Genomic DNA, 70,990 nt, shown 5'->3' with positions numbered 1-70,990 from the left:
TCAGTGTGGAGTCTTCTAGAGATTCTTTCCTCCCCCCCCACTCCCTCCCCTACTGATCCTCCCACCTTCCCATGCTTTTTCTCTAAAATAAATAAAATCTTTTTAAAAAAGAACAAAATGGACCAATTCAAAAGCATAGAGAATTTTGCTTTGATTTCTATGCTACAATCCAAACTAATGCTAATTCCAGATCAAAATTAACCAAATTTTGGAATGAACTATGCATTTTAATTATAGCTGATACATCACCTCTCCTAAAAAGTACACCTTGAAAGCTCATAGTACACGTTATCCCAATTACTACACAAAACTTTGGATTGGACATTAATAACATGATTTTGAACTATGAACCAAGTAACTAAATGGAACATGGAACTAGTATTCATCTGACATTGATAAATTATTCGCAGGGTAGTACACTGAAATAGTGCGTTCATTACGTATTCTATCACACTAAAGGTAACAGGAGTGTAACACACTGACTAATTTTAAGCACATCTTTTGTTACTTATTTTAAAAAGAATATTGTGAAAAAAGCAAAGTAACAAGTGATATAGTTGTGTGTGTGTGTGTGTGTGTGTGTGTGTGTGTGGATGGGGAGCTTTAAAAGACAATTTTGAGTTTACAAAACTTATGTGCTACATATATTTTTCAACATTATCTCCTATTTCTCTTTCACAGATCGTGAGAACCAGTCGATCCTGATTACGTATGTAGATTTCATGCCTTTCTCTCTGTTGAATTTTGATCATTGTAGTGGTTAGATTCTGACTTTTTCCTCTGTGTGGACTCGACAGCGGAGAATCTGGTGCAGGGAAGACCGTGAACACCAAGCGTGTCATCCAGTACTTTGCAACAATTGCAGTCACTGGGGAGAAGAAGAAGGAGGAAGCTACCTCTGGCAAAATGCAGGTGGGTCTGGGGCCAGACTCAAGACTCTCACGGTTCTCAGGAAGTCTGGAGCCCCAGAGGTGAGGACCGCTCTTGCCTTTGCAGGGGACCCTTGAAGATCAAATCATCAGCGCCAACCCCCTACTGGAGGCCTTTGGCAACGCCAAGACCGTGAGGAATGACAACTCCTCTCGCTTTGTAAGTCTCTTGGTCTTTCTTTCCTGAGGATCAGCATGGACACTTCTGTGCCATGTGGTATCAGTATCTTTCCCATCTGCTTGGTCCATAGCTAAAGAAAATATCTGTCTGCCTTTGAATATGTACAAAAAGTCTTCCTTTGCCTTTTTAAGGGTAAATTCATCAGGATCCATTTTGGTGCAACAGGCAAACTGGCTTCTGCAGATATTGAAACATGTAAGTTAATGAATATTAGTGATTAAAAATATTTTTCTTGGGGCGCCTGGGTGGCTCAGTCGTTAAGCGTCTGCCTTCGGCTCAGGTCATGATCCCAGGGTCCTGGGATCGAGCCCCGCATCGGGCTCTCTGCTCGGCGGGAAGCCTGCTTCTCCCTCTCCCACTCCCTCTGCTTGTGTTCCCTCTCTCGCTGTGTCTCTCTCTGTCAAATAAATAAAATCTTAAAAAAAAAAAAAAATATTTTTCTTTGGAGTAATATACTGAAAATCTTGTTATCTATGTTGTGTGAACTTTTCAAATGCTTAATTTTCCATTGTGGCCTTTTTTTTTTAAGTGTGCTCAATCTGACTTTCTAGATCTGCTGGAGAAGTCCCGCGTTACTTTCCAGCTAAAGGCTGAAAGAAGCTACCACATATTTTATCAAATCATGTCCAACAAGAAACCAGAGCTTATTGGTAAGAAGTATCTGTGATTTTTTTCTACTAAAGAAGAATAAAAGCCCTTTTTTCTAAGAAGTCCCTCTAAAATGTTTTTGATAACCAAAGTAATTGTCTATATTTGTTCTTTTTCGTGTGTACAGAAATGCTTCTGATCACCACCAACCCATATGACTTTGCCTTTGTCAGTCAAGGCGAAATCACAGTGCCCAGCATTGATGACCAGGAAGAGCTGCTGGCCACAGATGTAAGTAACAGGTACAGAACAGGAAAAAGCAAATTCATTTTGCAGTATACAACACTCCCCTCTATAGAGTCAACAGCATTAGCAGAAAGACGACAAATAGGCAATATTGCCTTTCAGGCTTCCTTACTCTTGCAATAAAATTATAGGATATTTCAATGCCTGCCCCCACCCTATGTATCAGAAAGCTTAAAATGTCTGTAATAAATGTTAAGTCTTAAGCATTCCTTGGCTAGTTGGCTCTTTTTTGTTTTTTTCCTCATCAGTCCTTTGGGTCAATTTTTGTACTCCAATAGTGATGTTTCTCTTATTTTATGTCAGACCCTACATCCAATAACCTGGGAAAAGGACCTACGATATTTTTAGGTTTTTTATAATAGAACATGATGATTTCCACAGTTCCTCTGTAGTCAGAGGTAAACACAAATTTTATTTCAAATGTCACTCTGGGGGCTAACAGTATTCCCCTCCCCTCTCTATGCAGCATTTAAAGAAATGGATTCTCTAACCTCAAAAATTCTTTTTGGCCTCCGTGAGCCTTTACTTTTATTTTTGGAACTACAGATTCTTTCTCTCTCCTCTTCTTTTTTAAGGATCATTACTCTTTGGCTTATTTTCTTTATATATATACTTTATACATATTTCATGTTTTCTTTTACATTTCTGAATAGTCAACATTCTTTGATTATTCTTAACTTTAATACCAGTGGGAATATCCCAACATTCCCAAGATAGGATTAGGAGTTGCTTACAAAAACACTTCTTCTCTTAAAATATTATTTTCAAAAAGTCTATAAACTATTTGTGTGCCTTCATCTCATAAATGTCAGCTTTTACCAGCTTTACCTCATTATTATTCATATGTCCAAAAGGGTTAGGGAGTTGAGAAATAACCTCTAGTGTTGGAAGTTTAAAAAGAAAAAAGCATCGCAGTCTTCTTCTAAGACTTTATTAATGTCTAGGCATTTTAAATAGGTTGAGTCAGTGAGCTGGAACTGGGGGTAAATAATCTGGAGAAAGAGTTACATAAGCAAACTCCCCCTCCTTGTCTGATGCCTGCCTCCACTGCATGAGCCTTTGGAAAGCCTAGAATGGGCAACTAAGAAGGTGATCAAAATCCAATAGAGAAAAAAGACACATCAATATTTCAATAAAAGGAGACATTCTTTTCACAAATGTCTCTTCCCTGCATAAGTAACGATCAGGTGAAGCTTACTGCCAGGCATCTCATGGCCAGCTGAGCTGTGACCTGATAACAGAGAGGGAAAAACTCAAGAGCCACTGCTCTTCCCCTCTTCCCAACTGCATTTGTCATATCCAGGGAGTCAGGCTAGGAGTCGGCTAGGACAACATAGGAGGAAAAGGAGGGAACAGATTTGTGAAGCAAAGGAAACCCATGAGATAAGAAACCTGTGGAGCAAGGCCTGGCTAATGTGGAGAAATAGGAAGAGTGTTGTCCTTGGCATCCAAAGCCAAGGCTCTGAGTCTTGGCTCGGTGAGTGTGGACAGGACACATAATATCTTCACTGCCCACATGACTCAATGGGAAACTAGTGCATACCTACTAATGCTGCTTTGTGGAATAAAGTGCTGAAGAATAGGACTGCCTTTTGAAAACAGCAAAGTGCTAGTCAAGACATCATAAGAAGGAGGGGAGGCAGGCACCAGTGTCCTGAGGGTATCTGCCATGGTGGTAACTGGGAGATGATTTAAATTCAACTCTTTCCACAGAGTGCTGTGGACATCCTGGGTTTCAGCACTGATGAAAAGGCGGCCATCTACAAGCTCACAGGAGCCGTGATGCATTACGGGAACATGAAGTTCAAGCAGAAGCAGCGGGAGGAGCAGGCTGAACCGGACGGCACTGAAGGTACCGCTCCCTGCTCACATCTTCCAGCTGACAGAGCTGACACCATGAGGTCCTCAAGGGCAGGGGCCAAGTTTACACTTTCTTGACCTATCTGATGACCAGGAAAAGTATTAGAGAACAGAAATGACACACTGCATGTTTTACATGACTAAGAAGATTTGTGGAGGTGTGATTTCTGCCCATTCCAATTTTCACTGACTTACTGTAAGTTAGTATTTACGATCTGATTAAGACCTTTTTTATTCCAGTCAATAATTTACATGCCCACATGCACTGTAAAAAAAAAAAAAAAATCAGCATTTTCCTATCACCCCTCCTCTAGGTTAGAATTTTTCTAATTATTTTTATCTGTGGTCTACTTTAGCTATATTTTAAGTATCACACAGAGCATTGATTCCCTACATTCCAAATTATCCTCTCAAAAAAAAAATGACTAAAATTAGTGTGACAAATGGTTTTGTCACATTTGCACATATTCCTCTTCAAGCAAAACTTTTTTTTTCTTTGTCATTACCCTTCACACCTTAAACTGTATAAGCTGTGGTCAGCTTCACTGTTCTCACCTCGTTCATGCAGTTGCTGACAAGGCGGCCTATCTCCAGAGCCTGAACTCTGCTGACCTGCTCAAAGCCCTCTGCTACCCCAGGGTCAAGGTCGGCAATGAGTACGTCACCAAAGGCCAGACTGTGCAGCAGGTAAGCATGACTTAACCCCCATGATTTGTTTGAGCCACAGGAAACCCAAGACTCCATCACTGTGTTCAATTTGAAAAACCAAACTACCACTGTTCTTGAAGGTGTACAATTCGGTGGGTGCTCTGGCCAAGTCCGTCTACGAGAAGATGTTCCTGTGGATGGTCACCCGCATCAACCAGCAGCTGGACACCAAGCAGCCCAGACAGTACTTTATCGGGGTCTTGGACATCGCCGGCTTTGAGATCTTTGACGTGAGTAGTGAACTGACAGAAAATAAGCAAATGCAAATCCCCAGTCATTTGATCCATCTTGTTAGAGCATTCAAAATTATCTTTACAAAAAGTACAAAGCGGAATTTGTAGGAACGAAGGGTCTCTGAGGAGATGTGAAACAAGTAAATTAGTATAAAAAGGAAAAGAGAGAGCATTTTATTCTTTCAAGTCTAGAAGTCTCAGAGAATGATCTGTGAAAGGTTAATAAATATTCAACATCTATCCTGGATCCAAACAGGTATAGAAACGCTTTCTTAAATTACTCTAAGGGAATATTTAAAAGATGTCCTCATTTAATAGCATTCGGCCTAATGATTTCATGCAAAAAGCATAGTATTTGAGGAGTCTAAAGGTGAATACCTTTTAGAATCACATCATATAGTAAGAAAACAATCTGAACATTTGTAATTTAATAAACCAAAATACCTTAAATGCAGAAGACATACTTAAGTCATGAGTAACTCCCTATATTTATCTTTTCCTATAGTTCAACAGCCTGGAGCAGCTGTGCATCAACTTCACCAACGAGAAGCTGCAACAGTTCTTCAACCACCACATGTTCGTGCTGGAGCAGGAGGAGTACAAGAAGGAGGGCATCGAGTGGGAGTTCATCGACTTCGGGATGGACCTGGCTGCCTGCATCGAGCTCATCGAGAAGGTCCGTATGACTTTTCAAGCCTTCAGGACATGAAAAACAAGTTGTCTGCCTCCTTATGCTTAACTGCAATCCAATTCTCAAAGAACAAGCAGTGGTGTTTGATGACAGACTTGTGTACTCTGATCAGCTGTCTGGTGTGTCACAGGTGACCTGTTGTTACTCATGAATAGTTTTTAATAGAAAAATGACTGCAATGCATACAAACATGTACACAGACACAGGGATGCACGTTTCTCCCTCTTATAACTTCACTCTCCCTCACGTGCACGGGAGTAAGGAATGAAATTGCTGCTAGTCCCCTGAGTACTGTCATTGATCCTGGTGATTCCATGATGGTGTGTGGTGCACGGATCATCCTTCGTGGGTATCAAGGCAAAATGTGTCAAGATGTCTTCCAGGTTGGAAGGGTAGCTCTTCAGTTGTTGCAGGCATTAAGACTCTGATAACTACTGAATAAACACCAAACCTCTCTACAGTCCGTCCCTGGAAAATGAACCCTGAATTCTCCTTTATCAAGGAAGTGGTGCAATAATTCTATTAGTGTTGAATATGTTAAAACTCATCAAGCAATCATTAAACACTTACAAATGTAATATTGGGAACTCGCCATGTACCTACGGATACCAATGAAGTATATGGTTATATGTGAACATTACCCTAAGCAGTGGGAAAGGAAAAGCACACACAACTGCCTTCTATGAAAACTTCAGACATTCATGCCAAAATTCTATAAAAATATGAAAGATGAGAGTGTCACATCAGACTAGGTCTACCCAATTTGAGGAAAACAATTTTAATTTGGTGATATATACTATCTCTGCTATTCATGAAAACGACATGGTACTCAGTTCCAGGAACATTGAAATAGTTTGGGAGACAATTTGTGACTGAAGCAAAATCCTCAACGTTGGATTTTCTATCAGTCTTTCCTATCAAACTTGTCACTGAAAGGAGTCAATCTGCTTACAAAGCAAAACCAAATTATGATCACTTAACTCCACCGTGGGGGCAACAGAGCTCTGAGTACAAAGAGCTCTAATGATACAACATGAGATGCTCTTTCCTCCTGGGAATGGATCATTTTTAATCATTATCCGTAATTTTTCTCCTCTTCATACTTTTGTCATGTCTAGATTTGAGGTGAGGAAGTTACATTTTCAGGAGGGAAGAAAGTATTTAGATCTATACATTTACAGGATAAAGAATTCAGCTTTGAAATGGTAGTTTTGGAATTTAATTTTATACTCTGAACATAAAGTTTGCCAAATGACACAGATGGACTTTTTTTTTTAACTGAGTCTTTCTAGCAAACATATTTCCCATATGTCCATGGTACATGACTGTTTCACATTTCAGTAGCAGACAAGAGGCAATAAAGTAGGATCGTGCTTATTTAATTTATCAGCCCTTCTTCTGGAACATTTTCAGGTTTCCACCAAGTACATAAACTATTGGAGCATATTTTTCTGAGGAACTCATTATTATCATCCCTTTTTTCCTACTCTCAGCCCATGGGCATCTTCTCTATCCTGGAAGAGGAGTGCATGTTCCCCAAGGCCACAGACACCTCCTTCAAGAACAAGCTGTATGAGCAGCACCTTGGGAAATCCAACAACTTCCAGAAGCCCAAGCCTGCCAAAGGCAAGGCCGAGGCGCACTTCTCTCTGGTCCACTATGCCGGCACCGTGGACTACAACATCGCCGGCTGGCTGGACAAGAACAAGGACCCCCTGAACGAGACCGTGGTTGGGCTCTATCAGAAGTCTGCAATGAAGACTCTGGCTCTCCTCTTTGCTGGGGGACAAACTGCTGAAGCAGGTCATTCTTAACATCATTAGTATGTTCACAGAGTGAAAATACTGACCAATATAGATAATGAAAGGAAGCGTATTTAATTAGTGTGCTACGGTCTTACGATCATAAGTTTTCAGAGCTAAAAGTACACATGGATCCTTTTGTCCATTGTCTCATTTCACCAATAGGAAACACAGACTCAGAGGTTAAGTGACTTGCTCAAGATCATACAGCTCATTTCTACTATTTTAATAGTATTGGTTCCTTCGAGGATCCAACTAAGCTGGAGATGAGGAAATCCTTTTTCAAGGCACTAGTGCTTGAGGAATTTAAATTCTGTTCCCCTAAGTCCCCTAAGACCAGATGCACATGTAACAGTATAGAAGCACAAGCGAATAGGACGTAGGACTTCCCTGCAGGTTAGTAGAGGCTCATGCACCTGGTAGCAAGCATGCAACTTTGCCTGTTCTCTGGGACCTGCGTGCACTAAGGGGGCAGTACTACTCTGTCTCTGGGCACTTCCTTCAGGGGACACACTGCTGATTTGGAGGAGAGGAGTCCCATCCCTTCCCCACATCTACTCTTTTCATCCACAGTTCTTTTACTGTTGTTGTTTTCCTGAATACCTATAATGTGAGCCAATGCTTCTATTTTCCTAATCTATAGTCAGCAGAAAGATACAGAAAGAAAAACAGGAATGATACAAGTGAACAAGTGCAAATTTAAATTTCAGAAGGAATTTTGGCAGTCCTTGTACCTATGGCTAGTACTTTCAAAGCTGTTGCAAATAGTTTTAATTTTTCTATTTTATTTTTCAGAAAGCGGTGGTGGGAAAAAAGGTGCCAAGAAGAAGGGTTCTTCTTTCCAGACAGTGTCAGCCCTTTTCAGGGTAAGTATATTCTTGAATGCTGAAAGACTACTTCTGTAACAAAATTAAATTATCATAACTTTAAAAAACTTTTTAAAAGAAATCTATGGTGAAACTGAAAAAAAAAAAAAAAAAGCCGTGTTGTACAAAGGAAAATGAAAAACGTGTTAGGAAAAATTTAACAAAAAGAAAACCCATAATGTGCGTTCAAACTTTATAATAAATGAACCAGTTACCCTTAAAACTCCAAATCTAAAAGATCTAAAGTGGAACACATTTCACATGAAATCAAACCTTCTCTTAAAAGTAACCACTGTAGTCAGTTACATTTACTTTATTCGTGAAATGGGGCACATTCACTACAGATCACTGACAGGGACTCTCATGCAACAAAAGAATGACTTCAAAACTTTTCATATGGTTTACAGGAGAATTTAAATAAGCTGATGACCAACTTGAAGAGCACTCACCCCCACTTTGTACGCTGTCTCATTCCCAATGAAACTAAAACTCCTGGTAAGACATTTATGATACCCAAGTCAGACTCCAGTGTGACTTCTCATTAGACTATTATATAGAAAACACTTTTTTTTTTTTTTTAGGGGCCATGGAGCACGAACTTGTCCTGCACCAGCTGCGGTGTAACGGTGTGCTGGAAGGGATCCGCATCTGCAGGAAGGGGTTCCCAAGCAGGATCCTTTATGCAGACTTCAAACAGAGGTTTGTGTCTCATTATTCCTCCCCTTCAATGTGCTAGCCTAGAGCAGTATCCCCACACAATTCAAACATCTTTTAACTCTTTCTTGAAAACTGAAATGCAATTATTTGAAAGGTGATCATAAAAGATCTGTACCTCTGAAACAAATAATACATTATATGTTAAAAAAAAAAAAAGATGAAGAAGAAGAAGATAGCAGGAGGCGAAGAATGAAGGGGGGTAGATCGGAGGGGGAGACGAACCATGAGAGACTATGGACTCTGAAAAACAAACTGAGGGTTCTAGAGGGGAGGGGATGGGGGGATGGGTTAGCCTGGTGATGGGTATTAAAGAGGGCACGTTCTGCATGGAGCACTGGGTGTTATCCGCAAATAATGAATCATGGAACACTACATCAAAAACTAATGATGTAATGTATGGTGATTAACATAACATAATAAAAAAAATTTAATTAAAAAAAAACAAAGAACGAAGGCTTGCTTTATATTATCATAAGTTTTTAAACATATTTTCCCAAGGTTCACCTAAAGCACTGCTGGATTATTTTAATGGAATTTTTTTTCTCCAAAACTCAGTCTATCATTTTTTCAATGATAGCTACTAACAGTTCTAGTAAGAAGGAAAACCATGCTTTTATATTCTTTGTATTCTGATAGATACAAGGTTCTAAATGCGAGTGCTATCCCAGAGGGTCAGTTCATTGACAGTAAGAAGGCTTCTGAGAAACTTCTAGGGTCTATTGACATCGACCACACCCAGTACAAATTCGGTCATACCAAGGTACCATCAACCTAAATCTCTATAATAATTTCATCACCTTTGGACTTTCTCATGAGTGAAAATAACATATTTAGTTTGTTCTTTGGCAAGGTTTTCTTTAAAGCTGGCCTGTTGGGAACTCTAGAGGAGATGCGAGATGAAAAGCTGGCTCAACTCATCACACGCACCCAAGCTGTGTGCAGAGGGTACCTGATGAGGGTGGAATTCAAGAAGATGATGGAGAGGAGGTGAGGGACCAAGTCCAAGTCCTTGTTCTCTGCATTTTCATGGCTGAATCTGATACAGTCATTTTACTTCTTTTGAGTGATGGGTCACTGTCCACATTGTTCCTTATTTGCATCTTTATTCTTTCCTACAGAGAGTCCATCTTCTGCATCCAGTACAATGTCCGTGCTTTCATGAACGTCAAACACTGGCCCTGGATGAAGCTATATTTCAAGATCAAGCCACTCCTCAAGAGCGCAGAGACAGAAAAGGAGATGGCCAACATGAAGGAAGAGTTTGAGAAGACCAAGGAAGAGCTGGCTAAGTCAGAGGCAAAAAGGAAAGAGCTTGAAGAGAAGATGGTAGCTCTGATGCAAGAGAAAAATGACCTGCAGCTCCAAGTTCAATCTGTGAGTGTCATCCACTGCACAGCTCAGCCACTTCTTATCCTCCAGACACTGCGAGAGTGGATATGAAAAAATTTTAACTTAAGGTTTTTGAATGAATGGTTTCCACTAAAACAGGTGCTTGTTTGTCGTTCAAAAATACTAAGACTCAGACCTAAAAAAGCAATAGATGTGAAGTCACCAATTATGCTGTGTACATTCATATGCACATTCATACGCGGTATGGTCATCAGTGAGCACAGTCATAAAGATGTCCATGGACATTTTCTTTCCTTTATAGACCCTTCTCTTAGATGAGACTGTCCTTTCCTTAATGAATATTTGTGTACATAAATAGAAGTTATGTTGTTCTTACCAGGTCAGGGAAAACGCTAAATTAACCAACCCCCTTGAATGTGAGGAAATGGAGTCCTAGAATTAACAAGTGATTTTTCCAAAGTAGCACAGAGGCGGATTTTGCCAAAAGGCTAGTTTCCCTGATCTGACATTCCACACAGGGACAGCTAGAGGAAATATGTTATTATAATCAGTACATTAAAATTACTAACAATTTGTCCAGTAGACTGTTAAAATTTGGCATATGTGTTGACCAAACTGGTTGAGTTATTGAAGTATCCACCTTTTAATAAATTACAGTGTGTTTACAGATATAGCTTAGACAAATTAAACTGTTTCATTTCTTCCCTTAGGAAGCAGATGGCTTGGCTGATGCAGAGGAAAGGTGTGACCAGCTGATCAAAACCAAAATCCAGCTGGAGGCCAAGATCAAGGAGGTCACCGAGAGAGCAGAGGATGAGGAGGAGATAAACGCTGAGCTGACGGCCAAAAAGAGGAAACTGGAGGACGAGTGTTCAGAGCTCAAGAAAGACATTGATGACCTTGAGCTGACCCTGGCCAAGGTTGAAAAGGAGAAGCATGCCACAGAGAACAAGGTACAATCATGATCCATTTTAGAGTGTTTACAAGTGACTAGATTGTTACTGAAGTATTTTAATTAAAAGTTTAATCCTAAAGTTACTGAATATGAAAGGAAAATACTGTCATATTTATGTCATCTCTTTAGTCATCACTATTTCTATTTACCTTGACCTTTATCCCCCATACTTTTCAGTGAAGTGGGCCTGGCTTAGCTTCTTATCTCCATTTTCCATCTCAGGCCAACACTGTCCTAAGCTTGTTTCTCATCAAGATGACAGATATCATTAACATTTCTATAATCTGCTCAAATCTAAGGTGAAAAACCTCACAGAAGAGATGGCAGGCCTGGATGAAACCATCGCAAAGCTAACCAAGGAGAAGAAGGCCCTCCAAGAGGCCCACCAGCAGACCCTGGATGACCTGCAGGCAGAAGAAGACAAAGTCAACACCCTGACCAAAGCTAAAACCAAACTAGAGCAGCAAGTGGATGACGTAAGTGTGAAAAACACAGTATTTCCTCTCAATATAAACAGTTATGACATGCAACTGTCAATAATGCTCAGAAGCCTTTCACTGTGGCTTTGCAAATAATAATTAAAATTCCCATGCTATTTGGTGTATTTTTAAAAATTCTCCTGTGTATCTTTGATGGCTAGTAACATATGGCTCAGTGCCTTAGGACTGAAATAAATAAAATCCACTATATATTTAGCTTGAAGGATCTCTGGAACAAGAAAAGAAACACCGCATGGACCTAGAAAGAGCCAAGAGGAAACTAGAGGGAGACCTAAAGTTGGCCCAAGAATCCACGATGGATGTAGAAAATGATAAGCAGCAACTCGATGAGAAATTCAAAAAGTGAGTAACCTGCTTGTTACCTGTCAATTCAGGTGAAATAGATGTTTTAAAGCTCCCTAAAATACTACTTCAGAGCACACAGGAAAAAAAATGACATCTTTGACTTTTTTATTTAATGAAAATGGTACGTTACTAACTTGTAAAAACAGGTACTACTCACGTCCTCAACACAGCAGTATAAAGACATTCCACCATACATGGGAAAGAAAACTGGTAAGAGAATTGATGGAGAGCTTATGTGTTGCTCCTCTAACAGGAAAGAGTTTGAAATAAGCAATCTGCAAAGCAAGATTGAAGATGAGCAGGCCCTCGCAATGCAGCTACAGAAGAAGATCAAGGAGTTACAGGTGAGTCGGACCCCCCACCTCTTCTGCACATTCCAGGAATCAAATCTGCCATGAGTTGGCATTCACGTTGATGTGTCACCCCCAGGCCCGCCTTGAGGAGCTGGAGGAGGAAATCGAGGCAGAGCGGGCCTCCCGGGCCAAAGCAGAGAAGCAGCGCTCTGACCTCTCCCGGGAACTGGAAGAGATCAGCGAGCGCCTGGAGGAAGCCGGCGGGGCCACCTCTGCCCAGATCGAGATGAACAAGAAGCGCGAGGCTGAGTTCCAGAAAATGCGCAGGGACCTGGAGGAGGCCACCCTGCAGCACGAAGCCACGGCGGCCACCCTGAGGAAGAAGCACGCAGACAGCGTGGCCGAGCTCGGGGAGCAGATAGACAACCTGCAGAGGGTCAAGCAGAAGCTGGAGAAGGAGAAGAGCGAGCTGAAGATGGAGATCGATGACCTCGCCAGTAACATGGAGACTGTCTCCAAAGCCAAGGTTTTTGTGAACTTGTCCCCTTTTCATTTTATTTGCAACGATTCAAAATTATAGAGTTTATACATGAATATATCTAATCTAACGGTACAAACTTTAAATGTTATCTCATTTTATTTTTTTAATTTAAATTCAATTAACATATAATGTATTATTAGTTTCAGAGGTAGGTCAGTGATTCATCAGTTGCATATAACACCCAGTGCTCATTACATCACATGCCCTCTTTAATGCCCGTCACCCAGGTACCTCATCCCTCCACCCCGTCCCCTCCAGCAACCCTGTTTGTTTCCTATGATTAAGACTCTTGTGGTTTGTCTCCCTCTCTGGTTTCGTCTTGTTTTATTTTTCCCTCCCTTCCCCCATGATCCTGTTTTGTTTCTTAAATTCCACATAGGAGTGAGATCATATGGTAATTGTCTTTCTCTGATTGACTTATTTCTCTTGGCATAATACCCTCTAGTTCCATCCACGTCGTCGCAAATGGCAAGATTTCATTTTTTTGATGGTTGAGTAGTATTCCATTGTGTGTGTGTGTGTGTGTATGTGTGTATACACACCACATCTTTATCCATTCATCTGTCAATGGATATCTGGGCTCTTTCCATAGTTTGGCTATTGTGGATACTGCTGCTATGTTATCTCACTTTAAAATTATTCCTATTATGCCTATTAGGCATCACTATATTGAAATGAATCATTGCAGTCTTCCTACTTGACTTGTAGAAATCACGTTAACTTTTATCCCTATGACTATGAAAGAATGCAATTTCAGAAAAAAAATTATCTAAAAACCATACTCCACGTGATGCAGAATTTAAATGATGTTCATGTTTGCAAAGACAATAATCCAGTTTTCATAACCATTTATTTGTTCATGTAGCCCAAATTATGTGTCTCTATATCCAGGGCACTGTGGTGGGCTTCGGAGTGGCTAGAAAAGTAAATACAGCTCAGCTCCTTTCCACAAGTAGTTATCTCCAAATGCAGACTTACAAATAAAAATGTATCATCTTTTCCTGTTTTCTATTTCCCACCACAGGGAAACCTCGAGAAAATGTGCCGCACCCTGGAGGACCAGCTTAGCGAAGTGAAAACGAAGGAAGAGGAACAACAACGCCTCATCAATGAGTTGTCAGCCCAGAAGGCTCGTTTACACACAGAATCAGGTCAGTGGGCACACAGAGCCAGCACACAGAGAGCCAAAGAACGAAAGGCAAGCCTCCACTTGTGAACACCTCTTAACACCCATCATTTCTTAAGCCACACATGCCCATTTATCATTCGTCATTCTTTCTTCTTTTTATTGAGAGAAGGTAAAAAGGATGATTATAAGCTATAACTGGAAGAAAATTAAGCTCCCTGGGCTGAGGAAATTTTTTGCTGCCTCAGCATTACTCGAAAGAAAAGAAAAGAAAAGAAAAGAAAAGAAAAGAAAGAAAGAAAGACCTTAAAATATCAAAGAAAGCTCATATTTTTTTAATTTATTTATTTATTTATTTGACACAGAGATAGCGAGAGCAGGAACACAAGCAGGGGGAGTGGGAGAGGGAGAAGCAGGCTTCCTGCTGAGCAGAGAGCCTGATGGGGGACTCGATCCCAGGACCCCGGGATCATGACCCGAGCCGAAGACAGACGCTTAACAACTGAGCCACCCAGGTGCCCCAAAAGCTCACATTTTTGAAAAAGCAAGAAATAACCTTCTCAATCACATCAAAGTTTTTGGGCTGTTCTTTTCATCATGGAGTAAGAAGAGTTCTAATGTTACCGTATTCTTTAAATTAGTCATCTAGATGGCAGAACTAAATCATTCACGTTTTGTCTTTCACAGGTGAATCTTCACGACAGCTAGATGAGAAAGAGGCTCTGGTGTCTCAGCTATCACGAGGCAAACAAGCATTTACACAACAGATTGAGGAATTAAAGAGGCAGCTGGAAGAGGAGTCTAAGGTGAGAATTCTCTAATTGAGACTTTCAATCACTTGAACTTTGTAGCGTGACACACTATTGAACTTCACTTACAGAATATCAATGACCAGAACATAAATGTACAATGCACACTTTTTGGTTGGTCCAGGCCAAGAACGCCCTGGCCCACGCCCTGCAGTCTTCCCGCCATGACTGTGACCTGCTGCGGGAACAGTATGAGGAGGAGCAGGAGGGCAAGGCCGAGCTGCAGAGGGCGCTGTCCAAGGCCAACAGCGAGGTGGCCCAGTGGAGGACCAAATACGAGACGGACGCCATCCAGCGCACAGAGGAGCTAGAGGAGGCCAAGTATGGGCTCTTAATGATAGAGGCAGAAAGAAAAGTTTAAAGGCAGTGAAGGAAAAATAATAAAAAAATAATAATATTTCAGGCATGAAGATAGGAGGAATATTTTAGCCTATCTGATTATACAGTGGTGGAAACCACCATCTTCTCCTTACAGACCAGTCACCTCCACTGAAGAATGGGCCAAGACCACAGCTCTCCCCACATTTTGGTCTATTACGAAAATATCTTAAATTTCTTTCCACCAAAATGAATTAAAATTATCAGCATACCCTTTATGAATTAAGTAGAATTAATTTCCTTCAATATAAGGAAAAATGGAGACAGTGGTATATTATTATGAATATTATAATTAACAATAATCAGTTTATCCCTATCTAGAAGTTCAAAATAAGACTATCATACTCTGTCATTTAACTAACAACCAGTATCAATAAACTGATTCACTAATTACACACACTTCTTATGGAATAAAACTCATGGGAGTGACACATGGAAGGGAAATAATCATTATGTTCCCAGTGAAGGAAGCTTCTCTAAATTGCATTTATGTCAGTAGTTGCTAGAATTAAACAGAATGAGGAGGTTTGGCGAGCATTTGCAGAGGGAACACTCCAGTTAAGTGTGAGCTGGTGAAGGAAGTAGTAAGACTTTGGAGGGTATTTGGGAAATATAATTCTGGAATAACATTTGCTCTCTGGGGCATCAGACCCAGAAAGTTAGTGATTAATCATAATCATATGACCTCGTATGCATCACTTTGGACCACAGTTTCATTTATGAAGAGGACCATGTTAAAAAATGCTTAACGACACTATGCAGTGCTAGCATGCTTTGATGATACGCCTCCGGTTCACGGCTGTCACGTGCTGCTCCCTCAGGTGATGCAGGGAGGGCTATGGTCTTGGCACATTCTTCAGTGGACATGACTGTCTGCAAGAAGAAGATGGTGGTTTCCACCACTGTATAATCAGATAGGCTCATTCATTCTCTCTCTCTCATAATGCATACACCACCACCACCACGCATACAAAAAGACCTCATGAATATGTTTAACAACCCCTGACATAAAGATAAGAATTCACTAGGGAAAACTAAAGACACAAAATGGGTACTGATAAGACATTTTAGAAAACCTAAACAATTTGTGGACAGAGAAGCAAAGAATCTTGCGGAAAATATGCTTTCCTAGTCAGCAGCTTTATAAAGTTCACTGTCGTAGCTCTGAATCTGCTCTTGGTCACTCACACTGACCAACATTTCAGGAAGAAGCTGGCGCAGCGTCTGCAGGATGCTGAGGAACACGTGGAGGCCGTGAATTCCAAATGTGCTTCTCTAGAAAAGACGAAGCAGCGGCTCCAGAATGAGGTGGAGGACCTCATGCTGGACGTGGAGAGATCTAACGCCGGCTGCGCCGCCCTGGACAAGAAGCAGAGGAACTTTGACAAGGTGGCCCACAATGACTGGCTTCCTGGGGGAAAGTGGCCTGACTCTTGATCACAGAGGCTTAGTTCTGATGTACTTCCAGGTCCTGGCAGAGCGGAAACAGAAGTATGAGGAAACTCAGGCTGAACTTGAGGCCTCCCAGAAGGAGGCCCGCACACTCAGCACTGAGCTGTTCAAGGTCAAGAATGCCTATGAGGAATCCCTAGATCACCTTGAAACCCTGAAGCGAGAGAACAAGAACTTACAGCGTGAGTCTTTGTAACCATTCTACTTCAAAAGTGGTGGGGAGACATCTTTTCAAGTTTTCATTTTTCTCAACTGAATGTGATATTTTATTATTAACTATAGAGGAGATTTCAGACCTGACGGAGCAGATTGCAGAGGGGGGAAAGCATATCCATGAATTGGAGAAAGTGAAGAAACAGATAGATCAAGAGAAGAGTGAACTGCAGGCTGCTCTGGAGGAAGCAGAGGTACATGTTCCATTTGCCCAATTATGCATTATAAACAAACTGAAAAATTAATACTGACTGAGAGCAGCTATCATGTTGCAAAGCTACCGGGGATAACTCCTGTAATTCAGTGAGAAATACTGCATTGTTCCTTGGGAAGGCAGAACGAAGAGGCTAAATTAAGATGTATGAAAGTTTGTGGTTTTCTGAATGCCTTCTTCAAGAAAGCATCATATTGTGCAAAACAAACAACAAGCTCTCTAGGTAACAACCAGGAAAACACCATCAAAAGATGTGACTGCGGACTGACTGTTCCCCTATCCTAGGAATGTGGGTTCTGCTTGCCCTTCCTGCTCCCAGAGGCTGCTCCAAAGACATAGCCTTGAGACAGTGGTTTGGTGTTAAGAACACCTACATGGTATATGTGACTAAATCTACCTAGGGTCTCTTTGTAAACTTTTAAAATTTGGTGGGCAGATGTGGGATCCATTCATCTTCCCGCCACCCAAAACTAGCCTCTCACGTAAGTTCCCTTTGCTATTATTAAGCTGCCACCACCAAGCTGGAATGGCCTGCCTCTTCCTTTGGTCTTCTCACTGCCCTCCAAGTACAGGGGCCAGTTTCAGATTACACCAGGAAGATCCCTAGAGGATCAAAAGCCAAGAGTAACCTAAGTGTTGCTTTTTAAAAAGGGATCTCTTGAGCACGAAGAAGGCAAAATCCTTCGCATCCAGCTTGAGTTAAACCAGGTGAAATCTGAGATTGACCGGAAAATTGCTGAAAAAGATGAAGAAATCGATCAGCTAAAGAGAAACCACATCAGAGTGGTGGAGTCGATGCAGAGCACCCTGGATGCTGAGATCAGGAGCAGGAATGATGCCCTAAGAATCAAGAAGAAGATGGAGGGAGACCTCAATGAGATGGAAATCCAGCTGAACCACGCCAACCGCCAGGCTGCAGAGACAATAAAGAATCTTAGAAACACACAAGGAATACTGAAGGTACACCGGGATAAACACACATGGTGTCATGCAGTCTGGGTGTTAACTGTAATTTATATGCCATAAATCTAAATAACATGGTAATCAGTTGAAAATTTTACATACACAGCCAAAGAACAGCTTACATCTGGAAAGTCTAAAAGTTCACCTTGTCAACTGAAGAGAAGACACTGCACAAATCACTTCATTTATATGAAATTCATTTGTATGATATATATAAATATATATACATACATTTTTAAATATACATATCTATACTTGTTTAATATATGTAAAACAACATCATTAGACCAGCTCATCTCTGAGGATGCTTTCTTGATCCAATATTTTATAGCTTTAGCCATGGTTATTTTTTTATGATTTAGAATCTAAAATATAACATCCTGTTCTTTTGAGGAGACCTACTATCCTAGGCTACAAAGAATTTGTCTTTAAAGGGACTTGCAGATTTTCCCTCCCTAATCATACTCTAAGTTATTGAGAACAAAGTGTGTACATGACCCAAATGTGTACTCGCTTTAATGGAAGCATGAGTAAGAGTCTTTGCCTCTTTCTGTGTAGGACACTCAGCTACATTTGGACGATGCCATCAGAGGCCAAGATGACCTTAAAGAACAGCTGGCCATGGTGGAGCGCAGAGCCAACCTGCTGCAGGCTGAGACTGAAGAGCTAAGGGCATCCTTGGAGCAGACCGAGAGGAGCAGGAAGGTGGCAGAGCAAGAGCTTCTGGATGCCAGTGAGCGTGTGCAACTCTTGCACACCCAGGTGAGGTTCAGGACTCTGGTTGAGCAAATGCATTCCCTGAAGTTGAAGATAATTTGAGGGGAAAACCTTGGCAAGGATCCCTTCCTGAAGTTTTGGAAAATGTGTATTACTAAGAAGTACTAGGGCCTAGCCAGTTCACGGGTATATTTATGGGCTGACATAATCATGTTGATGTGAAAAAATTTAGAGTTCTAGGAACTTTTGTAAAAAAGCAGAAGGCCTTCTATTAATAACCATATATGTGACATTAGTGGCCATCTTGTCTTTTGCAACTCTAAGCTGCAAATCGATAAGCAAATAAACAGAGGAAAAAGAATAAGCCACCAAGTTATTTTTATGTATCATGTATGCACATGAAGCTAACTACATGAAAGAAGCTCTTCAGTTCAAATTCACAGAGGCCATCATTACTGCTACTCAGCATTTGTTGTTGATAATGCATGTGCTAAAATAAATGGCGGTGTAGCCTCACAAGGCTAATAAGCAGCCATTAGAGTATGCACTCATTGCCATGAAAAGATGTTCATAATACGTGAGAAGAGCAACTTAAAAATAATATATAAAGCATGATCATTTTTGTTGAAAATATATAGGAAACATCCAGAAGGATAAACAAAGTGTTATCAACGGTTATCTCTGTGTACTGAGAGTACAATAATTATTCCTTACCTCTTATTTTGTTAATTTGTATATTCTATTTTTTACAATAAACATGTATTATTATATACTTTTTAAAAATTGCAATATAAGGAAATAGCCATCATGGAAATGTTAAAATCACATACTACAAATACTTTTAAATTCAAATTAAAATACATTTTTCTTACTCATTTTTAGTATCCTTGAATTAAATATTTCGTATTATCAACTTTCCAAAACATAACATATTCTTGGTTCATTTTTGTACTGATAATGATGCTACTTGTGCTCTTTAAATATAAAGCTAACCAAACATGAATGAACTAAAAATTAATAATCCATTTTCCATGAGCTGTGTGGCGCTACATGGTACAGCACTTTAAATTTTTTCTTGGGTCAGGGTTGTGCTTCATGCTTACAAACAGCCACTGATAATAGTTGAACATCTCTGATACCAAAAATCAAATTTTACCTGGAAGAATTTCAGATAATGTTCATTAACAGAAGTATGGATAAAAAGAAGAGAAGGCATAACTCAAGAGTCAACTTTTGATTTGGTGTTTATTCTGAATTTTTCCTGGATCAAGAATTTTTGCCTGTATACACTAGTCAAAATGACAATGTAAACAGAATATAATTAAATGTGCTTCCCTTTCTTTTTTTATTAATTTGAAACAGAACACAAGCCTGATCAACACCAAGAAGAAGCTGGAGACAGACATTTCCCAGATCCAGGGAGAGATGGAGGACACTGTCCAAGAAGCCCGCAACGCAGAGGAGAAGGCCAAGAAGGCCATCACTGATGTGAGCAGAGGGCAACACGGTCCTGGTCAAACTTGAATCCTGATGTGCCAGCTCAGCTCTCTCAACTGGTTTTGTTTTACTGCTCATCAGGCAGCCATGATGGCCGAGGAGCTGAAGAAGGAGCAGGACACCAGCGCCCACCTGGAGCGCATGAAGAAGAACCTAGAGCAGACTGTGAAGGACCTGCAGCACCGTCTGGACGAGGCTGAGCAGCTGGCCCTGAAGGGTGGGAAGAAGCAGATCCAGAAACTGGAGGCCAGGGTGGGTCCCCATCACTTCACTCAATTCCCAACCTGCTCATACAGCTACTTACAGCCAAATTGCTAAAAGCCTTTGTTCTTTTCCAGGTGAGGGAACTTGAAAATGAGGTTGAAAGTGAACAGAAGCGCAACGTCGAGGCTGTCAAGGGTCTTCGCAAACATGAGAGGAGAGTGAAGGAACTCACTTACCAGGTGACCCGCCTTTCCATATTTCTCAGGCCTGCTGCTCTCTCAAGAAAATAAAAATAATGAGTCGTTTTCAAATAACACTATTTGCTACCTCTTTCATTTCAGACTGAGGAGGATCGCAAGAACGTTCTTAGGCTGCAGGACTTGGTGGACAAATTACAAACAAAAGTTAAAGCTTATAAGAGACAAGCTGAAGAGGCTGTAAGTAGCTTCGTAATGAGAGAGAAAAGTTCAGGAGAAGGCCTGAACTTTAGGCCTTTGTGGAGCCTGAAGTTTATAGAATTTGAGAGCCTTTCTTTAAGGCAAGAGTACAAAATTAGGTATGAAAATGAATATTTGGAATGAAAAAATTTTACCAGTAATTACTGGAGCCTTAGAGATTCAAGTGCATTTCTTCTGAGAACTCTTTAAGCAATTTTCCAGACATGTTAGTACAGAAATGTTTTTTGGTTACAACTCACTTCCCTATCTAGAACACTCCACCACTCCCAGCAATCTCCAGCACTCACAGGGGCTGTGCTAATGAGGGCTCTGAAGTCTAAGCTTTGTTAAATGACTTCACAATAAATCCATCAGAATATTTCTTTTTCATTTGGCTCCTTTCCCATCTTATCATCTTTCTCATCACAAACTTTCTTTAAGGTTCTCTGCACCCAATACTATCACCATGTCTACTTTTTAAAGATTCAGATTCCTGCTACTCTGATCTCCCAGTTGTCATTGTAGCATCTTAAGTTTGCCAGGAAGAGAATCAAGTGAGAGAGACCGAGCAGGGGGCATTGTGAGCCCACACGTTCAGAGGCAACTAGTGGGATGCCTTGCCCCCAAATAAGTACATGACCAAATAACAGAACATTTTGCTTTCTCATTTATGAATTAAATCCAGTAGCTGCTCCTAGTAACAAAGGCAGTAAGAATCAGAAAATGTCAAATTTTCTCGTTCTCTGAAATTTCTTTTCTCAGGAGGAACAATCCAATGTCAACCTTGCCAAGTTTCGCAAGATCCAGCACGAGCTGGAGGAGGCCGAGGAACGGGCTGACATTGCTGAGTCCCAGGTCAACAAGCTGCGGGTGAAGAGCCGAGAGGTTCACACAAAAGTCATAAGTGAAGAGTAATCCATTCTTATGCTGAAAGGTGACCAAAGAAATGTGCAAAATGTAAAGTTCTTTGTCACTGTCACATGTCACTGTAACATCAAGGCAATAAAATCTGCAGAGAATTTTCCAATCTAAAAATACATGTCTCTCTTAATTATAAGTTCTGTAGTGCTATGAGAACTAATTCATTTCTTCAACGCTTGTGAAGCTCCTAACTGTGCGATCAGATGAGTGTGGTCAGTGAACCAATGTTAACAGAAGGCAAATGTTCTCTGAGGGAATACAAAGGTGGTTAGTGCACCCCCAAATCCATTCAACCAATTCTACTGAGAACCAAGTGTGTGTCTGTACAGAAATGGGCACCAGGGATATGACAGTCGTCCCTGCCTCTGAGGAGCTCAAGCCAGCAGGAGTGACAGCAATTCAAAAACAGCTCCTAGAAGATGAGTAGACAGTTATCTGGTAAAAGAGAAACGGAATTGGTCATTCTAAGAAGAGAAAACAAGCACGAGATTTCAGAGTAGTTTGAGCACAGGCCCCAGCCAGAGAGGGAAGGCCTGCCTGTGAAGGGAACAGCCTCCTGTGTGGTGCTGAGGAATCAGGATATGCATGGACCTGGTGAGATTTCATGAGAAAGAGAGCTGACCCATCTCTGGCAGTAGCCCAGAGGATGGAGCTGAGAGGAAAGACCAGAGCCTAGAGACTGCTGAGGCTATGAAAATTATCCAGATTAGGGGTCACAGTGACGGCAACAAACGAGAATGCAGAACGCAAGCAGGCCTCCAATACTGGTCCAAGGAAAGGACTGGAAGAGCACTGAGGAGTAAATCAGTTTCACAGCCTTCAAACCTCGCAGTTAGCTTGTGATTATACATTTTATTTCCTTTTGTGCGAAGTTCTCTTCCTCTGAACCCCTCCAAGAAAAGGGACAGAACTTCTTAGATAATTCCTAATTTCTACATACAAGTCTGCTTACCAAGCCCAAGAAACCGGATTTTTCTCAGTACCATACCTATTTTAAGGAAGAATCAGAAAGGGAATTGATCTGTTAATATCAAAAAGAATGTGACTGAGATTATACCATAGCCATTGCCAGAGTGGTCTTTTCTTTGATACTTTTTTAAAGCTTACCGTTTGGCTTCATTGTGTAAGATATTTTAAAAATAAGGTAACAGAATTCCAATTCATTCTTTTATGGTGGTGGATATCCCTTCCTAACAAGGTGGCTGCTTCAAGGAATCTCCTTCCCCAGTGTGAGAATCCTAATTAGTAATGAGAAGCCTGCTTCATGAGAAGAGGATTTAAGAGAGGTAAAAAGTAATTAATAAGGAATATTTAACATAGGCCATGATGAAGACTAATGAAATATCCTGCAGAGGGTAGGCATTTATTATCAAATTTTAATTAAACTCTGTAGAGTTAACCTATTGACCTCAAAAGCACAGGGCAATTGCTTTATTATTCTGTCTCCTAACTATTTAAATAATTGCTTATGTAGAGAGTTGGGAGTGGATCTCATTATGTATGGGTCGATTATCCTGGGGTCCCTGATTAAAGCAGAAAGGATTTAGAGTCACAGAAACACTGATTAATATTCTTCCTTATCTTCCTCACAGATTAGATGATTTATAGATGTATTTCCTTCTCTCTCACAACAAAGCCACACATGAACATACAGAAATGTTTATAATACTCTTGTCTTTCCTTTCATTGAGATGTGGGAACTTTTCCTAACCTACTGATGCGGGATATGAGGACCCAAATGGGATGCATGCAGGGAGGAGGGAGGAGGGAGGAGGCAGGAGACTGTCTCTGAGAACAACTCTGAATTAGGAGCAAGAGGGAGTTCACTCCTCCCAGACAGTAACACTAGGACTTACTGTGATGGGGAGAAACTGAGACTGGAAGGACACTTTGGGCTGTCACAAAGGGCAACCTTGAGGTAACCTATAGATAAACCGACATAAAGCATATAAGTAAGGAACTAGGCAGAGATGGCCATGCCCTAGTATTTTTGGTATCCAGCCAGGCATCGTTACACTAATAAAATCTAAGAATCTGTAATAAGGCCAGATTCTTTACTTCTTTATCTTCTAAGGACTTCAAGACCATGGTTACTGAAAGCAAATACTGGTACCATTCACATACTGCTACTTGAAAATACCATGAATCTTATTCCTCAACTCAATTCATAACCAAACAGTATCAAGAACAAAAAAAATCTCAAGATCCCTCTCCTCTGAGGGACGCCTGGGTGGCTCAGTCGGTTAAGCGGCTGCCTTCGGCCTGGGTCGTGATCCCAGGGTCCTGGGATCGAGTCCCGCATCGGGCTCCTTGCTCAGCGGGGAGCCTGCTTCTCTCTCTCTCTCCCTCTGCTTGTGCTCTCTCTGTCAAATAAATAAAATCTTTAAAAAAAAAAAAAAAAGATCCCTCTCCTCTGAAACATTACCTCCCCTTCTCTTTTATATGTAAATCTCCCACTATGAGACTGAAATCTTAAGCATCCTGAAAGATGCTTATTTAACCTCCTATTAAATTCCCAGTAAATATACTAATTTCCACTAACACCCTAGCTAGCATTACTGGATAATCAGCTGAGAAAGCATCTAAAGAAAGAGGTCTCTTGAGATGTGCCTGAAGGGAGGGAAAGGGAGAGATGTAAAAAGTGCCTCTACAAAAGCCATCTGCCTGCACTGAGGCCTGACCCTGGGTATCCAGGCGCCTGGCACCCTTCCTCATGAGGCTAGGGTCTATGTGAGCCTCCACATCAGGGGCTCTCAAATTCAGCATGCATCAGAACTATCTGGAGGCCTTGCTAAAACACAGATTAGGGGGCCCCACCTCCTGAACTTCTAATTTAGTAGGTCTAGGTTGGGCCCCAAGAATTTGCATTTCTAATAAGTTTCCAGGTGATGCTAATGTGGTTAGTCCAGGACGACACTGAAAACCACAGTTCTACATTATCACCAAATCTTTCAAAAGGAATTACACATGATAACCTATAGTCCTGCATTTACACCTACAAATTCAGCTAAACCTCTCTGGGCCTGCCATGTAATAAGTGCTCAAGAAATATTTGTGGGACGCGGGGCGCCTGGGTGGCTCAGTCGGTTAAGCGTCTGCCTTCGGCTCAGGTCGTGATCCCAGGGTCCTGGGATCGAGTCCCGCATCGGGCTCCCTGCTCAGCAGGGAGCCTGCTTCTCCCTCTCTCTCTCCCTCTGTGCTCTCTCTCTCTCAAATAAATAAATAAAATCTTTAAAAAAAAAAAAAAAAAGAAATATTTGTGGGACGCATAATAATTTAAGAAGAACTTAATCTGTGCCAGGCACTGAGCTAGGTATTTTACATTTATCATCCAAAAAAAAATAAATCCTAAAGCAAAGGGTATTTTAGTACCTTTATCTAGTAATTGATTAAAAAAAAAAAATCAGTAAGAAGACTTCTATTTCCAGGAAAATGGAGTTGACCTACTTTTCCCTCCCACTAAGGGCAATTAAACCCCTGGACATTATATATAAAACTAACTCAAATGATTCTGAATGGTGGAGAGAAGTAGATGGACTAGTAAGTTCCCTGAGTTTTCTTTTTGCCTCATGTGCCCCAGACTTGGAGTTGAAGAAGCAGACAACACAGAAACACCAACAGGTGCAAACAAAAAAGCCTCATAAAAAGCCTACTCACTCTAGTCAAAAGATAAAATAATGGGCAGCCTAGCAAGGTTGGTTTAACATTCAAAATTCAGTATAATTCAGCATATTCACAGAATAAAAGTGAACATTGTATGATCATCTCAATAGATGCAGTAAAATGATTTGACAATATCCAGCACCCATTCATGATTTAAAAAACAAAAACTCTCAGGGCACCTGGGTGGCTCAGGCCGCTGAGCGGCTGACTCTTATTTCAGTGTAGGTCATGATCTCAGGGTCCTGGGATTGAGCCCTGCACCTGGTTCTGTGCTCAGTGGAGAGTCTGCTCGAGGATTCTCCTTCTCCCTCTGCCCCCACCCCCGACTCATGCTCTCTCACTTTCTCTAAAATAAAACAAATAAATTTAAAAAAACACTCTCAGCAAACTAGCAATAAAAGAGGACTTTCTCAATCTACGTAACAGGTACTTACTAAAAAAAGGGGGGGGGCGCCCTGGGTGGCTCAGTCGTTAAGCGTCTGCCTTCGGCTCAGGTCATGATCCCAGGGTCCTGGGATCGAGCCCCACAACGGGCTCCCTGCTCGGCGGGAAGCCTGCTTCTCCTTCTCCCACTCCCCCTGCTTGTGTTCCCTCTCTCACTGTGTCTCTCTCTGTCAAATAAATAAATAAAATCTTTAAAAAAACAAAAACAAAAAACAGCACAGGGGCATCTGGGTGGCTCAGTCAGTTAAGCGGCTGCCTTAGGCTCAGATCATGATCTCAGGGTCAGGGTCCTAGGATCCTGGGACCATTGGGCTCTCTGCTCAGCAGGGATTCTGCTTCTCCCTCTCCCTCTGCCCCACCCCCTGCTCATGTGTATGTGTGCTCTCTCTTTCTCTCTCAAATAAATAAAATCTTTACAAAAAACAGCACAGCTAAAATATCGTGCTTAACCATGAAATAGTGAAGACTTTCTACCTAAAATTGGGACTAAGGAAATGATATCCACTTTCACCATCTCTAGCTAACTACATTGGAAGTCCTAGCTAATGTAGTAAGACAAGAAAAGGAAATAAAAGACATAGACATTGAAAAAAAAAAGAGGTAAAACTCTCTTTATTTGCAGATGACAAAATTGCACAGAATATTTAAATAAGTCTACAAAAAACTACTTAACCCAAGAAGTAAACTGAGCATGTATCAAACTATAAGGTCAGTATATAAAAATAAGTTTGATTTTTATATTAACAGCCAACAATTGGAAAGTGAAATTCTAAAAATCAGTACCATTTACATACAATAGCATCAAAGAAATCACAAAATATTCTAGGAATAAACTTAATAAAAAATTTTTATAACCTCGCACAAACAATGAATCATGGAACACTATATCTAAAACTAATGATGTAATGTATGGGGATTAACATAACAATAAAGATTTTTTAAAAAATGCCACTGTTCTCACTAATTATTTTTTGTTTGGGGAAATACAGTTATTTTGTATAAACATATATATGTTAACTTGTAATATTACCATTATTTTTTATTGATTTAATAAATAAATATTTTAACATTAAAAAAAATTTTTATAACCTCTACATCATAAACTATAAATCACTGTTGAGAGAAAGTAAAGAATATCTAAATAAATTATACACACATGTACATATACATATACGTGTGTGTATATGTACACACACACACACACGGAAAGAGGGGGAGAGAGATACAATTATCTTGGTTTGGAAGACTCAATATCATAAGTCTGTCAATTCTCCCCAAGTTGATCTAAATATTTAATGTAACCCTAATCAAAATCCCATCAGACTTTTTTTTTTTTTTGAGAAATTGGCAAGCTGATATTAAATGCGTGAGAAAGAAGTACAAAGTTGAAGGACTCACTCAATGGTTTTAAAAACTTAAAATAAAGCTACTCTAATTAAGACAGTGTGGTACTAGCATAAGGGCAGAAAAAATATAGATTGCTGGAATAGAATAGAGAGGAATAGAGATCTTAAAAATAAATCCACTATATATACCATCAAATGACTTTACTAAGATGCAAATGCAATTCAATGTAGAAAGGAAAGTCTGCAAGAAATGATACTGGATCAATTAGACTTCTGTATGAACAAATAATAACTCATACAATATGCAATAATTAACTCAATATGGAAAACAAACCTATATGCAAGTCCTAAAATTATAAATCCTCTAAAAGAAAACGTGGAAAATATCTTTGTGATCTTGAGCAAAAACTCTTAAACAGAACACAAGTACTAAATAAGAGAAAAAAATGATAAACTGTCCTCTTCAAAATCAAAACTACTGCTCACCAAGATACTGTTGGGAACACAAAAAGGCAAATCACAAGCTGGGAGAAAATACATGCAATACATAAATGCAACAAAGAACTTCATTGTATCTATAAGAACACATACAAAACAATAAGGAAAACAATCCAATAAAAATGGGCAAAAGAATTTGACAGACACTTTCAAAAAGAAGGTATATGAAGGTCCAATAACCACATTAAAAAGATGATCTATACCATTGGTCTGGAGGATACAGTTTAAAAACCACAAGGAAATTCCACTAGACATCCATAAGAATGGCTAAAATTATAAAGATGGACAATGACAAATGCTGACAAGGATGTTGGGCAACCACATCTCTCGTATATTACTAGTGAGAATGTAAAATAGTTCTATTTTTGAAAAACTGTTGGCCATTTCTTGTAAGTTAAATACACCCCTATACAGCTTTTCATCTGGCAATTCCACTCTTTCGAATTTAACCAGAAGAAATGAAAGATACATTCACAAAAAGATAAGAATATCCATCAGCAAAAGAACAGATGAACAAAATATGCTATACCCTCACAATGAAATACTACTCACCAATAAAAATAAATTAACTACATGCAGGAACACAGATGAGGGGTGCTTGGGTGGCTCAGTCGGTTAAGCGTCTGTCTTCAGTTCAGGTCATGATCCTGGGGTCCTGGGGTTAAGCCTGGCGTCAGGCTCCCTGCTCAGCCAGGAGCCTGCTTCTCCCTCTGCCCCTCCCCGCTTGTGCTCTCTCTCTCTCTTGCTCTCTTTCTCTCTCTCTCTCACAAATAAATAAAATCTTTTAAAAAAAGAACACAGAGGAATCTATAATATTCCTCTTTGGCACGAGTCTTATGAAAGGTGAGTTGTTTCTTTGTTTGAAGATGAGATAATTACAGAGTTTCGTACAGAAAAGCAGAGATGGGGCGCCTGGGTGGCTCAGTCAGTTAAGCAACTGCCTTCAGCTCAGGTCGTGATCCTGGAGTCCCGGGATCGAGTCCCACATCGGGCGCCCTGTTGGGTGGGGAGCCTGCTTCTCCCTCTGGCCCTCCCCACTCTCATCCTCTGTCTCTCTCCAATAAATAAATAAAATCAAAAAAAAAAAAAAAAAAAGGCAGAGATGCCTTTAGTGACTGTAATTCCTCTGCTTTTCCTCGCTGGAGGGAGAGAACACATAAATCCTTAGGGCAAAGGGAATCTTAGGAATTGTAAGCTAACTTCTAACATGAACCCCTAGAGCAGAAGGATCATTAGATAGAGTAATTTAATGCTAGCCTTGGGCTTAACTGTAAGCAGATACTAGCAAGAAAAGCAAGGGCAAGGAATAAGAGCCAGACCTTGGAAGGGTTTTTACTCTAAGTTAAATGAGTTGTCACACAAGAATTGTGTGAAGAGATATCTGCACATTGGAGAAGGGTTGGAATATACCAATAAATAGGCTTTAGCAAAAATCTATCTTGCAGTTCAGTTTTCTTATTTATATTGCCCATTAAAACTCTTCATTGTTATTTTAAATAAGGTTTTCCATTTCCAGGGTTACACCTCAAAGCAAGCAAGTGGAAAACGTATTATGCTAATCCTATTCTCAAATTAAAGTGAGTGTTAGGTATCAACCACTGACCACATAATCAGAGCACCATCATTTAACAGGTGGCCACTCAGCTAAATTACAAAGTAACTGAATGGACATTTGTTTCCAAAGTTTTGCTATTAGAAGAAATGCTAAATATACAAACTTGACATATCTTCCTAGTTCCCTGTGCTTCCGTAGAAAAAAGAGTAAGAGAGGAAATTGCTGCAATTTCACATTTCAAAAGAAGCAACAAATTGCCCTGGAATTTTACACCCTTACCCAAACCATATGAGGGCATCCACTCTCCAACACCACCATGTGCTACTACGAAATTGTTTTATTTGTCAAGCTGATGGGTGAGAGATAAGCTGTTATTTGATATTGCACCTCCTGAGGTTGAGTGTGTTATTAAGTTTATTGGCCATTTGTACTGCCTCTTCCATGAACTGTCCACTTACATCTTTTTGGCTATCTTTTTCTATTTTCTTGTATCTCCCTTTCTTCTTGATTTGAAGGATGTGTATACAACTTCTACTACATTTATGATTGTACTTTGTTTTAATGCTTAAGACTCCAACTCACCTAGAACTTATTTTTATAAATGATGTCAGGCAAGGACCTAATGTAATTACTTTGCAAATGATAAATCTCAACCCCACTTACTGCTTAGTCCTTCTTTTCCATCCTGGGATTACAATGCCATCTTTATCGTATTTTAAATTGCCATACATGCAAGAACCCATTTTGGAGCTATATTATGTTCTACTGATCTACTTGTCTTCACCTACACTAATGTTATACTATTTTAATCACCATATTCCTAAAATATGTTTAATGTCAGATAGGGTGGCTTATTACTTTATTGTCTCATGAAAGCTCACTCATTATTCCCAGAAATTTGCATTCTTTTACCACAAACTCTGAAATTGCGAGGCTCCATTGAGTTATATCTCTATCTTTTGTCTAGTACTTCCAAATCTATTCCATTTCCATGAGAAATATTATCCCCCAGTCTCAGGAAATTCAGTTTAATTTTAGTTGTCTTGAGGTAGAATAAACTTAGATGATTCCTGAACATCTAAAATTATTTCTCTTTCACCAGCAGCAAGCAGTCGGGTCTACAACCCAAGTACTTCTTGCTTACATCCCCTTCTTTTCTTTTCCAAGAGCTGCTGGCTTAGAGCAGGTTCTCAGCTCTCCTAAAATAGTACAACTGTTTAAGCGGGTTCTTTATCTCTGCCTCACTCCTCCCATCCACCTTCCATGCTGCTACCGTAACTGTGCTTAGAACGCAGATCTTAAGATGTCAGTTCCTTGGTTAAGACTCCCGTGATATTCCATGACTCACAGCGATAGAACCCTATTTTTTACACTGTTTTAGATACAGTGATAGTAGCCAATATTTTTTAAATAGTTTCTGTGTTGCCAGATGTTGTTCATCTTTGACAGATGAACAAACTGAGGCTTGCAGGAATTAGGTGACTTGCCTAAAATCATACAAAATAACATCTGATTCAATTGATATTTAAAACAGGATGGGTTAGCCTGGTGACGGGTATAGAGAGGGCACGTTCTGCATGGAGCACTGGGTGTTATACGCAAACAATGAATCATGGAACACTACATCTAAAACTAACGATGTAATGTATGGTGATAAACATAATAAAAAAAATGCAACAAAACAAACAAAAAAAAAACATTGTACACATCATAAAAAGCATGCTAGCCAGTTTGCTGTCTTTAAAACTTACCTATTAAAAAAAGGCTCTCATACTGGATTTTTAAAGTAGCTACTACTTGTTTTTTAAAAGTTAGATATAAGGGTGCCTGGGTGGCTCAGTCGTTAAGTGTCTGCCTTCGGCTCAGGTCATGATCCCAGGGTCCTAGGATTGAGCCCCGCATCGGGCTCCCTGCTCCGCGGGAAGCCTGCTTCTCCCTCTCCCACTCCCCCTGCTTGTGTTCCCTCTCTTGCTGTGTCTCTCTGTCAAAACATAAAATCTTTAAAAAAAAAAAAAAGTTAGATGTAAAATAGCTCAGAAAGGCTAAAAATAAAGATATAGGAAAAGATCACCCATTTATATGCTACCAAAAAGTAAAAGCAAATATAGCAAAATATTAGAAAAAATAGAATTCAAAGCAAAATAATACTAAATGCAGCAGGGATAGTTCATATTTTATTTTTAAAAGACACAATTTACCAGAAAGATAATCATAAATTTCTATGGAGTTATGAGCAGCTATCTTTGAATTATACAAACAAAACCTGAAAGATCTGAGAACAATAGTAGTGGAGTTTAACTTTGGCCTGCTAGAGAAATTACAGATCAAGTAAACAAAACTAAAAACACAGATGACTGAATAACACAAATAACAAGCTCAACTGTGAAGATAAATATTAAATTTTGTACATTTCAATAAAAAAAAAAAATCTAGAGTTTGCGATGGTGGCAGCCCCAGTCCCCTCAGGCTCTAACTGTGGAACCTTTCTTTCCCAACCTCCATGTTGAATAAATACTAAATTTTGTAGCCAACAATGAGGAACTATAAGTGCTTTTTAAGCATCTAATATATGCATTCTTTTTTTTTTTTTCTGAAGATTTTATTTTTAAGTAATCCCTATAGCCAACATGGGGCTCAAACTCACAACCCTGAGATCAAGAGTCACATGTTCCACCGACTGAGCCGGCCAGCCACCCTGATATATGCAATTTCAATAGAAATGGTATCACTCTTTAAGAAGTGGAAAATTAGTTCTTAGAGGAGCAAAACAAATCTTGGCCATTATAATTCTTGCATCTCTTCCCTCCCCCTGCCAAGCACCACCCTACCTGAAAAAAATCTTACTGCTTAATTTCTCTTGTTGGGGAGAAATTAATTGAATTTAAATGTATTTAATTAAAATATTATTGCTTAGTGTTTTATTTCTTAAAAAGAATTAAACTTAATTAATGAATTTAATTCATTTTTCTCTTCAGGGGGGAGTAATGGGGAAAAAAGGCTAAAAACACTGATATAAAACACTCTTGGGGCACTGGGGTGGCTCAGCTGGTTAAGTGCCTGACTCTTGATCTCAGCTCAGGTCTTGATCTCACCATCGTGAGTTTGAGCCCCACGTTGGGCTCCACACTGGGTGTGGAGTCTACCTAAAAAAAAAAAAAAAAAATTCTCAAAAGTTGAGCCATGTAGGGAAAAAGAAAAAAAAAGAACATATGTGTATTTGTTAATATATGCATAAAACACCTATTAAGGGCACACAAGAATCTGATAACTGTTGTTGACTCTGGGGAAGAAAACTACATAGTTTTCTCATACAAAGAGTATATGAAAAGGTTTTCATTGTATATTCTTCTGTGCTTCTGGAATTTTGAAGCATGTAAAGGCATAAACGACAGGCAAAGCAAATAGTTTCACAGTTTTAAAATAAGAAAAATCATCAAAAATTTTTGGCACAGGTACCAAGGTAATCTAGTAGGAAAGAGACAGTCTTTCCAACACATGGCACTGAGAGAACTGGATATCTATATGTGAAAACCAATGAACCCAGACCCTTCCTTCAACCATACATGAAAATTAACCTGAAACTGAAATAGACCTACACATGAGAGTTACAAATACAAAATATATAGAAGAAAACATAAAAAAATACTGGTGACTTTGCATTAGGAAATATTTGTAAAATGTATCAAAAGCATGATCCCTAAAAGAAAATATTGCCTTCATCAAAAAACTGGACTTAAGGAGGGCACATGATGTGATGAGCATTGGGTGTTATATGCAACTAATGAATTATTGAACACTACATCTGAAACTAATGATATACTATATGTTGGCTAATTGAATTTAAATAAAAAATAAAAATAAATTTTAAAAACCTGGATTTCATCAAAGTTTAAAACCAACTCTTCAAAAGAACTCATTAAGAAAATGAAAAGAGGGGCACCTGGGTGGCTCAGCTGGTTAAGCGACTGCCTTCGGCTCAGGTCATGATCCTGGAGTCCCTGGATCGAGTCCCGCATCGGGCTCCCTGCTCGGCAGGGAGTCTGCTTCTCCCTCTGACCTTCCCCCCTCTCATGTGCTCTCTCTCATTCTCTCTCAAATAAATAAAATCTTTAAAAAAAAAAAAAAAAGAAAAATGAAAAGACCCCACAGTCTAGAAAAAAATATGTTAATCATACATCTGATAAATCTATCAACAACATACATATATAACTTCTAACAAGTAAATAGTAAGAAAATGACCCAATTTTTTAAATGGGCTAAAGATTTAGATAGACACTTTACCTAAAGAAAATATATAAATGGCAAATAAGCACATGAAAAAGTAACCAAAATCATTATTCACTAAGGAAATGAAAATTAAAACCACATGAGGTACCTACCACATTACACTCAGGAGGATGACCATAAGCGAAAAGAAAGGACAACACAAGTGTAGGTGAGAATATAAAGAAACTGGAACCCTCATATTATTGGTGGAAGTGTAAAATGGTACAGCCACTGTGGAAAAGAATTTGGCAGTTTCTTAAAAAGTTAAACCACCTAGCAACTCAACTCCTAGTTATCTACCTAAGAGAAATGAAAACAAATGTCTATACAATGCCTTGTATGGAACATTCTTAACAGCAATTCATAACAGCCCAAACACTGGAAACAATTCAAATGTCCATCAGCTGGTGAACGGATAAACATGATGTGGCACATCCATACGAGGGACTCACACTCAGCAATAAAAATGATCAAACTACTGATACAAGCAACAACATGCATGAAGTCCAAAACAGGCTAACAGAAAGGAGCCCTACACAAGAGAACCCACACTGTAGGATTCCATTTACAGGAAATTTCTAGAAAAGGCAAAACTATAGACAGAAAGCAGATCAGTGTTTGCCTGCGGTCTGGGGCTGGAATGAGACCTGAATGCAAATGGGCACAAGGGAACATCTGAGTTGATGAAAGTGTTGATAAAACTGGATTATGGTGATGTTGCACAACTGCATAAATTTACTAAAACCCATTGAACTATACTTAAAATGGATGATTTTTAAGGTATATAAAATTCTACCTGAATAAAGGTGTTAAAGAAGAGGAGGAGGAGGAAGAGAAAAACTGACCCATTACAAAACCAAAAAAGAAATATCAACTATTTCTAGAACAAGATACCACAGAAGTGACAGTCACTGTTCATCTCGCAAAAAAATAAGTAAAATAAAAAGCTACAGCAAAAAATTAACAAGTCAGGAAACGACAGATGTTGGCAGGGATGCGGAGAAAGGGGAACCCTCCTACACTGTTGGTGGGAATGCAAGCTGGTGCAGCCACTCTGGAAAACAGTGTGGAGGTTCCTCAAAAAGTTGAAAATAGAGCTACCATATGATCCAGCAATTGCACTACTGGGTATCTACCCCAAAGATACAAAAGTAGGGATCCGAAAGGGTACGTTCACCCCGATGTTTATAGCAGCAATGTCCACAATAGCCAAACTGTGGAAAGAGCCAAGATGTCCATCAACAGATGAATGGATAAAGAAGATGTGGTATATATATACAATGGAATATTATGCAGCCATCAAAAGGAATGAGATCTTGCCATTTGCAACGACGTGGATGGAACTGGAGGGTGTTATGCTGAGCAAAATAAGTCAATCAGAGAAAGACATGTATCATATGACCTCACTGATATGAGAATTCTTAATCTCAGGAAACAAACTGAGGGTTGCTGGAGTGGGGGGTGGGGTGGGAGGGATGGGGTGACTGGGTGATGGACACTGGGGAGGGCATGTGTTCTGGTAAGCGCTGTGAATTGTGCAAGACTGTTGAATCACAGATCTGTACCTCTGAAACAAATAATGCAATATATGTGAAGAAAAAAAAAGAAGATAGCAGGAGGGGAAGAATGAAGGGGGGGAAATCGGAGCGGGAGACGAACCATGAGAGACGATGGACTCTGAAAAACTGAGGGTTCTAGAGGGGAGGGGGGTGGGAGGATGGGTTAGCCTGGTGATGGGTATTGAGGAGGGCACGTTCTGCATGGAGCACTGGGTGTTACGCACAAACAATGAATCATGGAACACTACATCAAAAACTAATGATGTAATGTATGGTGATTAACATAACAATAAAAAAATTTTTTAAAAAGCTACAGCAAAAAACTGGGAACCCCAAATTCTGTCTACAATAGAATACTATCATACAGGAGCGCCTGGGTGGCACAGTTGGTTAAGCATCTGCCTTTGGCTCAGGTCATGATCCCAGGGTCCTGGGATCGAGTCCCACATCGGGCTCCCCCTGCTCTGTGGGGAGCCTGCTTCCCCCTCTCCCTCTGCCTGCCGCTCCCCCTGCTTGTGCTCTCTCTCTCTCTGTGTCAAATAAATAAGTAAAATCTTTAAAAATATATATATATATATATATATATATATATATATATAATACTGCACAGTAAAGAAAATAAAATAAAGTTACATGTAACCTCATGGGGAAAAAAAATCCCACAATAATGCTGGGTAAAAGAAGTGAGATACTAAAGAATAAATAAAGCTGTATTCATATGAAGCCCAAAAACAGGCAGAAAAATGTATATGTATTATTTACAGATACATACACAAATAATGAAACTATACAGAAAAGCAGAGAAATTATTATCATAAAAGTAAAAATCAGAGTTACCTTTAGGTGAGGGAAATCGGAGTTATAATGAGAAGGATCCTGAGAGGTTTCTGGGGAGATGATAATATTTCTGGATGCTATCTGAATTTTCTTATTATTTACACACACAAACAGAAACATACACACATGAACAACATCCCTCACTCCCATTGGGTCTACCAGGAAACAAAATGAGCACACATACACACGCACGCACGCAATGAAAAGAATTAAAGCTAAAAGAAAACCCTCCCCCCATGCCCAAATTTATTCATCTGAAAATCTAAAAAACAAACATGCTTTAGATAATTTGGGGATTGAAATGGACACGGAAATTTTAAAGTAATTATAACTGAAGGTCAAGCAGAGTAGTACCTATCAACCTGTGAGAAGGATTCAGCCAAAGTAGTTACCAAAGAAAAATTTATAACCACAAATAAATCTGTAAGATCGTAAGAAAGAATGAAAATAAATGAAGCTTTCAATTTAAGATGTTGAATACAGACCAATAAAATAAACCTAAAGAAATTAAAGAAAGGAATGGATAAGATTAAAAGCAGAATAGAAACTAGAAAATAGGAAAAACAGGGAAAAAGAGTTATTTGGTAAAACTAAATTTAAAAGACCAACACAAAAGACAAAATTTAGCAAATATGATTTGAAATAAAAAGAACAAAATTAAACTGTGTAGAAGAGGAATAAAAAGGAATAAAGAATACAGTGAAATCAATTAGGAAGTTTTTAACTATAAAAAGATATGCACAAAAAAAGTCAAAATATCTGAAACCTCACATGAAATGGGCAATTTTCTAGGAAAATATAAAATTTCTAAATGGGCCAAAGAAAAAAAATAGAAACTCTGAACAGATTAATCAATAACCATTAAAAAAAAAAAAAAAAGCTTATAATACAAGAGTAAATAAAAGATTCCTCCTCCAAAGAGACTACAGGCCAAAAGAATTCCACAAAGGAACTCTACCAAATGTTCGCAAAACAGAGTATTCACATTCTAAACACAATGCTGCAGAAAATAGAAACGGGAAGCTACTTATTTTACAAGACCTAGCATGATGCCGATATCAAAACCAGAAGAGGACAGCATAAGAAAAGAAAACCATGTCGTAGTCCCATAATGAACTCAGATGCAGAAATCCCACATTAAAAAAAAAAAATTAGTATACTTGATCAGCAGGAAATTAAACAATGTTATTTCTATAGGTTTCATTTCATGAATTTTAGTGGTAAAAGTGAGAAAATTACTACATAATTCTCTACATTAATGAATTTGAGGAAAAAAAATAAGCTCAATAAATGCAGAAAAAAACACTGATAAAATCCAATGCATTTTTAAAGATATAATTCAGGGGCGCCTGGGTGGCTCAGTCGTTAAGTGTCTGCCTTCGGCTCAGGTCATGATCCCAGCGTCCTGGGATCCAGTCCCACATCGGGCTCCCTGCTCCGCAGGAAGCCTGCTTCTCCCTCTCCCACTCCCCCTGCTTGTGTTCCCTCTCTCACTGTGTCTCTCTCTGTCAAATAAAATCTTTTTAAAAAACTTTTAAAAATTTTAAAAATAAAGATATAATTCACATGCCATAAATTCACCATTTAAATGTAAATTCAGTGGTTTTAGTAGATTCACAAAATTATGCAATCATAAACACTATCTAATTTCAGAACATTTCATCACCTCAAAAAGAAATCCCATTAGCAGTCACTCCCCAATCTCCCCCCTTCCAGACCATCTTCTGGCAAGCACTAATCTATATTTTGTCTCCATGGATTTGCCTGTTGTACACATTTTTATAGATATGGAATCATCAAATATAAGTGCACTATGTCTGTCACTTCAGCATAATATTTTTGAGGTTCAAGGTTCATCCATGCTGTAACATGTATCAGTACTTCACTCCTTTTCATGGCTGAAGAACACTCCATCATATGGATATATCACATTTTGTTTATCCATTTGTCTGCTGATGAACATTTGGGTTGTTTCCATTTTTTTGGCTATTATGGATAACGTTGCTATGAATATTTGTGTATGAAATTTTGTATAAGCATATGTTTTCAATTCTCTTCGTCATGTACCCAGGAATGAAGCAGTTTAATCCATTTTTATGATTAAAATCATTGGCAAACTAGATATAAAGTATCTTGAAACGTCAGAGGCAATCCAATTAAAGTCAGGAACAAAATAAGGATCACTTACCTTGTCTAGGGTATAAGTACCTAGAGTGTTACTATTCAACATTGTCCTAAGTGTCTCAGATAATTCAATTAGAAAAAGAAAAAAAAATAACATAAAAATTATAAAAGAAAGAAGACACAAAATTGTGATTATTTGTGCATACTACATCAAAAACCCAAGAGAATCACATAAATTGTCAGAAGTGATAAGGAAGCTCAGCAAGGGGGCCAAATGAAAGATACCAGCTAAACCAACTTTCTGAAACACCACATATCTGCTAAGGACTGAGTTTGTATGTAACAGAAAATCTGAGTAAATGGTGCCTTATTAATATCAGTGGTTCATTTTCTTCTTCACGTATTAAAATTCAACTCACAGATGTCAGCACTGTCTCTGAAATTCTCTTGATCTTTCTTTCAAGGCTATAGCTCTGCCATTACATCTGTTCTACACCAAAAAGGGGTGAGACAGGGAAAGGAAAGGTAGTTACCAGTGGCGTCTGCTCTCTTTTCTGGAGGTCCCACCCAGCAACTCCCGCTCGCACTTCATCTTTAGCCAAAACAGTGTCACGTGGCTGCCCTATGCCACAAGGCATCTGGGAACTGGAGAGAGGTGGCATACAGCTGCCACAGACAGCCCTGAGCTTCCGAGCAGGCCATGCTGGCTGCCCCATGCCAGTAATAACCAAGTGGGAAGGATAATCAGAAAAAGAATCCCATTCACCACGGCAACAAAACACTAAAAAATGTATACAATAGAATGTAAGAATGGTCAAGACATCTTTAAAATAAATGAATTAGGGATAATGTGTCCTCCTAGATATCAAAGCATATGTGCTACTGGCTCATAAACAGTGGTACAAAATATCGAATTCAGAAACATTACACACACACACACATACATACATACACACACACATACACTCACACATACACGCACACACACATACACGCACGCACACACATACACGCACACATACACGCACACAACATACACGCACGCACACATACACACACACACATACACACACACGCACACACACATACACACACGCACACACACACATACACACACACATACACACACAAATACAACTAGATTACAAATGTCAATATATATTTTTAAAGCATTAGATTGGAAATATAGAAGAACGTATTTATTACGCTGAGTCCTTGAGTTAGAAAAGGCCTTCTCTTACAATACACACAAAAAAGCAAAAATACAAATGAGAAGTGTTCGTAACTTTGACTACATAAAAATTTAAAACTTCCATAAGACTGAGATGCCAAAACAAAGTTAAGATCACTATTAGACAAGGAGAAACCTTCTGGAATTTGTACAAAAAAGAAATGATTATAATCTAGAACAAAGAGAATTCTACATAGCAAATTTCAAATGAGTGATATCAAAATAATCCAGAGACAGAGTAGTAGGTTGGGGTATATACAAAACAAGACCGACCATGAACTGATAATTACTAATGCTGGATGATGACTGCAATGGGTTCATATACTACTTTCTCTATTTCTGTTTTAAATTTTTGCTTACTTTATGTACTAACATGGAAAATGATCTAAGAATACAGAATGAAAAAAAACAAGTTGGTAAATATGTAAAGCATGATACTATCTCTAACATATTTTAAACATCTCATTATGTATTTTCTATGGGTCAATCTTCTTAGGCCAGTTTCATTAATTTATATTTTTCCAAATATAACTTAGTTAAGTGCACAGAAAAGGTCTGGAATATTACACACCAAACTGGTGTAAGTGGTTACCTCTGGAGAGAAGGGAGCTACCTCCATTGTGAGTTCATCAAAAGGGAATTTTAGCCTCATCTCCAAGGCTTTAATTTTTCATGTAATTTGAATATAAGAGATTACACGATGACACATATTTATTAAAACTCATAGAAATGGAACTGTTCTGTGTCCTGTCTGTGACAGTGACTACAAGAATCCGTTCATGTGTAAAAACTAGAACCATGCAACAGAGAAAGGGAATTTTACCATCAAGGTAAAAAATGTTTTATTTTATTTATTTTTTTTTTTTTTAAGATTTTATTTATTTATTTGACAGAGAGAGAGATAGTGAAAGCAGGAACACAAGCAGGGGGAGTGGGAGAGGGAGAAGCAGGCTTCCCGCGGAGGAGGAAGCCCGATGCGGGGCTCGATCCCAGGACCCTGGGATCATGACCTGAGCCAAAGGCAGACGCTTAACGACTGAGCCACCCAGGCGCCCCAAGGTAAAAAATGTTTTAAATAGCAGCAAAAAAATCTCATACAACTGCCGGCTAAAGAATGAATTTTGCTGCATACAAATTAAACCCCCATATACTGGACCTTTTAAAAAAAAAGGAAAGATTTTAATTTAAACAGAATGATCATAATATAATCTGTTTAAAGAATAAGGATGCAAACTAGATCACTGATATGAAAATTACCTACGATATAACTTTTTAAGTAGATTGTAGGATATACACGTACTATATACACATATATAGTATGATCCCACTTACACGTCTTTATCTTATTTTATCTCTCCATGTTGGGATTATAGACATTTTTTCTCTCTGCTTATCTGTGGTTTTTTTTCCTACAATGAATACATACTATTTTGTACTGAAATAATAATGTTTTTCAGTCTTGAGGGGGTGGGCACTGGCCAATGGTGGAGGCTCAGCAGAGATTCTCCTCTCACCTTGGCCCTGCTGCCCAAGCCCAGACTCCAAGGGTGAGCCTTGGCAGTGACCCAGGGGGATGAAGTGGAGGGTTCCTGCGGTAACAAATAAGGAAAAGCGGAGAAGGCCCTGACAGCAATGTGTCGCTGAGAACCGGATCACTGGGTTACCACAGGTATGTGTAGAAGAGTTCGCCAAATCGAATATAGCTCGTGGGAATGGACTTTGAGGCCCCACCAGGCAAAGATCACCTTCCCAGCATACTAGAAAGCATTCTCTGCCGGCAGATTGGTCCCTGTCAAATTATTTATAGGAGATTGGTTCACATACTCAAAATGATATGAATACTTCTAATTATATCCAAACATGCCAAATGTCAGTACAAATTATGCCGAGGGTCATGTTGCCAAATGTCCTGCCCTAACAAAGCGGAGAGAGCAGCAGCGTCAGCACACTGGTGCCCATATAAGCACGGGGACCCCGCCTGCCGTATCTCCACCAAGAACCCAGAGGTGAGTGATGGGGGCCTTGGGGCTTGAAGGACCCCCAGGGACAGGAAGAGCTGATCCCATGGCCCACCTCTGAGCATGAAACTGTCCCTCCCCAGTCTGATTTTTATTTTCACAAAGCTGAGCTTTAGAGCAGGGCAATTATAATTCTGTAACTGTTTTTGCTGGCATGTCAGAACTTTGCTAATAAAAGACCTTATTTTTCACAGTGTCAGCCACTTCTGAACCTGCGATTCATCTGGAACTCCCAAGGTAAGCCTCAGGTTTCTGGGCGTGTTGACGACACAGGGCATTCAGGCTAACGAAGCTGGGAACAAATCTTAATTGTACACCATTTCCATGTTCCTGCTCTTACCTAAGCAGGCGGTGCTTCCAAATGACTGCTTATAAATGCTGGGAAAATGCTGCTCCCAAAAAGCCTTCTCCTCTGCACTCCCCTCACCTGAGTTCCAGGGTTGAAGGACCATTTGGGACAGAAGGAATTCTGACAGACCAGGGGCAACAGACTATTCCATGCCAAACTCCCTTTCCTGCAAAGCACTGACCCTTAGACATCTTACAAATATTTTTTAAACACCCCAGAAAAATCCTTACCAAAAAATGGAAAGACAATCAACTTGTGACAACCATGTTTTAGCTACTTTTGATGATTCACTGTTATTTGTTTTTAGAAAGATTGATTATTGCTCTTCTAAAAAGTCCCCGGTGGTACACCCACAGAGTGCTAAATACCGTGCCTAATTTAGAAGAGGTCCTGGCCTCCACAGAAAAAAAAAAAAAAAAAGAAGAGGTCCTGGCCCTTCCCCAAGTAATTTACACCTGAAAGAAAAGACTCAACCAATCTAACAGGCCAACCCTGCAGAGGCATATCTATCAATTAGAAGACAATGGCTTACAGGTGATGAACCCTTACATTTCTGTCTCTTTTCTTTTTATTGATGGAAAGAGAAGCCTGGGGAATGTATGTGGGAAGAAGGGCCTTCTTCATGCTGAAGCTCTCATTTCTCTGTGGTTAGATCTGTTAACTGGCAGTTGAAATCTCTCATGCAAAAAAAGAAAGTGTCAAAAGAGATTTTGGAATTAAGGCAATGCTAAGTCTCTTGGTAACAAGCCAAATGACAAAACCATACGGTATTAAGAATTTATTATGAGGTTCTTTTAACAACCCACTCAGAGATTTAACACTAAATATTAACATAAAGTAGATATTAAAAATAACACAAGCCTTGGGGCACCTGGGTGGCTCAGTCCGTTAAGCATCCAACTCTTGACTTCAGCTCAGGTCATGATCTCAGGGTCGTGAGATCAAGCCCCTCACCAGGCTCTGCTGCTCAGCGGGGATTCTGCTTGAGATTCTCTCTCTCCCTCTGCTCCCCACCCCCAAATAAATAAATCTTTAAAAAAAAATAACACAAGCCTTAAGAGAGAAAAAAAAAATGGCCACCTAAAAAGGTAAAGCAAGTCTTTGAAAGCTCTGAAAATACCAACCTTGCTTTTGCACAAGACAAATCTTCTCTCCTAACGATGTGACTATCCTGGTATATGGCAGATGCAAACATCATGCAGAAGGAAAAGTAGGGATTAAAGAAAGACAGCTGCTAGAGAACAATCCCCCAGCTGTAGATATTGTTAACAGTGTAGAGATTCAAACATGCAAGGGTTCCACTGAAGGCACTCTGGCCCTGAGAATCAAGATATGTGTCCCAGAAGGAAATCTGCAAAGTACTAAGAATGAAGCCTCCAGTCACAACCTCATGCCCGCCCAAGTCCTTTGGCCTGTGTGAGAACACGGGTCAAGGGCAGCCTGGGGGAGCAGACAGCCCAAGCGATGCGGGCACAACACTTCTTTCATGCCACATCCTAGCTCAAAGGTATAACTTCTGGTTGCTTTTTCTCCCTCTGCCCCATTTCTTCCCCAAGGCAGAATCCTCTGCTAAATAAACTGCAGCCATGAGTGCGAGTTCGGACGCTGAGATGGCAGTTTTTGGCAAAGCCGCTCCCTTCCTCCGAAAATCGGAAAAGGAGCGGATCGAGGCCCAAAACAAGCCCTTCGATGCTAAAACATCGGTCTTTGTCGCGGAGCCCAAGGCCTCCTACGTGAAGAGCACCATACAGAGCAAGGAAGGAGGGAAAGTAACTGTGAAGACAGAAGGTGGAGCAGTAAGTAAACACACGGGGAGAAAACGCTCCCAGTTGTCTTCTTCAGTTTCCTCATTCAAGGTGAAGCTCTAAGCCTCCTGCCACCACAGACACCCTCCTGGTCCGTTATAGATGCCAGATTTGGACGGCAAAGGAGGTTCCCAGCAGTCACCTCGGGTGCCCCCTTCCCGGCTACCCACAGGACTTCAACACACTAGAGTCAGCCACCACCATATCCCTCAACTCCCCACTTCGCATTATAAACCCCCAAACTTGGGGGAAATAGAAGCCAGCTTCTCCTGTCAAGAAACTATTATTTACTTAGCCAAATAATGTATTAGTATCCCCATTACTTCCCCCCAGAAGCTTCTTGTAATGAATGGCCGTGAAAAATAAAAAATTTAACCTATTAAAATAAGAGTTAAAAAGATAAAACTGATAAAAACTGGGAACAGGGGAATATGGGAAGAAAAAAAATCTTTAAAAAAAGGGAGTATCCTAGTTCATCATAGGAGATGGATTTTCTTAGCATCAGACTCTGAAACAAATATAATTTCATGCCTTGATTTAAAGAATACTGAATAAATGAAAAGTGTCAGTAATTATAGTTTTATAAGCAAAACAGACAAACCAACCCTACATCCCACCATTAATACAATGTGGTCTCTCGCTTTACTTGCCAGACTCTAACTGTCAGGGAGGACCAAGTCTTCCCCATGAACCCTCCCAAATTTGACAAGATCGAAGACATGGCCATGATGACCCATCTGCACGAGCCTGGAGTGCTGTACAACCTCAAAGAGCGTTACGCAGCCTGGATGATCTACGTGAGCGCCCTTCAGCATCTCCCTATTCCATCCATCTCTCTGAGTAAAGACAAGATCCACATGTCACATTTTCTGGTTTTCTCAGACCTACTCGGGCCTCTTCTGCGTCACCGTGAACCCCTACAAGTGGCTGCCGGTGTACAACCCCGAGGTGGTGGCCGCCTACCGAGGCAAGAAGCGCCAGGAGGCCCCGCCCCACATCTTCTCCATCTCTGACAACGCCTATCAGTTCATGCTGACAGGTGAGTGACACAACTATTTATGTGCAAAAATGTAGAAACAGAACCTTTAACAAGCAGGCTCTGTCTGGGCCCTGATTATAATAATACATTGCAGCCACATGGGGCTTCACTGTATTCAAGGAACTTCCAGAGCTCCAGTGTCATATATGCTTCCCAGCAGCCATCCCCATTTTAGAGAGAGGAAAGGGAAGCTGGTTGAGCTCACTGACCTGCTCAAGCTAACCCAGCTAGTAAGCGGAAGCCAGGCGGAAACAATTAGCAGACCTCTGTAAACGCGTCTGCCGATTTCCCATAGGTTTTCATTTCTGATTCAACAGAAGAAAAGTTCAAATCAATTATTTTAAAATAAGCACATCCACAGCAATCAAGGAAAATAGTTACCAGCTACAGCTGGAAAGCTTTGTAATTCTTATCTTTATCGTTAAACGACACAGCTAATAGTGCCAGCATTTGGGGTAGAACACGGGTAAAGAAAGAGCTACCACTTTCCTCCCGAAGATTCTGAAGCATTTTCCTATTAGAATGGAAGAAAATAAAAATACCTCTTCCTCTGAAATTATTTTTGAAATCCTATCAAAGTCTGTTATTCCTGTCTTATCAAAGCATAAACAAACAGCTCTGATATGCATTACAGGCCCAAGTACAGCATTTAAACCTTTTATTTTCACACACCAAATGTACTGCCTTTGGAAATATTCTGAATTCCAGAGTTTCCTGTTGTTCCATAGGGTTTGGGAAACTGAGAGGGTTTTGTTCGTTTTTGGTTTTTGTTTGTGTTGCTGAACTTGTTTTTAAGTTGTCTGTTAAAGGAGGAGAGAAGAGAAAGGAATAAAATAGGAATCTTCCATTACAAATTGGCCAGCAATTCCACAAGGATTTCATGCCAGTAAACTGTTCTTTGGTCGTCAGCAGAAGCTAGCTACCTTCCAGAAATGATCCAAAGGCTGGCTCGTTTCGGAGGGTTTAATACTCAGCAGCTGCACTTACTCTGCTTTGTACACCACCACCCCTATGCCAAGGTCTCCACTCCCCAAGCTTTGGGGCTGCTCCAAATTCAAGATCACTTATGGCTCCCAAACGTGATTTGCATATAAAACCGTGCTAAACTGTGGCATTTGACCTGGTTCATGTTATTTTAGCATCGCCAAAAGAGACTAGAACTTTTCTTATCAGTGCTCCCATGAGATGTGATATGATCTTTCATAATTTTTCTGCTATTGGAAAATCAATTTGACTATGTTCTAAAATCTGTATCTACTGCTCTGAAGAGAACTCTGAAGTTCCCTAAAGTCTATATGCACATCGAAATAACATCCAGATTTGTATCTATTTCTCTGATAGATTTTTAGATTTGAGAATCCACTCAAATAGAACTGGAGATTTAACATATCAGAAAATTGGTATAAATCCAACATATCAGTCATATAACTAGTGACAATGTCTGTTTTTATTATTTAGAAATGTACATAAAATTAAAAGGAATATAAGACTAAATGAACATATTTACAATTCCAGATCCCTTCCCTATTTAGTGTTACCAGCAGTCAAATTAGTCATATCAAGAGCTGGGAGGAGGCCAGGTAGCAGAAAAATACATAAAGTGGCAGTCAGAAGACCTGAATACCTTTGACCTTATTAACAAGCTCTGTAATTATTATTCGAAAAGTCACTGATTCCTCTCTGGGTCTCGGCTTCTTTATCTGTTAAATAAAAGAGTTGGCCTCGGGAATTTTTCTAAGATCCCTCATGACTTCAAAATTCTATTAATTCTTACTGAAGTATTGATAGATGACATTATAGGATGCCTGGGATTTTCTTTAAAATAATCCAGGAAGAATGGGACAGGAGTATAGAGGATATAAAATTGGCCAAGTGATGATAATTGTTGAAGCTGTATGATGGAGACATGGGGGCTCTCTATGTTATTGTCTCTACTTGGTATCTGTTTGAAATTTATCATCACAAAGTTTTTAAAATTAATAAGATACAAAAGGAAACAGATGATAGCTTGCCTCTCATTGTCACAAATTTTACTCCAAGAGCCAAGTACTCTTGGGGGACTAATCACAAAACCAAAATCATAAGTGACATCTTGCAAATGTTAAAAGAACAAGCTGTGTTTGATCTAAACTGACTCAATAATCTTTATATCAAATGTTCTTTTTCTTTTTTAACTGCTGGTCTTGACTTCTCTTTCACAGATCGTGAGAACCAGTCCATCTTGATCACGTACGTGATTCTTCCCTTCTCTGGTTTTGATTGTCTTAGACATAGACAACATGAGCTGTAGTAGTTCTGATCTTTTCTCTGGTCTCTGTTTGACAGCGGAGAATCTGGTGCAGGGAAGACCGTGAACACCAAGCGTGTCATCCAGTACTTTGCAACAATTGCAGTCACTGGGGACAAGAAGAAGGAGGAAGCTACCTCTGGCAAAATGCGGGTAGGTCTGGGGTCAGACTCAAGACTCTTGGGGCTCTGAGGAATTCTGTAGCCCCAGAGGTGAGGACCGCTCTTGCCTTTGCAGGGGACCCTTGAAGATCAAATCATCAGCGCCAACCCCCTACTGGAGGCCTTTGGCAACGCCAAGACCGTGAGGAATGACAACTCCTCTCGCTTTGTAAGTCTCCTGGTCACAGAGGGGTCTTCTCGGTCCTTCCATGCTAGAGAAAGCACGTCTGAATTATCATTTCGATTGCATCCTTCTGTGTGCTTCAACTTTTCAATACTAAATAATCTTTCTCTTTTCAAGGGTAAATTCATTCGAATCCACTTTGGTACCACAGGGAAGCTAGCTTCTGCAGATATTGAAACATGTGAGTAACAGGACCACCAAAAATCAAAAGACAGACGAGTGATTTCATGTGCAGGATATTCAGGAACACTTGGCGTGTGCTGAGCCTGCTGCCAGTGTTGCCCATGAGCTAATGCCAGACTTATCCATAAATCCACTGTGTGCTCCATCAACCTCAATGGAGACTGGCGGTTCTGGAGCACATTCTGAAATTCCTGCCACAGAAGCAACTTTGGTATTTTTTCCAGGACAAACACTTGGGCTACTTCGGGTTCCTATGAGTTACCTACAGGTTTACAATATTTCTCTGTGACTTGCTCTTCATCTGAGCTTTGGTAGGTGTTTCTAAGTAACCGCTCACCACAAAGTCTCAGGTGATGTGAGGAAGGAAGAGATATTACAGATCAATAATAACACAGAGGTCACAGGTCCCCCATATTAAAAGCTTATTTTTACTAGAGCAGATAGGTTTCAGTCTCTACTCTTAGATAGTGAGAAACTTAGGCAGTTACCATATGTATTTGGAATTCTTATATCCAGCACCAAGAGGATCAGAAATCTCAATGGAGTCTAATGTAATGTTCCCAGTCTCAGCAAAGACACCGAGGTTCATTTAATATTTCAGCAGCATTGGGGTGCCAGGGTGGCTCAGTTGGTTGAACATCCAACTCTTGATTTTGGCTCGTGATCTCAGAGTCATGAGGTCGAGCACCATGACAGGCTCTGCACTGAGTGCGGAGCCTGCTTAAGATTCTCTTTCTCCCTCTCCCTCTGCCCCTCGCCCCACCTCACTCCTTTCCCTCCCTCCCTCTCCCCCATCTAAAGTGTGTGTGTGTGTGTGTGTGTGTGTGTGTGTGTGTGTGTATTTCAGCAGCATTGATTTTTTTTCTAATTTAGTATCTATTTCTATTTCCAGATCTTCTAGAAAAGTCCAGAGTTACTTTCCAGCTGAAGGCAGAAAGAAGCTACCATATTTTTTACCAGATCACTTCCAATAAGAAGCCAGATCTGATTGGTAAGGAATTTATAGATGAACATTAAATTTATAGATGAACATTAATATTTTTATTAACAATTTCTAATGTAAATGTATACCCTGAATTATATGTACCCAGAAATGCTCCTGATCACCACCAACCCATATGACTATGCCTTCGTCAGTCAAGGGGAAATCACGGTCCCCAGCATTGATGACCAAGAAGAGCTGATGGCCACAGATGTAAGTCACACACACACACACACACACACTGTAAAAAAAATTCCATTATGTGCAGGAACAGCCCACTGTAGGTGTGGCTACCCTAGGACACAGTATAAATTCTCCAAAATAAGTTAGTCTCTTCTGCCCTAATCTTTGTTCTGTCATTTCTCCTGGAAGAGTGCCATTGACATCCTGGGCTTCACTCCTGAAGAGAAAGTCTCCATCTACAAGCTCACAGGGGCTGTGATGCATTATGGGAACATGAAGTTCAAGCAGAAGCAGCGGGAGGAGCAGGCCGAGCCAGATGGCACCGAAGGTACCAGATGAACCTCCTTCTGGGTCTGAATTAAAGAATATGGCAGAAAAAAAAAAAAAAGCCTATTCTAAACTCACATCTCCATCACAGCTGAACTTCTGAAGAGCATATACATTATCTACACACACCGCACACTTTCCTCACCCCCCTTCCTCCCTTGTGTGTCCATATCTCCATCATTTCTAAGCAGCCCAAATAAGTTAAAACGAACCCTAATAGGCGCTTATAAAAACATATCTAAAAAGCACAACCGGGGCCAGATCGTGAGAGAGAAAAAGAGATGGCACAGTGCTCCTGCTCTGCCGTGGCAACGGGGCCTGTGTACGCGAGCCAACCTGGCACGTGAGCCTCCTTCAGCACTAGCTAGGTGAACTAGTGGCTGGCGAGACAGGAGCTGCCCAGCACAAAGCTGGGGGCGAAGGGTGTCCCTAGACATCTGTGCACATGTGTGCTCTGTCTATATATAAACCCGCAGGCACTCTAGGCAGTCAGATAAAAAAAGAACTGAGAAAGAAAGTCCTGTATTCCATGTGCGGAACATAAAGGACCTACCGAGGAAGCTAAAGTTGTCTGCTCTTTGAAGCCTTTCTGACCCCCACCCCCCGGCTTGACACATTCTCTCCCTCCTCTAAACTTTTCAGCAGTTACTGTGGTACCTGACCTGTGGCATTTACGTTACAGTCCTTGGCACAATTTCAGAAAGAGACTCCGTAGGGGGCACATAGTGAAATTTAATACCTACATTTTCAGATAATGAAACTGAACAAGTGGGTTTAACTTGGGAGGAGTAAAACTGAAATAAGGATCCAAATATTGGGACTTCTATCTCTCCCTAACAGCAAGTATTATGATGTATTTACCTTTTCCCTCCAACCACACCTAATGTGTCTGCCTTAAGAGCAGGCACCATGGCCTTTGCTTACATGAAGTGTTGCCATAAACACTGGACACGTTAACTCTTGATGAATTTCTCAAAAGCTACTTGCAATAATCCCCAAAGACCAGTGTAACTGACTATTTATTAGCAAGTATGAGCTCTAATGTACGGGGAACCTCATCTGACCTTCTATAGAATTACTTAAAGCTTTTTATTTAAATAATAAAGAGAATGGATTGGAGAAAAATACAAAAATTAGGTAAAAGGGGATATCCACCATTAAACACCATTTCTTGAATTGTGACTCTGCAGTTGCTGACAAGGCAGCCTATCTCCAGAGTCTGAACTCTGCTGACCTGCTCAAAGCCCTCTGCTACCCCAGGGTCAAGGTCGGCAATGAGTACGTCACCAAAGGCCAGACTGTGCAGCAGGTGAGTGCATGACCTCATTGAATGACACCCGTCCCAGGCCTTCACAGCATGTCTTCAGCAGCATCAACAATCACTACTCTGTCCATGAAGGTGTACAACGCGGTGGGCGCTCTGGCCAAGGCCGTCTACGAAAAGATGTTCCTGTGGATGGTCACCCGCATCAACCAGCAGCTAGACACCAAGCAGCCCAGACAGTACTTCATCGGGGTCTTGGACATCGCCGGCTTTGAGATCTTTGACGTGAGTTGTCTTCACATTAACAAAAAGTGACGGGCGCCTGGGTGGCTCAGTCATTAAGCGTCTGCCTTCGGCTCAGCTCATGATCCCAGGGTCCTGGAATCGAGCCCCACATCAGGCTCCCTGCTCGGCAGGAAGCCTGCTTCTCCCTCTCCCACTCCCCCTGCTTGTGTTCCCTCTCTCGCTGTGTCTCTCTCTGTCAAATAAATAAAATATTTAAAAAAAAAAAAAAAGTGAGAGAAAAACAACGTGGGCTCTGACATACGAGGCATTCCTGTACATTTACAGTGTCCACATTGCTTCCTCCAACACTGCACCCAGAACAGGAACTACCTCCCCCATATCTAGCCAATACCAGAAATGTAATGATAACCATAACTGGCATTTGTGGAGGAGTGAGAGTATTTCTGGCACTCCACTAAGCACTTCAAAATGTTACCTCATTTAATCTTCAAAACAACCCATGAAAGGGTAACGAATATTACTATTAATTACATGTGGAGAAACAGAGATGCAGGAAAACGGAAACCCTTGCTAAAGATCCCACAGCCATTTAAGGCAAAGCCAGGACAAGAACCCAGACGTGTAGACAGGGCATCTCCCATGGAGGAGAAAGCACACAGGTCATGGTCTCTCCTGTTCCAAGTTCATCTGACACGTACTATTTCACCTCTGGGGTATCAGCTGCATCATGTGTAAAATGCGGGTGTAAATTATTACAAAGACTCTTTCAGATCATCAATTACTACACCACATCAGGTCCCTACTTTCACAGACCTGGCAAAGGGAATTTGCCAGATGTTTGATATGAAGACGAGACAAACTTGCCTATTATTCCACTTTGTACATCAACTAAAAGGTCTCAGGAGAAGCTTTTCTTATGTGACAGCCAAGAGTGAAAATGTGAACTTTATCCTGAATTGGAGAGTGGGGTGGTAAAAGAAGTGAAACTTTCCAATAAATTACTTTCACCCTTAAATCCAAACCATAACTCATGGGGACCATGGTTGTACTTTTAATGTATGCTTTTGCTATGCAATCTTAGAGCTGGGAAGGGGTAGATCCTACCAGAAGTCTTGCGTATAATTGATACCTGTGCCTTTAAATAATGCCCAGAATTCATAATAAAGGCTCATGTCAAAAAAAATGATCGTTTTTTCCCTTGGGACTTCTGAAAGAACAACAATTAGTTTAAATTTTATTTCATTACTGTATTTCATATTTTTTCAATAAAAGAATTTTTCAGTAATGAATTTTACTGCTAAAAAGTCCATTTAATGTTGAAAATTTTGTTTTATGCAGTTCAACAGCCTGGAGCAGCTGTGCATCAACTTCACCAACGAGAAGCTGCAACAGTTCTTCAACCACCACATGTTCGTGCTGGAGCAGGAGGAGTACAAGAAGGAGGGCATCGAGTGGGAGTTCATCGACTTCGGGATGGACCTGGCTGCCTGCATCGAGCTCATCGAGAAGGTCTGTTTGACTTTCTTACTTGTTTTGTTAAGTAGGCTCCATGCCCAGCATGCAGCCCAACTCGGGGCTTGAACTTACAATCCTGAGACCAAAACCTGAGCTGAAATCAAGAATCAGACACTTAACCAACAGAGCCGCCCTGGCACCCCAGTCTGTTTGACTTCTTTTTTTTTTTTTTTTTTTTTTAAAGATTTTATTTTATTTATTTGACAGCGAGAGACACAGCGAGAAAAGGAATACAAGCAGGGGGAGTGGGAGAGGGAGAAGCAGGCTTCCTGCAGAGCAAGGAGCCCGATGCGGGGCTCGATCCCAGGACCCCGGGATCATGACCTGAGCCGAAGGCAGATGCTTAACAACTGAGCCACCCAGGCGCCCCAGTCTGTTTGACTTCTAAAGAAAGGCAGGCTGCAAGGATAACTTTCCCAAGTGTCTGAAGCAATTCTAGAAAGTATCACTGTGACCTTAGATAGATGGGTATCAGAACAAATAGAATTACTGTTTAAAACTAACTTCCTGGGCGCCTGGGTGGCTCAGATGGTTAAGCGTCTGCCTTCGGCTCAGGTCATGATCCCAGAGTCCTGGGATCGAGTCCCGCATCGGGCTCCCTGCTCCGCGGGAAGTCTGCTTCTCCCTCTGCCTCTCTCTCTCTCTCTCTCTCTCTCTCATAAGTAAATAAATAAAATCTTTAAAAAAAAAAAAAGAATAAAACTAACTTCCCCTTTTCAACTTCTACATAAGGAGGATCAGAGTGTTTAGTTTCATTCTGTTCTAGCCAGTTTTGTTCTAACAGCAACTCAAATCTGATTTTAAAGCAGCACTGAAAACTCAATTGAGACGATCTGCTCCACCAGCAGAACTACCTCACTAGTTCTGAATCTATCTCCATTACGATCCAAGACGTCTGCCACATAAATAAATCTTTTTTCTAGATAAAAATTAGTACACATGTAACCCAGCTAGGACCTCTATGAAAGATAATCTGTATGGAAGTCAAGAAGTCTAGTTGCTTACGCTTTTCCATAATCCAACTTTAAGGAGATTAAATACAGAAAATGTTTAAATAAGCTTTGGATTATGTATACTACTAAACTACTGCATATAAAGTAAACATCACTCTTAAGTCAGTAAATCCTTTTCATAACAAAATAAAATAGTAACAGTAGATTAATTTAATAAATGGGCAAAAAGTGTGATAATACAGAACACTTTAACAAACTGCCCACACATGTTGTGCTGAATGACACCTGAAGTTTGTATTCCGCTATTCTTTTAACTGAAAGTGTTGCTATGGACTGGATATGACAAGGAATGGTGGGAAAGTCACTCCAGTGATAAGAAAAGGATTTCTTTGTGAGCTATGACCCTGGTTTACTTTATATACATATTTACTTGGCAGTTCTGATCATTCAATCAGATACAGATACAGCCACCATGTTTGCATCTTTTGGGAAAGATAGGTTGACGCTAATGTCCACCTTTCTGAATTCAGCCACTGGGCATCTTCTCTATCCTGGAAGAGGAGTGCATGTTCCCCAAGGCCACAGACACCTCCTTCAAGAACAAGCTGTATGACCAACACCTGGGCAAGTCGGCCAACTTCCAGAAGCCCAAGGTTGTAAAAGGCAGGGCCGAGGCCCATTTCTCTCTGATCCACTACGCCGGCACCGTGGACTACAACATTGGTGGCTGGCTGGACAAGAACAAGGACCCCCTGAATGACACTGTGGTTGGGCTGTACCAGAAGTCTGCGATGAAGACTCTGGCCAGTCTCTTTTCCACCTACGCTAGTGCTGAAGCAGGTACTTTCTGTGCCCTTAATCTAAATCAAGCCCATTCCCACAAAATGTTCAGATAACATTCCAGCCTCTAGGATTCTGCTCTAATTGATGGGTTTTTCTTTTTACCTCAGATAGTGGCGCAAAGAAAGGTGCTAAGAAGAAGGGCTCTTCGTTCCAGACTGTGTCAGCCCTTTTCAGGGTAAAGTACAAATTTCACCCAAAAACTCTATTCGGTTTCTATGAATTATCATAATTACAGGGTTTAGAATAAATTAGGAGAGAACAGAATGTTCAAATATTCACTCTTATCATGGTAGAACCAAGCAACACTTCTCTTACAGGGTGAGATGCTCTACCCATTATTCTTCATTATGATCATCTGATGTGTTCAGGAATGCCAAAATATCATTAGAAGCTTTCTTACTATGTAATCAGGCTGATTTTTAAAGAAGCATAGCCGAACTTCAAAGCTGTCCCTAAGGAAAGCTGTTATCTTTATTCTACTAATGTTGCCCTTTGAGAATGCTCCTGAGTTCTTCTTTAAAGACATACTCTTTAGCACATCCTTCCCTCAATACACATCTCTGTCCTCTGAGGAGGATTTAATTTTTTGTAATGGCTGAAAATCATCTAAAATCAAGCCTAGTGATTTACATGGATGATTAAGCTAGAAAATATCTCTTAAGATTAAAATAACAAATAATTTTACTACAAATCATGTGATTTTGTTAGGTAGCTTAACAACTGACTCTTCCAAAGGGAAGTGTGTGAAATGTCTAGACTCACGGCTGCTTTGTCAGAATCTGTATGGCTAAGTCTCATTCCTTTTAAAGGATATAACCTGTGACTGAAACAGGAAAACTGGCCTGTTTTTCTTTCTCACTACCAATTTGCATTATCTCACCAAGTAGGCTCTTGCTTCATCAACTTATCCTTGTACATGTCTTCAAGATTAGAAGCCCACAGTACTTATTTTGTTTCCTAATAGTTAACTGAGATATGAAAGAAAGAAAAAAAAAGCAACTCTGCCTTCCCAAAGACTATACCTAAGAAATATTGAGAAATATTTACATGTGAGTTTTCTACAATTGAGTAAAACAACATCATCGGTCATAAGCAACTACTCTATTTCTGGAATAACGCCCCCCAGATGCTTCAGGCTGTGGATCATTCCCAGGCACCCAAGATCCACCCACAGAAGATTATGTAGTAGCATGATTTTAGACTCTTCAAAAAAAAAAGGAAAACAGTACAAACAAGAAGTCACAGGTCCCAGGGATAATAATAACCTCGAGGAAGGAACAGCAAAGGTGGGACAAGGGCTAACCTAGGTTCCCAGTGTAAACTACAACTGTGAAAATTACTAGCACTGAGACAGATGGAAGAGGCTTTAGAGGTAATCTCAACTCTTTTCAGATTAAGGCCCAGAGAGACAAATGGGATTTTACAGAGTCAAGCAGCTCATTAGTGGCAGAATGAGACCACAGTCTTTTGTCTTCTAATTCCCAGTTGAGAACAATTCCTGTGCATTAAGGCTACGAGATTTGCAGTTTGTTTATAGAATAGATCCTAGTTGTTATAAATGAATACCTTGGAGAGCTGCGATTCTTCCCAGCACTTTGGCCTTGTGGTTATTTGGCAGGCTAGAACTCTGGAGACCTTAAAAATACAGAGCAATTGAAGCCTCGGAGGCTTATACCTAACAGTTAAAGGAGTGCCTAGGTTCACTCCAAATAATTACAAAAAAGCAATCTGAGATAAAACTTTCTCATCAAGTCCCTTCTGTCTGGTTTTCTAGGAAAATCTAAATAAACTGATGACCAACCTGAGGAGCACTCACCCCCACTTTGTACGGTGCATCATCCCCAATGAAACCAAGACTCCAGGTAAGACCCTTCTGATGCCCAAACAAGCTCCAGGGTGTTTGCTTTAGACCATGAAATAAGGCATGCATTCCTCCTCTCAGGGGCCATGGAGCATGAACTTGTCCTGCACCAGCTGCGGTGTAACGGTGTGCTGGAAGGGATCCGCATCTGCAGGAAGGGGTTCCCAAGCAGGATCCTTTATGGGGATTTTAAACAAAGGCCAGTCTCTCTTTGTTGTATTTCACTGAATGCTGTGAACATTTTATCATCTTAATTGTTGTCCTCTGTTCATCACATTTCATGTGCCCTGTTTAGTAAATACTGTAAAATTAAGAAGTCAAATAATACAGTCTTGTGGTAGTAGGACAGGATAATAGTTCGAAGAGGTGGTATTTCTTACAAATAGGAAGGACACACGCATTAGACTACAGAAAAATCATACTGTTTTACTATCTGAACTTAAAGGACAGCTGGATTTTCTACTTTTACTTTTTCTCTCAGATTTTTGGGGTCATTTGGTTTCCCCATATAATCATACGGCCCTAATCATTCTTTTCTTTGTTTGACTGAACAGATACAAAGTTTTAAATGCAAGTGCTATTCCAGAAGGACAGTTCATCGACAGCAAGAAGGCTTCTGAGAAACTTCTTGCCTCTATTGATATTGATCACACCCAGTATAAATTTGGACATACCAAGGTATAGCTGTCATTTATTCCTACCTGATCCACACCGTTCTGCCATTTCTGTGTCTCCTGTACCACGGGGAAGACTCGGGATTCTCCTTTTTCCCAGGTTTTCTTCAAAGCTGGCCTTCTGGGTCTTCTGGAAGAAATGAGAGATGAAAAGTTGGCCCAGATTATAACAAGAACTCAAGCCGTCTGCAGGGGATTCCTAATGAGGGCTGAATATCAGAAGATGTTGCAAAGGAGGTAACAACAGTGCAGATTATCCGAATTGTAAGGTCCCTTTGGGACTATCACTCAGCCTTTCTCATTTATTAACACTCATTTTGTGGCTAATACATGCTTCTCGTGCAGTTCAGAACTCACTCCTACAACATATCTGCCCTTGCTTAACCCCTCATACTTGCACTCCCTCCAATTTCTCCCTGTCCATCCCCCTCACATAGAGCTGCCAGAATAATCGGCAATAAGCACAGTTTTCACCATGCTGTAGCTCGTCTGTGGCTCCCCTGGCCTCCCATGACAAATCCGTGTTGCCTTGAGTAGCTGTCAAGGCTCTCTGTATTCCCCAGTACATCTGTCATGCCCAACCACACAGCCTTTTCCAGCCGGCCTGAACAATTTGCTTATCTCCTGTTTTCATGTTTGCCCCAGCCCTTCCCCCTCATCCTAATTTACCTATTTACCAATTCAGAACTTGCACTTTTCCTTTCTCCAATGAGCCTCATCCAGCTGTATCTACCCAGCACTGATGCACTCCCTGCCCCCCCGACACACACACACACATTTTGCATTCATTTTGCCCCTCTGTGCTTATTTGGATTTGTATTATAAGTGTTCCCAAATCCTTCCCATGTGTCTACATTATGGTTTGTGTCATGGTATTTGCCTTCTCAGAGTCATGGTTCTTGTAATTTGGACCTATACAGAAAGAGAATTTACATTTTAATAAGCTTGAAGAGGCATACAGCAAACCTTGCTAGTCTAGTGCTACACTTTGCAGAAGGAGCATCTTTTATTACTATTTAAAAATTGTACTTAGATAAAACAAATTTGGGTGCTCAATGCACGCTAAATCACCTGTAGATATTAACAGTCTAATTAAGCAAATAAGAATGAGGCATTTGAAATAATCTGAGGAAAGCCAGTACGTTATGTGAAAAAGCTAACAAAAGTTTACGAGTGGGTAATTCAGTGTTAATCAAAATAAGACGAAAGGCTCCAAGAAAGATGTGCTAAATCCTAAATTCCTCCAGTGGGGCAAATCAGAAAGCACCCAATGTCATCTCACAGCTCACTCTGTAGGCCAACAGCCCATGGCACAACCAACTCACAAATGCCACGTCCACTCCCAAATCACCAATATTGTAATATCTCAAATGATCTTAAATTGGTTTGTGTTTCTCATACGTGCAAAGTATTCCCACTCTAAGTCTGTTCCTTTGCTAGTGTGGTAAGGGTCTTGAGAACACAAAATTACTCAATATGAGCAGTACACATTAGCAAAGTGGTTACACTGAGCACTACTATGAGTGTGTCTGTGTCTCTATAAAGCCTGCAGTTAACATATACAAAATCTGATATATCATTTACACCTGGGGGAGCATCACAAGGGGAACTTGTGTGTAAAAAAAACGCCAACAATAACACTGCCCCTATTGAATCGATCTACACTGATATTTTTACGTCATTTCAGAGAAGCCCTTTTCTGCATCCAGTACAATGTACGTGCGTTCATGAACGTCAAGCACTGGCCCTGGATGAAACTCTTCTTCAAGATCAAGCCTCTCCTCAAGAGCGCGGAGACTGAGAAGGAAATGGCCACCATGAAGGAAGAGTTTCAGAAAACCAAAGATGAGCTCACCAAGTCAGAGGCAAAAAGGAAGGAACTGGAGGAAAAAATGGTCACTCTCTTAAAAGAGAAAAATGACCTGCAGCTCCAGGTTCAATCTGTGAGTATTCTGTATTCTGAATGCAACATGTTACTGAAGCGTTTCTAGAAGGCATACATACTTCGGATTTACAAAGAGCTTTGTCTTGAAAAAGAAAAATCTCAAATTACTTTTTTTTAGTATTTCACGTATCTTTCCGTAGTCCTATGAGGAAGATACACACAGTGACTTCTGAATTACAAATGGAAAAGGGAGGACTGAAGAACATATTCAATAATATCACAAATCTAGCAGCCATGAAGGAAGCAGTTTAAAGGCGATGCCCCAGATCGCAGCCAGATATCTTACCCATTTGCCTTGCATGCTTCATCCCAGCCTTACAAGGATCATCCTATTCTCTGAACGCAAGTCTGAGACTGTATTGAAATTAAAGAAAGACCATTATTCTTTTTTAATTCAATTAGCCAACATATAGTATTTCATTAGTTTCAGAGGTAGAATTCAGTGATTCATCAGTTGCATATAACACCCAGTGCTCATCATATCAGGTGCCCTCTTTAATGCCCATCACCCAGTTACCCCATCCCTCCACTCCTCTCCCCTCCAGCAACCCTCAGTTTGTTTCCTATAGTTAAGAGTCTCTCATGGTTTGTCTCCCTCTCTGATTTCTTCCCAGTCAGTTTCCCCTCCCTTCCCCTATCATCCTCTGCGCTGTTTTTTATATTCCACATATGAGTGAAACCATATGATAACTGTCTTTCTCTGTTTCACTTATTTCACTCAGCATAATCTCCTCCAGTCCCATCCATGTTGATGTAAAAGTTGGGTATTCATCCTTTCTGATGGCTGAATAATATTCCATTGTATATATGTACCACATCTTCTTTATCCATCTGTTGAGGACATCTAGGCTCTTTCCACAGTTTGGCTATTGTGGACATTGCTGCTATAAACACTGAGGTGCAGGTGCCCCTTATTCTTATTTCTCTCCATCCTTACCCCTGAGATTTAGCTCAATAAATCTGTTTGCAGTTATGTGAGCTGAGCAACCAGAGTGTAAGGTAGAGCCAAGTTCCCTCTGTGATTCTTCCTTTGACAGACATCCCGAGTTCTTAAGGCTTCTGTTTTCTAGCTCGGGAAGAAGTTGTAATCAGGGTGGGGGATAGTCTGGACCAGTGCTCTGGCCAAGCATAACCTCCCATTTCCATGGTCCAAAAGCCCACCAGTGTCATGAAGAAACCTGTGAAAGGGATAGTCTTCCTAAAATCTTTAAGCTATTTTCAACTTTCCCTTCTGATACCTTCACTTATGTGAAGGTAAAACACACGACCAACAACCACTTCAGCCTAGCGTCCCTCACAGTTCTTATCATCAGTCAGTGAGTAAACACTGACTGAATACATCACTATTAAAAATAAAAGCACAGGAACCCTGAGAAGTCCCCATTATCATCCATTTAAGCATTTAAAAAACATAAGCTATGAACAAAACAAACACTGACTGAAAAGTTAAAGAAATTCCCCAGGCCAGAGTAATCTAATAAGGCTGAGCTGATTTTTATTTGAGTTCTTCAGTCACTCATAGAAACTGTATGGAGCTATGTAATGCCTCAAAATTACACATTCTTGTGTGTTCTAAAATTCATGTTGAGACTAATAGGTGATCCTTAAAATACAAATGAAAACTGTGGACATTTACAGCACTGCTATGGACTATCAGGAAGGTTGTAAGTGTATAACAAATGGTGCATGGAAATGTATTCACAGGCATAAAATTACTTAAGTTCCTTTTCCTTTCCTTTTTAAATTCAGTCTAACAACTAGTTGCTTGAAGTGAACAGGGAATGATCAAAACCAAATCTAACCAATCTAAGTCAGAATCTTTGGGGACGCCTGGGTGGCTCAGTCAGTTAAGTGTCTGCCTTCGGCTCAGGTCATGATCCCAGGGTCCTGGGATCGAGTCCCGTGTCAGGCTCCCTGCTCAGTGGGGAGCCTGCTTCTCCCTCTGCCTGCCACTCCCCCTGCTTGTGCTCTCTCTCTGACAAATAAGATCTTTAAAAAAAAAATCTTTGAATATCACAGCTGAAATGTTCCTAGTGATCATTTATTCCCACCCCCTCAACTACATATGAGAAAACTGAGGATAAAGGAATAAAGTAAATGTGCCTACATTCATCCATATGGAGACAATACTGAGACAAGACCTCAGGCTTCCTGTGGCCTATCACTCTTCTAGACACTACTTTATAGTCGACTGATTCAATCCAATCATTTTTCAGATTAATTTGCTTCTAAGTCTATAGTCTTGCTTTTAATTAGATCCATTTCTCCAGGCCACATAATAATGTTCAATTAAGTTTAATTTATATTCACACTGAAAAAGTCACCAGAAGTCAGCAAACACTACTATTTTGTGCAAAGAACAAGTTCAAAATCGTAACAAACTCTCTAAAGACCTTAATGAATCTCTCCACAGGAAGCTGACGCCTTGGCTGATGCAGAGGAAAGGTGTGAGCAACTGATTAAAAACAAAATCCAGCTGGAGGCCAAGATCAAGGAGGTGACTGAGAGAGCAGAGGATGAGGAGGAGATCAACGCCGAGCTGACAGCCAAGAAGAGGAAACTGGAGGACGAGTGTTCAGAGCTCAAGAAAGACATTGACGACCTTGAGCTGACCCTGGCCAAGGTTGAAAAGGAGAAGCATGCCACGGAGAACAAGGTAGGAATCATATTCTGTTCCACCATATAGAGGTTCTGCCACCCTACTAAGATGCTTTAGCACAGCTATCATTTCTCTTTTTAATTTTTCAAGGTGAAAAACCTCACAGAAGAGATGGCAGGCCTGGACGAAACCATCGCAAAGTTGACCAAGGAGAAGAAGGCCCTCCAAGAGGCCCACCAACAGACCCTGGATGATCTGCAGACAGAAGAAGACAAAGTCAACACCCTGACCAAAGCTAAAACCAAGCTAGAGCAGCAAGTGGATGATGTAAGTGTGTTTTTGATATCCATTTGAAGGATTTTTTTAAACACACTTTCAATGTTTAACATATTTTCCTTTCTCGTTAGCTTGAAGGGTCTCTAGAGCAAGAAAAGAAACTTCGCATGGATCTAGAAAGAGCAAAGAGGAAACTGGAGGGTGACCTAAAATTGGCCCAAGAATCCACAATGGATGTAGAAAATGACAAGCAGCAACTTGATGAGAAACTCAAAAAGTAGGAACTCCAGAAAAAAATTCCATGTGATATCATCTTTCAATTCATGAGTACTAATATGTCTTATTCTTCTGTCTACAGGAAAGAATTTGAAATCAGCCATCTGCTAAGCAAAATTGAAGATGAGCAGGCAGGAGAAATTCAACTACAGAAGAAGATCAAAGAGCTGCAGGTGAACCATCTCACCTTCATTTTTTTCTGTACCCCGAAAACCCTGAGATTGAGATGAGTTTATGTTAATGTTGATGTGTCACTCCCAGGCCCGCATCGAGGAGCTGGAGGAGGAAATTGAGGCAGAGCGGGCCTCCCAGGCCAAAGCAGAGAAGCAGCGCTCTGATCTCTCCCGGGAACTGGAGGAGATCAGCGAGCGCCTGGAAGAAGCTGGCGGGGCCACTTCTGCCCAGATTGAGATGAACAAGAAGCGCGAGGCTGAGTTCCAGAAACTTCGCCGGGACCTGGAGGAGGCCACCCTACAGCACGAAGCCACGGCAGCCGCACTCCGGAAGAAGCACGCGGACAGCGTGGCCGAGCTCGGGGAGCAGATAGACAACCTGCAGAGGGTCAAGCAGAAGCTGGAGAAGGAGAAGAGCGAACTGAAGATGGAGATCGATGACCTCGCCAGTAATGCAGAGGCCATTTCCAAAGCAAAGGTACCCAATACCAACTCTAAATGATGTTCATTAATAACCTGATAGAACACTCATTGTTCTGTCACTAAACACTGTTTCTGGCAGTTTATAGCACTAATATTTCTTATTACAATATATTCCATTCTACTTCATTTTTGTTAGTGCTTGCTTATGACCTATTAAGACTATTTCAAAATCTACTTTAAGTGTCAGTATCATTGGAAAAAATGAACGGGCTCCAACAATGGCCACGTCAGGGACATCCCTCACTCACCATGCTTGAATCTTACCCTGTCCCATCAAGTTGGTGCCATAACTTTCTACTCACACTTGAATTTATTCACTCTAAAAATACTTGAAGACTCAAGTTTTAACTTTTTTTTTACTGCGTTCAGTGTCTCATCTTTCACTGCCACATATCCTGTAGGGGAACCTTGAAAAGATGTGTCGCACTCTGGAAGATCAGGTGAGTGAACTTAAGACCAAAGAAGAGGAGCAGCAGCGGCTGATCAATGACCTGACGGCTCAGAGAGCACGTCTGCAGACAGAAGCAGGTGAGGACCTTTCTCTGGGCCCTGAAACTACATACTAGATAAAAGTGATTCCAGAGGTTCTGGAGAAATAGCACTATTCCCTCCCATCTTAGAGGGGAATAAACAAACTGGTAGACTCTGCTGAGCAGGTCAGAAAGAATGCAAAGCAAGAACTGGAAGAATAGTTTACTTGTTACACTTCTGTGGCATTTCTGCTTTTTGCCTCCAGTTCTAACCAGTTCTATACTCATATTTAGAAGCAAATAAAATATATTTAATATATATATGTAAGTATATAGTTATACATATATATATATATATATATATATATGAAAGCTTAAGCTTATTTCTATGCCATTAACCAATTCATTTTCTTCTATTATTCCTAGGTGAATATTCCCGACAATTAGACGAGAAAGATGCTTTAGTCTCTCAGCTTTCAAGAAGCAAACAAGCATCTACACAGCAGATCGAGGAGCTGAAACATCAGCTGGAGGAAGAAACTAAAGTGAGTTTTACCAAAGATCTTGGCTGAGTAAATCCAAGCATGTCCAGTTACGTTCTACTCTGGGTATGTAAATTATGTGTCACTGAATAAATGAATTTAAGTCACTGAACTAGTCCTTCTGCAGGCCAAAAACGCCCTGGCCCATGCCCTGCAGTCCTCCCGCCACGACTGTGACCTGCTGCGGGAACAGTATGAGGAGGAGCAGGAATCCAAGGCCGAGCTGCAGAGGGCGCTGTCCAAGGCCAACAGCGAGGTGGCCCAGTGGAGGACCAAATACGAGACGGACGCCATCCAGCGCACAGAGGAGCTGGAGGAGGCCAAGTACGGGCTGTGAACACTGGGGGAGGAAGAGGACATGGTTTCCTAGGTGCACAACTCAGCAACTCCCAGAAACACTATGATGATGATGTTGATGATGGTAACATAATAGTAATAGCAGACACTAAATTTACTGAGCACACGCTACACGTCAAGTACTATAAATACACATTAGCTCATTTAGTTTTCATAGCAACTTCATGTTTTATCCCTGTGTTACAGATGAGGAAACAGGCTGTGAGAGGTTAACCAACAAACCCAAGGGCACATGATTAATAGATAGTACAGCTAGGATAGAATCAGATATTCTGATTCCAGAGCCCACCTTCTTAAGTACTGCAGTAGGAAGATACAGCTCTTCAAACTCATGCTGGAGGCCACCAAACTGTACATAATGTCCAGGGCTGGTCTAAATAAAATAAAGCCTTAGCCTGTGTATAGACCAAAGAGGACCTTCAAGTAGATCTTCTTGGGCTTCAGGGCGAAAGGCTTTTCTGTACCATAAAGATGTAGAGTTGGCACACAATGGGGAATGAAGAATGTAGGTGATTCAGAAGGAAAAAAGAAAACCCGCCTTGCTTAAACTGTCCTGATTTATCCATCAATTTCTTTCTCTGGTGAGAACTCCAAATATATATGAAAAGAAACTACTTTTCTTTAGGGAAAAAGTACATAAAATGAAAGAGAAAGTCTGAGAAAGCAAATGAATATGCTCAGTACATTTTTGCCCAATAAAATATCTAGTTAGCCTCAAATCCTTTTTGGAATGAGATGAGATATATAAATCAATCAATAAAATTGTCCTGGATAATCATTTTCTGCAACTCAATCAAAAGTCCTGAAAACCCCGAATTATTTATATAGTAAGACACATACAATGGAGCACTAACAGCAGCCTCTAAGAACTGAATCCAGGTGCTCACCACTTTGGACCTTTTCATGCAGGACCGATGGAGAAAGCAGCTCTGGCTGCCACAGTTTGGATAACCATATCTTATCTGCCATTATAGAAGCAGAACCATCAAAGGACGTTATTGCTTGCCCCTGTTCCAGAGCACTCTCCTTAACTGCCTGGCTAACGTTTCAGGAAGAAGCTGGCCCAGCATCTGCAAGAAGCCGAGGAGCACGTAGAAGCCGTGAACGCAAAATGCGCTTCCCTTGAGAAGACAAAGCAGCGGCTCCAGAATGAGGTGGAGGACCTCATGCTGGACGTGGAGAGAACCAACGCGGCCTGCGCCGCCCTGGACAAGAAGCAGAGGAACTTCGACAAGGTGGCCCGGCCTGCTTAAACTTCATCGTTTACTGGGTCTCCCTTTCTCCTTGCAGCGGCTGACAATTTGCTGCTTTTCAGGTCCTGGCAGAGTGGAAACAGAAGTATGAGGAAACTCAGGCTGAACTTGAGGCCTCCCAGAAGGAGGCCCGTGCGCTCAGCACTGAGCTGTTCAAGGTCAAGAATGCCTATGAGGAATCCCTGGATCAAGTGGAAACCCTAAAGCGGGAGAACAAGAACTTGCAGCGTGAGTGCTCTTGAACTTCCGTACCTCCAACAGCCCTGGCAAGACCCTTCCATGTTGCATGAGTCTGACCACCCCTCCCTTATCTGTTCACCCACAGAGGAGATTTCTGACCTCACTGAGCAGATTGCTGAGGGAGGGAAGCAAATCCATGAATTGGAGAAAATAAAGAAGCAAGTGGAACAAGAGAAATGTGACATTCAGGCTGCCTTAGAGGAAGCAGAGGTACATATTATTATGTTGTTCGGGAAAATCAAAGACATGGGTGAAAACACTCAAAGTAGGTGATGGATCCATTATTACAGAGCTTATGAGAATATGAACTTGTACAGCCTTTATGAAGGACAAGCCTTAAAAATGTAATACTATGACCCATCAATTCTGTAAGAAAATTATCTCAAATGGAGGTAAATCTTTAAGCACAAAGATGTCCAATCCAAGAACAAGATGAAGCTAACTATGGGAAATTCATATGCTGCAATTGTATATGGCCATTAAATATAATATGGGGAAATATTTATGGTAGACAATAATTTTAAAGCAAACACACATAAATATATATACTATAATTTCATGATGCAAAAATATATATATAAGTAGGAAAAAGTCTAGAAAAAATGTACCACATTTAAATGGTCATCTTTGGATGGGGTGCACAATAGGTTTCTCTTTGTTTTTATATATTGCCCCATGTTCTACACTGTATATTTTGTAATCAGAAAAATGTTTTTAAATTGAGAATTTCTACAAACACATAAACATTTTAATGTATAAAACAGACTGAGAGTTCATGCTTACTACATGAGTTTAACTATAAGTTTTGTTAGTACTCACATGAATAATACTTACATAGCACTTCATACTTTATAAAGCACCTTTATTACAGAGCTGCCCTATATAATCTATGACTGAATAAACAAGAAAAAAAATGATTTACCTAACAGGCTCCTGGAACTGTTGTATTGTACTTTGTAAAATCAGACAAACTGATGTTAGTAAGAATTTGGCTCACAAGGGAATACACTCCAAATATTCAAGTTATTTTCCATTATTAATTGATCACTGTTTTGTTAAGGCATCTCTTGAACATGAAGAGGGAAAGATCCTGCGCATCCAGCTGGAGTTGAACCAAGTCAAGTCTGAAGTTGACAGGAAAATTGCTGAAAAGGATGAGGAAATCGACCAGCTGAAGAGAAACCACATCAGAGTGGTGGAGTCGATGCAGAGCACCCTGGATGCTGAGATCAGGAGCAGGAATGATGCTCTCAGAGTCAAGAAGAAGATGGAGGGAGACCTCAATGAGATGGAAATCCAGCTGAACCATGCCAACCGCTTGGCTGCAGAGAGTTTGAGGAACTACAGGAACACCCAAGGCATCTTGAAGGTAAATGGGTCCACATAAACAGCTAAGTCAGGGAAGTGACCTGTCCTCCATTCAGCAAAACATCTTCGTGTTAAACAATCCAGTTTTTTCATTTAACAAATTATACAGCTCACAGTATGGAGACAGCTAAATTAAATATGCATAGAATATATTTTTACAGAAATGCTATATAAAAGAACAAACAGAAACCCAGAGATAAGCTTTGATATGAGAGAAAGTACAAGACTTTGGTACCAATAAGCCTGAGGCTGAGCCTTAGTTGTGTTACTTACTGGCTGCCTGATTTTAGGCAAATGATTTAACCTCTCAGAACCTCTGCTGCTGCTTCTACAAAATAAGAATGAAACTACCCACTTCACAGGGTTCCTGTGAGAATCAAATGAGGTAACAGATGTCAGGTACTAGGGAGAGCATATGGAAAATGCTCTGTAAGTGACATTAGTTACTTGCACATGAAAAAATAACCAGTTAATGGCATAAATAGAATGAGACTCTGTCTCCTGATCACTCTCGCTCACCTAAGCTGGTGACATCACCATTTGCACACTCATTCAAATGACAGGCCTGTCACTTCCTGCTCCTGGCACCAGTACATTCTTCCAGTTCACCTCCTGGGATGTTCACATCCTCTTCAGAGTGTCTAAGGTTTTGTGTTGTTTTGTTTTTTGTTTTGTTTTTGTTTTGTTTTTTTTACTTAACAGGACACCCAGCTACATCTGGATGACACTCTCCGGGGCCAGGAGGACCTGAAGGAGCAGCTGGCCATGGTGGAGCGCAGAGCCAACCTGCTGCAGGCCGAGATCGAGGAGCTGCGGGTCACTCTGGAGCAGACGGAGAGGAGCAGGAAAATCGCAGAACAGGAGCTCCTGGACGCCAGTGAGAGGGTCCAGCTCCTGCACACCCAGGTAAGACCCCCCATCAGACAAATGCTGGTGTACTGTTAAGTGATGGATGAGAATTATAGTATGGAAATACTCCATTTTTATAAATATGTGTATATTAAAAAAAGGATGGGGGATATGCTCTAAAATATTAACTGCAGTTATCTTGGAAAGATGGGATTGTAGGCAATTTTTTGGTGTGTGTTCCTATACGTCTTTTTAAAGATTTTCTACCCAAAAAAGGAGAGAGTTTTATTTAAAGATAAAGTTTGGCTCTTTAGGTTTTGAAAACCATGATACAGAATAAACTTGAATAAAGATGATTTGTTAACTCCAGAATCCAAAAATGTGCCACGTAGTATTTCTCATCAGGAGTCCACACATTTAGCATTGTGTTTACTGTCCGTGAGTCTTGCAGGACACTGCTGATTTGCCTGGACATTAAATGCAGTAACACCAGGTAGTCATTTTAACAAGCAAAAATACCTACCTCCAAAGGTTTCCAAATACCCGTTGAGGCAGTGTTGATTCCCTTTGAGAAGCACTGGGTTAAAATTTTAATAAAATGTTTTCCTAAAACTAATTCAGTATTCCCCCAGGGAGCAAACCATGAAAGTTAACAGAGAACAGATCCTTTCTAACTGAAAAAGTCCCAATGCCAGGCACTCACAAAAAGAATCAATTATTTTCTATTATTTCCAACCTTTTAAGGATAGAATACTAGTAATGTCTAATTGAAATATAATTGAAAGAGCAATTAATTAATATAGGCATTCTCAAATCTCAAAAGTCCTTATGCATAAATTAGACACTGAGACAGTTGGGGGGGCTGTTCCAACCTTTCAAATGATTAATATTTTGCACTGGACAAATATTTAAACTTGAGTAAACTGTTGCCGTCAGGTCCCCTGCATAAGCCAACAAGTAAGGCATCTGTAAAATCCTACGTTGGCAAATAACAAGTCTTATAAATTTCCATTGACTACTTTTAACAGAACACCAGCCTGATCAACACCAAGAAGAAATTGGAAAATGATGTTTCACAACTCCAGAGTGAAGTGGAAGAAGTCATTCAAGAATCACGCAATGCAGAAGAGAAGGCCAAGAAGGCCATCACTGATGTGAGCAAGCTAAGCACTGGTTTTTCTGATACACGTGTGTTGCCTGCCATTACTAGGTTTCCTTATTATCTTGGTGTATTTTCTAAATAGGCAGCCATGATGGCTGAGGAGCTGAAGAAGGAGCAGGACACCAGCGCCCACCTGGAGCGCATGAAGAAGAACATGGAGCAGACGGTGAAGGACCTGCAGCACCGTCTGGATGAGGCTGAGCAGCTGGCCCTGAAGGGTGGGAAGAAGCAGATCCAGAAACTGGAGGCCAGGGTGGGTCTCTCAATCTCTCTGAATCTGGGAAGGGGAAAAGGGCACTCCCTCTATCTTTCTCTCTCTACATATTGATGCCCATCTTTGTCCTGAGGCTGAGGACATCCGCCCAATATCTTCAGCAGGTCCTGAGCTAATTAATATCCCCCAAGACTGGCTGTGTACATATCTTTCTTGGTTGCAGGTACGTGAGCTTGAAGGAGAGGTTGAAAGTGAGCAGAAACGTAATGCTGAGGCTGTTAAAGGTTTGCGGAAACATGAGAGAAGAGTAAAGGAACTCACCTACCAGGTAAAGGGAATAACTTTCTAGAAAATCCAGACTTCCTGCCCAAAGGGAAACTGACAATCTGGTAACTGTTTATGTGGTGCTCACAAACAGATCCACCTGAACTCGATATATAAATATAAGGGGCAAATGATAAAATTGCTTATCTCAGACCCTTTCCTAAGCTAGGAAAGGCATGGAAGTCTTTAGAAAATAGCATACCAGAGAAAAGGATACAGGTTTTAAAGCCAGATAAACTGGGTATTAGTCTTAATTTGGCCCCTCTTAATTTTTGAATGTGGGTAGGTTACTTAACACTCTAAACCTTAGTTTCATTCCCTATAAAACAGAGTAACAGCATGTACTCTCCGGAGTAGGGAGGCGAGAATCAGAGAAGATGTGTAGAATTCCCTAACACAGCACCTGCACAGAGTGAACATTCAGCAAGAACGGCTACTGTTAATACTATGGAGGAAGGCTCAGAGTTGACCAAGTTTACCCCAGGCCCACCTGCCATCATATCAAAGTGGTTTATTTTACCACTTGTAGGAGGCTCATTTCATTGTACTGAATGCAGACTATTTTTTCAAACCCCCAGACGGAGGAAGACCGCAAGAATGTTCTCAGGCTGCAGGACTTGGTAGATAAGTTACAGGCGAAGGTGAAATCATACAAGAGACAAGCTGAGGAGGCTGTGAGTATCTTTAACCCCTTGAGGGAGGAAGAAAACTTCTTTTGGGGTAGAAAGTATATTAAGAGAATGTGTCAACGAGAAAAAAAGCACAGTAAGAATATACCACTCATATTTTTTAATTGTTTTGTTTTTTAATTTAAATTCAATTAATATACCACTCATATTTTAAGAGAGAGATTATAAACATGAATTTACCTCCAAATCCTGATTACAGAATAAGACTTTAAGAGGAGATATTTTTATTATTAAGCATTTTGTAAGGGTTGAGGAGAAAAAAACAGTAACCTACCTTGATAGTTGCGAAGACTATACTATCACAACTGTGGTCCATGATAAATACTCCTCTCCCTCTAGAAATGCACAAAATCAAGTGTTCTCAAGAGCCAAACATAAATCTTTTACCCCAGCTGACTCCTTCATATACTACCAGTATCATCAGGGGCTCATCTCTCCACATGTACTGTGGCAAATAAGGACATGCTAGAAGATTCTCCAGCCTCACTTTTCCTGATTGTTCCCCATTCTTCCAGACACAATGTGGTAGGTCGGAAGTAGACAGTAAGTTAGGAGAGGGAAGAAGGAAGGGAAAGGCTCAAATGGTAATAAGTAAAACCAACAGATGCATGCTTCTTCTCAGACCCACTTTTTCCCTTTCTCTGTATACCAGAGTCAAAACATATGACAAAACTTGTTAAGTGAGGTTGTCTCAAAGTTGAAATTTGACCTTGTATTTACTTACTAAACTCTGTCAGGGTACATGGCTCTCTTCCTTCTTTCTACCCAGTCCATGCATCACAAATAGATTTCATGTACACATGGGTTTGACACGCTAAGGTTGTCCTTCCACTCTAAAAGTGTTTCTTTTTTCATTCATTAGAGTGAAAAAAAATACACAACTGAAGTCACAAGTTCTGTCCAGATTTAAAGTCAGACATGGCAAACACCATAAGAAGGACATATCTGAGTTGAGGAAATAATCCTGTTTGGTGACAAGCGCAGTGAGAACCACAAAGTCTAATTCTCACAATTTTATCTTTCCTCTTAGGAGGAACAATCCAACACTAATCTTGCTAAATTCCGCAAGCTCCAGCACGAGCTAGAGGAGGCTGAGGAACGGGCTGACATTGCCGAGTCCCAGGTCAACAAGCTACGGGCGAAGAGCCGGGAGGTTCACACGAAAGTCAGTGCAGAGTGAACACGTCTGCCTGATGCTGCCAAGGGGCTGAAGAAATGCACAAAATGTGCTATTCTGGGCCACTTATGATGTTTATTTTTCTCTTAATGTTGAGTAAACTCTAGTAAACTTATAAATTAAACCAAACTCATTTTTTCATTTGCAAACTTATTTACTCTTAAATACAGTTCTCACCTATTTTTTAATACTATATATGGCTTTGCAAAGCATTCGATATTTTGTACTTCCATTACCACGCAGCATCACCTTTCCCACCCCTACCACACACACACACACACACACACACACACACGTATCTTTCGCTGGACTTGATTTTATTAAATCTCTCCAGGTCGTTACAAATACTAAGGAAAACACTCCCTAAGGCTACTTCTCCAGACAGGATCCATTCATTGAT

The 70,990-nt window shown here is 40.5% G+C and overlaps 2 protein-coding genes across 3 annotated transcripts in view; both read left to right on the top strand.

The window, feature by feature from the left end:
- LOC144378708 (myosin-4) overlaps nt 1-21,818 on the top strand; it is a 23,099-nt gene extending 1,281 nt beyond the window's left edge. The window contains exons 4-38 of the mRNA XM_036100101.2: nt 682-709; nt 798-912; nt 997-1,089; nt 1,242-1,305; nt 1,662-1,760; nt 1,886-1,989; nt 3,718-3,856; nt 4,433-4,551; nt 4,653-4,802; nt 5,311-5,481; nt 6,990-7,299; nt 8,094-8,164; nt 8,572-8,659; nt 8,746-8,863; nt 9,518-9,641; nt 9,732-9,868; nt 10,000-10,255; nt 10,942-11,184; nt 11,486-11,662; nt 11,883-12,028; nt 12,285-12,375; nt 12,461-12,850; nt 13,890-14,016; nt 14,679-14,797; nt 14,925-15,121; nt 16,384-16,567; nt 16,647-16,812; nt 16,913-17,037; nt 17,709-18,017; nt 18,579-18,782; nt 20,100-20,225; nt 20,316-20,486; nt 20,573-20,677; nt 20,780-20,875; nt 21,638-21,818. Coding sequence (XP_035955994.2) covers nt 682-709; nt 798-912; nt 997-1,089; nt 1,242-1,305; nt 1,662-1,760; nt 1,886-1,989; nt 3,718-3,856; nt 4,433-4,551; nt 4,653-4,802; nt 5,311-5,481; nt 6,990-7,299; nt 8,094-8,164; nt 8,572-8,659; nt 8,746-8,863; nt 9,518-9,641; nt 9,732-9,868; nt 10,000-10,255; nt 10,942-11,184; nt 11,486-11,662; nt 11,883-12,028; nt 12,285-12,375; nt 12,461-12,850; nt 13,890-14,016; nt 14,679-14,797; nt 14,925-15,121; nt 16,384-16,567; nt 16,647-16,812; nt 16,913-17,037; nt 17,709-18,017; nt 18,579-18,782; nt 20,100-20,225; nt 20,316-20,486; nt 20,573-20,677; nt 20,780-20,875; nt 21,638-21,790 — 5,315 coding nt within the window. The 3' untranslated portion in view covers nt 21,791-21,818. The remainder of the gene's footprint in view (nt 1-681; nt 710-797; nt 913-996; nt 1,090-1,241; nt 1,306-1,661; nt 1,761-1,885; nt 1,990-3,717; nt 3,857-4,432; nt 4,552-4,652; nt 4,803-5,310; nt 5,482-6,989; nt 7,300-8,093; nt 8,165-8,571; nt 8,660-8,745; nt 8,864-9,517; nt 9,642-9,731; nt 9,869-9,999; nt 10,256-10,941; nt 11,185-11,485; nt 11,663-11,882; nt 12,029-12,284; nt 12,376-12,460; nt 12,851-13,889; nt 14,017-14,678; nt 14,798-14,924; nt 15,122-16,383; nt 16,568-16,646; nt 16,813-16,912; nt 17,038-17,708; nt 18,018-18,578; nt 18,783-20,099; nt 20,226-20,315; nt 20,487-20,572; nt 20,678-20,779; nt 20,876-21,637) is intronic.
- Nucleotides 21,819-41,246: 19,428 nt separating this feature from the next.
- Nucleotides 41,247-70,719, top strand: LOC118540777 (myosin-8). Of its 2 annotated transcripts, none has more exons than XM_036100105.2 (40): nt 41,247-41,325; nt 41,532-41,574; nt 43,247-43,482; nt 44,145-44,288; nt 44,374-44,530; nt 46,732-46,759; nt 46,856-46,970; nt 47,055-47,147; nt 47,280-47,343; nt 48,238-48,336; nt 48,437-48,540; nt 48,700-48,838; nt 50,028-50,146; nt 50,237-50,386; nt 51,686-51,856; nt 53,346-53,655; nt 53,766-53,833; nt 55,433-55,520; nt 55,601-55,718; nt 56,074-56,197; nt 56,294-56,430; nt 57,881-58,136; nt 60,552-60,794; nt 60,888-61,064; nt 61,145-61,290; nt 61,372-61,462; nt 61,551-61,940; nt 62,347-62,473; nt 62,842-62,960; nt 63,085-63,281; nt 64,366-64,549; nt 64,630-64,795; nt 64,893-65,017; nt 65,868-66,176; nt 66,878-67,081; nt 68,053-68,178; nt 68,269-68,439; nt 68,624-68,728; nt 69,303-69,398; nt 70,444-70,719. In XM_036100105.2, the coding sequence occupies exons 3-40, from the start codon at nt 43,273-43,275 to the stop codon at nt 70,591-70,593; spliced, it is 5,820 nt and encodes a 1,939-aa protein (XP_035955998.2). In that variant the 5' UTR covers nt 41,247-41,325; nt 41,532-41,574; nt 43,247-43,272; the 3' UTR covers nt 70,594-70,719. The 2 variants fall into 2 exon arrangements, with proteins under 2 accessions (XP_035955998.2, XP_035955997.2); XM_036100104.2 differs by having other exon boundaries at nt 43,243-43,482.
- Nucleotides 70,720-70,990: the final 271 nt, after the last annotated feature.

Source organism: Halichoerus grypus, chromosome 2 (assembly GCF_964656455.1).
Source record: "Halichoerus grypus chromosome 2, mHalGry1.hap1.1, whole genome shotgun sequence".
NCBI lineage: Eukaryota > Metazoa > Chordata > Mammalia > Carnivora > Phocidae > Halichoerus > Halichoerus grypus.
Note: the sequence above shows the minus strand (reverse complement) of the source record. Positions and strands in the feature narration are given on the sequence as shown.

Excerpts from the sequence above, each read along its gene's own strand:
- LOC118540777 (XM_036100105.2), top strand. The coding sequence starts at position 43,273 with ATGAGTGCGAGTTCGGACGCTGAGATGGCAGTTTTTGGCAAAGCCGCT. Across the intron at positions 44,531-46,731 it reads CTATCAGTTCATGCTGACAG|ATCGTGAGAACCAGTCCATC; the intron begins GTGAGTGACACA and ends TCTCTTTCACAG. Across the intron at positions 68,440-68,623 it reads TCCAGAAACTGGAGGCCAGG|GTACGTGAGCTTGAAGGAGA; the intron begins GTGGGTCTCTCA and ends TCTTGGTTGCAG.